General features: G+C 39.9%; 2 protein-coding genes across 6 annotated transcripts; one reads left to right on the top strand and one right to left on the bottom strand.

Annotated features, from left to right (window-relative positions):
- Nucleotides 1-15,681: 15,681 nt before the first annotated feature.
- LOC115046384 (nuclear factor 7, brain-like) lies at nucleotides 15,682-18,850 on the bottom strand. The gene is made up of 2 exons (XM_029506709.1): nucleotides 18,585-18,850; nucleotides 15,682-18,311 (listed from the first exon to the last, which is right to left on the bottom strand). The coding sequence occupies exons 1-2, from the start codon at nucleotides 18,837-18,839 to the stop codon at nucleotides 17,121-17,123; spliced, it is 1,446 nt and encodes a 481-aa protein (XP_029362569.1). The 5' UTR covers nucleotides 18,840-18,850; the 3' UTR covers nucleotides 15,682-17,120.
- A 1,188-nt stretch (nucleotides 18,851-20,038) lies between these two features.
- Nucleotides 20,039-44,527, top strand: LOC115046412 (solute carrier organic anion transporter family member 4A1-like). 5 transcript variants are annotated; one of them, XM_029506759.1, is made up of 12 exons: nucleotides 20,039-20,127; nucleotides 31,162-32,297; nucleotides 34,176-34,266; nucleotides 35,278-35,399; nucleotides 35,482-35,593; nucleotides 36,184-36,338; nucleotides 37,301-37,556; nucleotides 38,810-38,969; nucleotides 40,196-40,371; nucleotides 41,960-42,024; nucleotides 42,142-42,290; nucleotides 44,097-44,527. In XM_029506759.1, exons 2-12 carry the CDS (start codon nucleotides 31,451-31,453, stop codon nucleotides 44,265-44,267), a joined length of 2,304 nt encoding a protein of 767 aa, XP_029362619.1. In that variant the 5' UTR covers nucleotides 20,039-20,127; nucleotides 31,162-31,450; the 3' UTR covers nucleotides 44,268-44,527. The 5 variants fall into 5 exon arrangements, with proteins under 5 accessions (XP_029362619.1, XP_029362618.1, XP_029362620.1 ...); XM_029506758.1 differs by lacking the exon at nucleotides 20,039-20,127 and adding an exon at nucleotides 20,819-21,265; XM_029506760.1 differs by lacking the exon at nucleotides 20,039-20,127 and adding an exon at nucleotides 20,819-21,265 and having other exon boundaries at nucleotides 31,423-32,297.
- The last annotated feature ends 27,562 nt before the right edge of the window (nucleotides 44,528-72,089 follow it).

Consider the following 72,089-nt stretch of genomic DNA (forward strand, 5'->3'; position numbering starts at 1 on the left):
TGTGTCCGAGGCCATATTTCTCTGCTGAAAAATGGTGGGTTACATCCTCTTGGATGGGAGAGAACTGCTGTTCCAAGTATCACTGAATCTTGCTCAAAAGTGAGAATAAGATGGAGAGGGAGATTGACAGGGAGATTTAGGCAGCATCAGCAGTAAAATGGCTGCCTGAGAGACAGAGCTGAGCCAGAAGGAAGAGCTTTTGATTTACCATTCGAACTTAACTCTGACCCCACCAATGGTCATGAGCTTACAGCTGAGGGTGCAGACTCAGCCTTAGAGATGAGGGTGAGAGACTCGTTTTAGAGCCGCTTCTCCTTTACAGTGAAAGAAGCCTCTTGGTTCAGGGACCTGGTCACCTCCCTCTCTTCTTGGCACACACAGTAGGAAAATGCAAATGCCACACATGCAGACCCAAAGTTTGAATCCAGAACTTTCTTGCTCTGAGGCAACAGTGCAGTGCTAACAGCTGCACCATCGCGCCGTAACTTACAACTGCATGTCAAAATAAATTAATGAACGAACATGAAGTTTTTGGAGAGCTGTTGAAACTGAAAAATGTGTTGCATCGATGGCTACACTTTCGCAGCACGTTATCCCCATAAATGAACTGTGATGCTGATATGCACACCTAATATTTATATCTCTGGCCAGTTGTCAACATTGTGAAACTAAAACTAATTATAGGTCTTCATACAAAACATCCTCACAAATCTGCTAGCATGACTGTAGATTCCAAGTCTTAATAACAGACAGGTTTGACTCATTGCAGCTTCACTTTCGAAAAGAACATAAGTGACATTCCTTTTAAAGCCCACTAAGATCACTAACAACTGGATAACACCTGTCTGTAAAACACAGCTGCGAGCAATTAATCTGCTTCATTCTCATTTTGACTCAATAAGATTAAAATTTATTGGGTGATAATCCACTGTATACTGCAATAATAGCCAGACAAGGATCTTGTTAAACTTAATTTCTGAAACTTTACATCAGGAACCAAAACAGGTCACAGGCCCATAGCTTGTGGTGGGTCCCTTGATGTCATGAAAACCAATATATTTTAATGAGCTTGAGACCTGGGGCCAGGCAATAATTTTCTTATTTGGGTCACGGGCTGAAAAGTTGCGTAACCTAAGCTATAAAATTCATAGTATTTAATGGTAGACACAAAGCCTACGGTCTTCACTCATCACCTTTTGGAGAAAGAGTGTGGGGAGGGGTAGGGTGTGAGGTTGAACTTTTACAGAGTAGGGGTCACACTGTGTAAAGAGGCCAGTGGAGATACGGTCAGTGATGAGTGTGGTCTATTTAAAGGCCCTCAGGGTTGGACATTATCTTTAATTCCTCAACCAGCAGTTAGGCTCTTATCTGCTCTGCACACCACCAGGTGATAACAGGTCAAACAGCCAGAGTCCAGATGGCATATACAAACATGGCACTGGAGAGTTACTTTCTTTGTTCAAGTGACTTAATTTCTATCAGTTTTATGGACTTACAGAGTCGTCTCTCAGACTTTGACCACAACACTATAAAGCACCGAACAAAGAAAAACTGGTCTCTAGAAAAACAAACCTCGAGATTATCTACAAATACTCCAGCTTCCTGTCCTTTGTCTTCAACATGGTATTTAACAAGTGTTTTTTGGCATGGGGGAGAGCTGTAAACCATACTGAGAGGGAAAATGAGTCATCCAAGGCCATTCTGAGTTGTTATTTACGTTGCCTCTGTGTTTGGTGCCATAAATCACAGCGAACTAGGTGTTTAGGTTTTCAATATTTCATACAATTTGCAAAGTGCAATTACAGTAAAGTCATCTGTATTCCTTCGAAAGACAATAAGGCGTTTGTCTTGACTTCATTTCTGTGGACAGTTAAAGATGTGCGCTAATAAGGAAGCAGGGAGAGAAAGAGCTTGTACACACACATGCTTAAGTGTTCATGTGTGCGGGTGCGTGATGACAGGGAAATGAACCAGAAGAGACTGAGTACTCTGAAGAAAAAAGTGAGTAGCTGTTTTCTAATCTTGGAAACACTTAAAAAGTCAGACCATTTGGCTGCGGTCCACATCACTCCCTCATCAACCCCACTCTCTTCCATTATCTATTTGCCTTCTGTAAATTTGTGAAAAGGTGCTTCATAACTTTCTTCATCATCCTCAGTGCAATAGGTTGCCAGTTTTCATCACTGAAAACAACCATACAGGCACACACCATTGCACTACCACCACCACCATGCTCCACTGATTAGTGGTGTACGTGTATTTGTCCCGAACCATTCGCTACAGGCCGTTCAGTACGAATACACACCTGTAGAGAATGTGCCAAAAATATTACCACAGCAAAGTAAAGCAGAAGGACACGCCACTCCTTGTTTCCTCCAGGTTATGGCTAGACCATCAAAAAGCCATTCTATCAACTTCATTTAGCACGTAGTACATACCAGCCTCACTGAGCTTGAGTTACCCAACCAACTTTGAGTTAACTAATCGAACAGCCCAACATTAGTAACTTTGCAGTGTTTTCTACATGCCAAAATTCAATTGATCTTTATTTTATTGCTTATTTTTATTTTCCTACGTGACCCAGGTATGATTTTATTTAAAAGAAAGCATCCTTTGTTCAGGAAATCGTGTAATGTTTTAACTGTTAATATTTTGAATTTGACAACAAATGAAAATCAAATGAAAAACAAGATCACTGCTTTAGGGGTCTTTCTTGACCAGGGAAAGGATTCATCCGTCATCCAGTTCTTTTGGTGTAATGAGCTTAACTGTGTGATTTTCCTTTTTTACCTGTGTATTTGGACACATGTAATATTTTTGCTAACTTTCTGATGGGTTTGTTTTGATTTTTAAGCCCAATGATGGCTTGCTTCACTGATAGTGACAGCTCTTTGGACTTCATATAAAGAGTTCACCTCACCAGATTCTAAATGCAAATATCCCTTTAAACAAACTCTACACATTTATCTACTCTTTGTAAATTAAATAACGAGGGAATATTGGCCCAGGAACAACTGAGCAGCCAATTGTCTAATTACTTTTGGTCCTGTGAAAAGGTGGAGGTCACATAAAATGTGTTGTAATTCCTTCACTGTTCACCTGATTTGGACATAAATACCCTCAAATTAAAGCTGAAAGTCCGCGCTTAAAGCACATCTTGATTGTTTCATTTCAAATCCATTGTGGTGGTGTGCAGAGGAGAAATGTTGAAAATATTGTAGAGTATATTGTGCTGTGTTACGGTGAGGGTTAAGGTCTATGTTGGCAAGCAGCATACCAAAAGCATTTATGGATTGATGAAAACTGGTAAACTGGTAAAAAAAAAATAAAATTAAGTTTAAAGAAATACCTGTGCGGTTGTTCAGGGCAGAGCACTGGTCCATTTGTGGCTATACCCAACAGTGGCATAACCTAGTGCATAATAGAAAGATTGAAAAGTAGGAACATCAGACAGATTCAATTACTCTTCATATATTGATAAGATGGTGAAAAATTACATCAATGTATGACGTCACTGGTCGATCAAAACCCATCAGAAACTGATGGAGGACTTTAAGAAATCTGAATATATAAACTGGCACACGTTTGACTTAGACTCTAATCTCACCAACCAAAGGAAGGTCCCTGTGGAGCCGCACAACTGGCCTAAAAATGACTTTGTAGCTGTATAAGGGAGCATGCTAAGGATTCAATATTTAATCATCGTCACAAAGTGAGGTGAGAGGAGTTTGTTAAATTCACGTATAGTTTCATTGCAGTATTATCACTATAAATACTTTGGGAGCATAAAAGAGGGGTTTTTCAAACATTATCCCTTCTGTAGTTTCCACCTTGTCTACTGTAAAAAACTAACAAACAAAAAATCCACACATACAGAAAAACAAGTAAATAAACAAAAACAAAAACAAACACCAATTGGGTTTCATGCTAAAACCCGACAGAGAAAAGCTATGGCAACAACACGTGACATTAACTGAGCATTTTATTTATTATAATGGAGGGGTCAGCCCTTTACAGTGAACTGAAAGGCCGATGGTGCGAGATGTAGCTTTAGGGATATTGCAGGAAGCGTGGTGCCGAGGTAGACAGAGCTGAAGTCCTCTGAGATGCTGCAGCCTGGAAGAGCGGCTGCATTCTGTAATTGAGTTCAATTACAGAAAGAACTGAGGAGGTGTGAGGAAGAAGACAGGATATAACACAGTATGTAGGATACATCTGGGCCCCCTGGTCTAGTCCTTAGCTTCCCCGATACACAGCACTATCTATCTTGCAGGCTGCTGCCTAATAATTCTGACCTAATGTAAACCACAACAGGATTCCTAAATATTAGACTATTGAACAATATTAACGGACAGTTAACTTTTTATCCCCCCCCGATTTTGGTGCTGTAAAAGACTGTTGTGATTTTAGGTAAGAAAAATCATTTCAACCATCTTTTAAAATGAGTGCCACTAAATCACAACTAAGTCAGACCTTCAAGATCAAGGCAGCATCAGTGTAATAGGGGATAATAGCTCTTAAGTCAAGAAAATACATATAATGTAAATCATGTGAATCTGATCATATATTCAGTTCATTCCTTTAAGGAGTAATAAGTTCCAAAGAATCGAATACTCTAAATATATTTTCGTCCATGTCTCTGTCTTTAGTCTGTCACTATAATAAACTCAGATACACTTCTCCTCAAACTGAGATCAGAAAAATAAAGAATTGATCCCAGAGACTTTGACAATAAAAACAGCTGGTACCTAGAACTCTGAAATTGACCCTCATCACCCACTGGAGCCACTAGGAGTGTCCAATGTAGAGACTCTGGATACATGACAAATCAGGGCTCATTGGAGAGAGCTGAATCTCCAATTTTAAAATGAAAAAACAATCACATCACAGAGCGATATAGCCTGAAAGACAAGATGACATTTGATAGCGTATAGTTTTCCATAACATTAAGCTGTGTTCTGTGATCTTCCTCAGCCTCAGCCCATAGGTTACTGTTGTATGTATAAATGAATAAATAAATGCTATGGAAATGCTATACTTCACCTATTTGGCATCAATATAATTCATTCATTCATCTTATAACACATCAATTTCCTGGTCGCAGAAGGTGCTGGAATCAATCCCAGTTTACACTGGGTGAGGGCGGGGTACACCCTGGACAGGTCACCAGTCCATCACAGGGCCAACACACAGAGACAGACAGAGACCAACAACCACTCACACTCAGACCTACGGACAATTTAGAGTCACCAGTTAGCCCAAACATGATGTCATCGGATGGTGGGAGAAAAGAAAGAAAAGAGAAAAGTACCCAAAGGAAACCTATGTAGGCAATGGGACACACTCACAGGTATTACCAATGCATGATACATATGCAAATAGTTATATAGTTATTAATAAGTAGCAATACGACTTTCATATTATCGCTGCATTATTTATCGTTGAAATGAATCCAAAATGTATATTTATATGTTCTAAGGTTAGAGCTGCTTCAATTATTATCCGTTTATATGCAGATCCATGAAAGTCTTAATGTTACTGATGACAAATTCCAGTTATGAAGACAAGTTCTGCAAAATAATGCCTATGCAGAAACACACTCTCGTATTCATATACTGTAGATGGAATCACAGTGCAGGTAGTTTAAATTTTGACACAGGCGTAAATGAATATGAACGGATGAAATAGGATTAGCCTCTTTGCTATTGATTAGCTGGCTGTATAATAATTAAAGCAGGCTGGACTGCAGGGCTACTGCAGTGTATATGTGTGAGTCTGTGATGAATGCCAAGGTCCCCAAACTCAAGATTGTTCCACTCAGCACAATCACAAGCGTCTCTCCTCCTCCTGCTCCTGCCAGCACATCTACAGAGCGACCACCGCACGGTCACGCAACACAGGGTTTACTGTGTGTGTGTGTGTGTGTGCCTGCGCATCTGTATGTGTGTAGGAATGAGGGTGAATGTGTCCCAAGGTATGAGTATGGTATCTTTTTATTTCCTACTTTATAAATGAATGTGTAATTTAAATTATGATTAATCTGAATCACTGGCGTTTATTTATAAGAATCATTTGTCTCTGCCTACACCTAAAAACGAGCCAGTGTGTCTGTGTGCATGCGTGTTTTTGTGTGTATTGTATGTATACCACTGAGCACTTAGTCCTCTATCTCCCTGCCGCGTAATCTCTTGATTTGTAGGATTGACCCCTCTTAATTCAATGGAAGAGAATCGCTGTGACAGCAGCACAGGATGGATTTTCAATGCACTGCACCAGCTCTAATAAGTTTAAGGATAACCTCCTCCTTCCTGCTACACACACACTCACACACAGGGAGGGGACAGGGAGAGGGAAAAGGGGAACAGATCACACTCAAATATATTGTATAAACTGAATAAAGTAATTGGATGAACTGACCAATTACATTCGCCATTCTATTTTCTTACCTTTCCCTGTCCGTCTCTTCAGTCTGGTGGTTCTGATCAATGTCCTCTGTGCAAGATGTGTCTCAGTGGACTTATCCCAGGATGTCTTCATTAGGAGTCTGGAGTTGCCAGATCTCGCACTGTCCAAAAATTATACCTCTGATCCATCAGTCTGATGTCTGACTACAACATGACTTACAATTTTCATTTCGGAAAGTTATCTGACACCGAATGAACGAGCAGTGCATCAAAATGGCTGATTATGTGTACATCTGCCAGTATAAAAATCACATCGATCAAAGCCTTTATTTCTTTCACACGGTCATTGTCAGAATCACTGACTGCAGCCGAGGGTGGGCTGAGCTGAACATCAGCAACATTATGCCTCGGCCCAGCCATCCGACCGTCTGGTGCAGAGTGTCTGCTGAGGGGTAGGGGAGTTAAGGGAGAGCCCCACCTCTATTGTGGACCAAGGAGATGCAGAGACAGGAGTTGAAGGAGAAGTGAAGGAGAGCTGCTGGGTTAATGAGCGAGGTGGTGTAGACAATAGAAGGAGTGTTAGATTCTAAACATGCAGAAGTAACGCACACTGGAATACAGAGATGACATGACTGTATTTGTGCGTCACGGAGATTGCAGAAGGAAGCCATTAATGTTAATAATAAATCAACAGTTTTTCACTCACTCACTCACTCGCTCATCGTCATCCGCTTTATCCGTATCCGGGTCACGGGGCTGCTGGAGCCAATCCCAACAGTTTGTCACTCCAAACTTATTTTTCAACTGGCCAGTTTTTTTTTTTTTTTTTCTTCCAAACTGTTGAGGTGATGAGATCACCCTTTCCACTGTCTGCATTAATCTTCATGAAAAACAGATTTTTAAAATAGTCCACATTACACTTTTCATGGAAATGAGCAAAGGTGTAAAACCCAACACCAGAAAATTTACATATAAAGTAAAAAACAACATTTAAAAAAGCTGAATGCATTTTATAAGATATAAGAAAGGTCAAATATAAAGTGACTGTATAAGCATCACTTTTCTGGGCCATTGATCCTCTTGTGGTTTGCTACAAACCACAGCCAACTTATATTCAAACTGACAAATATAGAGTTGTATATCTGGACACCCCCTTTGGGCAGACGTGGTGAGGTTTATGACTGTAAATGTAGCAGAGTGTAGTCACTCAGCTGTTTAATATTTGCGTTACTGATTTTCTTCTACTGCTTTTGCATAAGAGTTCCATCACAGTTTTGTCTCAAACAATATTAGTTCAATATTAATACTGTGGAAGTGTGTGACTACTAAGTCCACAGAAAGAACGCAACGACTGTTTTCAGATGTTGAGTCCTTGTTCAGTTCAAGCTATCAGGGAAGCTTTAACTTTGGGATGTCACAAGAAATCACTTCCCCAAGTATCTAACCTTGCAGTATTTTTTTTTTTTTTTTGTGTGTGTGTTTACCTGAAATCTATAATATTTTTGTACAATTCCTCAGAAAGAAGCCAGCCAGAAGAGAGACTGAGCCTCTCAGCCGAACGGCTCAGAGTCTTGCTCGTCTCAAACATCTCCTCACCAATTCCCTGATGCTGGAGAGAGGAGTCAGATGTAAAACTACACTGAGTACTTAAAACTGAAGATATATCGCACAAGTTTCTTGTGTTTCTCAAAATTTGTGGTTACTTTAAATAAAAAGTACAGGAAAAGAGTAACATATGAGATGTTTAAATGCATGAATTCGTAAACACGGGTCTGAAAAATATCAGTGTAGCAGTTTTGTCTTGTATGTCATGATGGGGAATGTTTCTTTCAGAAACCTGACTGGCCTGCTTATCCTTTGTACTTTTAGCTCTATGTTTCCTGAGGCCACAACAAGCAGAGCTAATTGTCTTCAGTTCCCTTTTCCATTTACAATTCTGTTGTGGTATAGCTGTTATCTGTCACTAAGATCAATGTTAGAGCAATAATACTTACCCCCAGTTAACAGTTAAGAAGTGTGTGTGTGTGTATGGGTGTCTGCGTAAGTAGTAGCGATACAAATAGCCTGCACAAATACATACTGCATCCACTGTCTCCTCTGAGTAATAGCCTTTTAATTACAAAGAACAGGGAGAAATCGTTGGCAATATTCAGGGGGACAACTAATACCTCTCACTGGCAGTGACGGACTGAAGAGGAGACAATAAAGAGTGCAGAGTGGGCCCTCTAGTGCTGAACATGAGAAGTACTTGAAACTTTTTGACCCTCAGCAGATCCGCGTAGCCAAGTTTATGACGCCAAGATGTTAAACGCAAACTAGAACAATAAGTGATGATGACTTTCCGCTTCCGTCTCTGTGTGTTACTTCTAAATATATGGCTCTTCACCTGTAACAGTTTAACCATTATCACTGTGCTCTTCTGCACATCATGCTCTCACTGCCCAATACACCATGTGATGCACATGAGTCTTTATTTCTCATTCAGAATCACTGTGAAGTTCCCCTGGGCTTGCCCATCTCACTTTTATACAGAGAGAGCAATAACAAATACCCAGTACGATCAGAAAAAATTATTATGAAGTCAGCGTGATCATGACACACACATATGTACAGATACACACTCTCCACACACTCTTGTTCTCACTCTCTTGTCCTGATTCTCTAACAGCTTATGTGATCTCTTTGACAGGGTCACGTGCATGCTGGTTGTACTCACAAGGTATGAGGTAGCATTTGAGACACAGGCCGACCATGCCCTGATAAGGAATCAAACCTCTGATATGTATATGTGAGGGTTCAGTCCAAGCTGATTTCTTTTTCACAGCCAGTGGAATACCTTCCTGATGATCATTGTTCAGATGTGGCACTGGGACATACAGTCAGAGAGCAACCCTGCGTCAGATGTATGGACACGAAACACTGAAGATGCTAAAATGCCCTATTACGATGAAGTTACTGTATTCAGATGGTAATTCTCTGTGGGACTGTCAAAAAGCGCTTTATACATTACATGACTTTGTGTTCCATAGTAACTATGAAATCATAATTTGAGCAGGGTTAATTTGTGCCATCTGCTGCTGCAGACAAAGCCATCAATAAAAACCAAGCAACAACCCATGGGACCGAAAAATGAAGCCAACAGAGAAGAGCCAAAAAGCAGGTCCTCTCCAGACCTTTGCAGTCCGGCTCCAGAACTCCCCATAGACAATTTTAGAACGTTGTTCCATGACAATTGGAAGGAGTTGAATGTTTATATACTTATTATATATATTTTTATTTAACTTTTATTACGTCTTAAAGTTATACATAATTGAGGGCGGGAAGGATTAGTTTGGAGTCACAACTGCAGAGCATCCCACTCTGAGGTCTTCCCACCTGCTATTATTACAATTTTTTACCACTTTATCTGCCATCAAATGGACTTTTCCTTTAGAAGTACAGCTTGTTGAATTATTATTTTACTTTAAAACGCGCATCTTTATTATGGACGTCTTCTTCCACAGCATCTCAGGCTCTGGGCTCCTGCTCTTTCTGAAATCTGGGAGTAAGTGCAGGCAATACATTGACTACAGATAAGTAATTTACACAAACCCCCATCAAATAACCCCAATAATCACCGTAGGTGAAAGATTTTAAAGCTTCATTGCCTAATTGCTTTCATGTGTTGAGAGTTATACTCCTGCTCCTTCTGTCTTTTCCCAGTCCTGTGTGTGTGTTTGTGAATGAGGAGGCCACAGCCTTTTGTCTGGCCTTCACCATCCCCCATAGCTCTCTGGCCAACATTACCATCTCCTGCATTTGTTGGGCCAGTGTCGGGGTGTCGGTCAACGGATCTCAACGTGCAACATGAACCCTTCTCATTAATTCTGCAGAGAGAGAGACTCGATTACCAAGCTCAAACCTCTTACTGCTGAGAACAGCCTTTCCCCACAGCATTGATTTCTCCAGCCCGTTCACCCCTTGCTCCCTCTCTCCCTCTATGTTCAGGCCAGCTCAGCACACAAACTGCTTCACACTGAGCAATCTGAATATCATAATACAACCCACAATGAATGCTAATCAGGCAGCAGCTCCTACTTTGATTAATGAAGATACAGTGTTGGTTTGCAACAGTAGACCTGGCGCCTCACAGCCGAAGCCGCAGATAACCATTCAGTGAGAATTAATCATGGTTAACCAGGTGGCATTTTCTTACAGGACAAATGAAGCAGCTTACTGTGGAATTAGCAGTACAATCAGACCACCTACATATACAGACACACATAGTGTATGCGCAGAGTTTCACATGGCAACGAGAACACATAATGGGCAAGGTGAGTCAGTTTAATTAGGCCTTTCATCTAGGTCTGATGGAGTGCACAGAACGGTTCTCATCTTGTCAGACAGTTACTGACTCTGATATTCTTTTGTTTTGTTTTTCTCCTGACTTTGCAGCTCATTAATCTTATTGCTTCCAAATATTCAATGATGCATAGCTTTTATTATTTTCAAAAAAATAAATCTGATTATTTAGACAGGCAGCTGCTTAGCAGGAAAAATGTACTTCATTTGTGAGAGGAACGCAGCTTTAGTAAAAGCCCTGGTCACCCATCTATGTGTAGTGGACCTAGTTTAGGAGGGGAAAATAATGCACTCACATTGTCTAAATACCAATGACATCACAGTGTTTATCTGGAGTCAACTGTCTTGATGGTGCTTGTTTTTGAAGGGGCTCAGTCTTTCCTCTAGTTTTAACAATGCTGCACCATTCAGTTTTATTTCGGCCCTTCTGTGGGAATAAACATTGCTCCAAAGAAGGTGGTTATGAGACAGGACATGATGTCTTTTAAGAAAAACTTCATTTATAATTCTCTGTAAGCAAGTAAGCTAAACTAAGAAGCTAAAGAGTTTGCTCAGCAGCTTTGAGCATTTTTGACATTTTATCTGCCCACAACCAAAATGCAGAACCAAATACATTTAGTAGGAAACTGAATTAAATACATAAATACACACTTCTTACTTATTATATGCAATTTTAAATGCACTTTTTATGCATTATATTACAGTTACTTGCTGTATGCTCACTGTCTCTGCTGCTGCAGTGTTAATTTTGCTTATGGTTAATGTTTAAGTCATGTCAGTCCTGTTGTAATGTATGTATTATGAATGCACTCATGCATTTCATTCCAGAGACATATTTCCATGATGGGACAGTAAAGTACATCTTGATCTTGATGTGGCGATCTTGATGATCTTATATATCAACAGAATGTGCACAAACTAAAAGGGACATTGAATATTCAGACTAACACTCAGCACTTGGTTAGCGTTCCTGTAATAGTGTGGGTGCCTCAGTGTGAGATGCTGTATGTTTTTAAATGTTATTTCAGGGCTGCTCACTCTGTTTTTCTGCTTTGATAGCTCGTTGCTGGTCATGTGACAGGTCACCCTTTGCCATTACCAACCAAAGCTCAATATTTGTGGGTTTTTGAAGTTGTTTTGGCCAATGGGATAGAAAAGATTCCTAATGGATGTGCAGTTTCAATCGCTCAGATAGATTAAGAAGAATGTTCCCTCTGTTAGAAGTTGGGGCTGGCGGCTCTGACCTGACAGGGGAGTCTACATCAGACCCTGAGAGTTGCTTGAATCCGCATTTGTTACTTATTTTCTGTCAAAGTTGCCAATCAAAATGTTTAATCTAATTAATCACATGCTTATTGATTAAAGACATGTTGAATGCTATTTTTGGAATTTTAGAGGCTTTGATAGAGCCTCGAGATGATTTTATTAAGCATGTAACATATTTATTAATCTATTGATAATAATAATAATAATAATAATAATAAAGAAGAGCAGAGACTACTGCACACCATCATCAGTCAGCAGAGGTCTGGCAACACAGAACAAATTTTGTATAACAGCACCCTCCTGTGGTGAGAGAGATGGACCATCAGATAAAAAGCATCTCAGTACAACAATGTTAAGCTTCCACAAAAGTTGTCATTATCACTGTTTAAAATCACATCAAATCATAATAAATATCATCTCATATCATCTAAATCATTTATAGAAGATGACATTCATGACAAATTCATGACACCTAAAGAAGTAGAGGTTTGAGGTTTGCAGGAGAAAGTTCTCACAAATGGTCTTGTCATTAAAATGTAAAATTAAGTACTAATAAACATATTATTAAAATTGAATTTTCGAAATTCTTCTTTTCCATGTCATTAATTTATGTTTTCGAGAGAGGACCTGATCAGCACCAGCAGTCACTGTCATGGGGTTGTAATCTGGTGCTCTGTGGCCAGCACTGGAATATGCTGACAGTGGCTCATGAGACCGGGGCTCTAAGTGTGAATGCATCTCATGTTGTCTGCATTAAAGAAGACAGTTTCTTGGACACACAGCCTAAGTGAATCCCAGTAACGTGGGGCCGGTCTGAAAATGAAAGCTGTGTGATTATATTTGTGCTAAAGATAGAATATTTTTTTCGATTGTATTTCAGGTAAATACCTTTTATCTCTTGTTTCCAATATTCTCTGTGACAAAATTCTACTTCCCAGTAATGCTGACCTGAAGAGCACGCATTGACACTTTTTTCAGAGTTTGTCCTTGAGGAGGAAGTTCCCAAACACACCTTGGGACATTTGGAGGATCCTTTGCTGGGTCTACGTTTCAAAATGTTGCCAAAGGCGTAGTATAAATGATGATGTCTGGATTAGGCCAAATAGCAGAGGTCCGATTGTGTCTTCTGCAATTGATTTTGATAAACCAAAAAGAAGACTTGATTGAGGTTGATTGCTTATAGCAGTACAAAACAAACTCCTATCTTCAAAAACTGTAATGCCTCTGCTGCAATTTATGAATGAAAAATCACCTGAAGAATCTCCTTCCACACAAAGAACTTCAGGTGACTTTCATGTCAGAGGCTTTGTGTGGATTTGTGTCATTAGCTGCCGAGACTTCTCTTTGGTCTCTGTTATTTCCTCCCTCTGTGTCCTTCCACAGCACAGATATCACCACAAATGCCTCCAAATCCCTCCTCACAGATGCAGCTGCTTCACAACTCAGCCACCTGGGAAGAAAAACAAAAGACTTTATCGAATCATGATAATACACTACTCATGTTTTTGATACATGAATGAGACTAATGTCACCTGGTTTCTAACTGGCAGAATTACAACAAATTGCACCAACCAATTCAGAGGCAAAATAATACACTCACCTGTCACTCAGAAGTGGTCACATCTTCAAGTATACAGAAATTGAAGCTTAAAATCAAATGTAAACAGCTGGGTTGTATGAAAATTCACTGGTTTCAGGTCACAAATTTGCCAGATGACTGGTGCAGAAGACTGATTGCACTCCAGAGATCATGGGAGCAACTGCAGCTTTTGGCTTTTTGTGCTCACTTATCCATTTATCCACTAGAGCCTCCTGTGCAACAGAAACCCACAAAATGAGCTAACTTTGTGTTACATCGTTACCATAATGATGTATTTATTTTAAAGCCATTTTAGGCCAAATACTCCAAGCATCATTTGTTAGCATGCTACAATTTGCAGATGTGGGATTAGCTACACTAAACAGCCAATAGCCTAGACAACTAAAGTGGATAACATTCAGCTGAAGACAAGTTTGTTGAACTTTAACTGTTAAACATGCTACATATGCACAACTGAATTGCCAGACACATTTGATAGTAAGGGCCATGCAGTTCAATGTGATGTCTACTGATTTAAAATGTAGGTTATTATCTGGCAAATTTGGGTCTAGGCCGGATTAAAGGCTGTTGGGCCTGTGTCATCTATGTGCAACGAAGTTCCAAATATTTTCTTTACATGTGAATTTCAATGCGATGCTGTCAGTGTTTTGTGTACAATAATACACTCACCTCTCTGTCACATGGAAGAGAGAGACAAGTGCTCAGTGCATCTTTTAGCAGTCTTGGCCTATAGCAGCGTAAATAAAGAATAATTCACTTCAAACTTTGAACTATAAACTTTGTTGAAGAAAAAGGTTTTAGGCCTGATCTTGAAGATAGAGAGAGTTCGCCCCTCAGATCGATACCTGGAGTTGGTTCCACAGAAGAGGAGCCTGATAACTCAAAGATCTGCCTCCAGATTTACTCTTGGAAACTCGAGGAACAACAATTATCAAGTAAGCCTTCATCCAGAGTGAAGGAGCCAACTGGCACCATATGGAACTATGAGCTCTCTGAGATATGATGGAGCTTGGTCATAAAAGAAAATTTTAAATTCCATTCTGAATTTTACTGGCAGCCAATGAAGAGAAGCTAACACAGGAGAGATGTGATCTCTTTTTCTAGTTCCTGTTAATATTCATGCAGCAGCGTTCTGAATAAACTGAAGGCCTTTTAGAGATTTGTTGGGACATCCTGATGGTAATGAGTTACAGTAGTCCAGCCTAGAAGTTACAAATGCATGAACTAGTTTTTTCTGAATCCTCTTGAGATGTTAGTTATGTATGTATGTACGTTTGTGAGCTTTATATTATTGTATTTATATATATTATATCGCACAGGTGGAAGAAGGCTGTCCTTGAGACTTAGTAGCATTTGGCTGAAGTGCTTCGGGCCAAGTACAACAACCTAAGTTTTATCTGAATTTAAAAAGTTACAGGTCATCCAGTCCTTCATGTCTTAAAGATTTGCCTGAAGTCTGACTTGCTGATTTGCTTCATTTGGTTTCATAGATGATAAGAGCTGAGTTCCCTCTCCAATGCAATGAAATTTTATGTGAAGGAAACATATAAACGGTGTTCCGTTCCCTGTTCAGATTCAGTTTCCGGTACTTTACTGCCTCCCTGTGGATACGTTGTGTATTTTCCTCATGTTTCTTCCAGTCTTCCAGTTTTTCCCTCCTCCATGTATTCTATTCAGCTGAGTAAAGAGCAGTAAACAGTATGCAGTAGAAACTCTCCTCTTTTTTATTTAAGGCTTTGGGATGATAAGTCCAGAAGTAAAGATGGAAAATACCATTTTACTACCACTTTAGTAAAATTGTTTTGTAATGGGAAAATGCTATTCTTAGTTCATAAATGATGGCTACTTCATGTTAGTATCAGCTTACTTGCTCCTTGTTAACATATGTTACATCTACTGATCACGTGGTAAATAATATGGCCTCATTAATTTCAAGGATAAAGTACTGCAGGTTAGATACTCCCGTTACTCCTCTTTAGCTCCATCTCCTTGTCCAAATACAGTCTCTTCTGCTAAAAACAACAATAACAACACCAACAAAAGCAAGATAGATATACAAATACAAAAATCTATGATGAATATAATTGATGTTTACTTGTTTATTCTGCATTAATTTTATTATCAAATTACAGCACAAAACAAAAACCAGTGAACGGGTTATGTTTCTTTACTGTACATGTTACAGAAATGAATCAGGAGTTCTGTAATATTTCTCTGTACACTTTATAGATGCACAAAATGAAACAAGAAACATGAGCCTCCCCTTACCCCCTTACTCAGTAGAAGCTGTACAACATTCTGTGCAGAGAAGAGCAAACTTCCAACTTAAGGAACGAGTTCTACATACATTATTATCTGTAGGTTATAGATTACTCTAGTTTATTGTTAGTAAAGCAACAACGACACTATTGTATGTTGTTTTTTTTTGTTTGTTTGTTTTTTTTACATAATACATAAGAGTATGTAATAATGAATCACCATTTACTGTACAAGGATAAATTGTGACTGCACTGCATATTCAGCTTGGTCTGGATACAGACTTGTCACTGAATTAGATGAGACCACTCACTGTTGTATTGTCCTCAGATTTCAGCAGTTGAATAGATGGTGCAGGATTAGAAAGGGAATGGGAAGGGTTGTCATCCAACAACAGGTGGTGGTGGGAACAGTGAGTGACTGGAGGATTTGTGAGATACTGCTGATGAAATCTACATGCAGCATCCTTGCCTATGCACCTGAGAAGTTGAGATGTTGCAGGCTGTAGTGTAGTCAACTATTGACTGCATCATCCACTGATCCACTGACTTTTTCATCTGGTAGGCAAACTGCAGGGAGGACAGCAAGAGGTTTGTCATGTCTGCCAGGTGCATCAGCGACCAGTCTTCCACAGGGTGTTATCACCAAAAAGAACAATATTTATCGATTCATATGATTCAGGGTTTTGTGTGGACCAGTATGAATTAGATGATTTTCATCTACATTTGGCATTCACTGGTTCTTTTATCCAAAGCAACTGACAAGTTGGGGCTTCTGGAAAGCTTCAGTGCAGTAGAAGGCCTTGGTGCTAACGCATGTTAAGTCTTACATAAATAAGTGGAGGAGGCAAGGCAAGGCAGAGGAGATTGTATGAGGAAATGCAACAAAATGAACAGCTAGTCATGTTTGTGTTTTTAGAAAATGTAAGACAAAGAACAAAAATCATAACCTGGACTGGTGTTGCCTTGAGCTAAAGCTAAAGCTAAAAAAGGTCTCATGTTTGAAGAAATCCAGCAGTCAAACTAAAAAGCAGAGTTCAAGGGGCCACTACCTTTTGACTCACTGGTGCTCTGATCACTACTTTAAGGCAACACAGAAGGGAAATAGTTCAAAGTTTAAAGAGCTCTGTAAACTATACTGCTCTAGTTAATGAGTCACTTGACTAAGGATTTATTCGGAGACCGGAGTGATCATTGAACAAATAAAAAAGACAACATCTTGGATGTTTTGCCTTAGCCCTGTTATCCCAGACCTCAGAACCAGCACACTCTAGGAGGGTTATGATCTGCTCCCTTGCTAAATTTGTACTGAATATATGCTCTTCCTGGTGCTGACAGAGAGCTTTCTCTCATAGTGTGAATAAGTGTCATGCTCTCTGCATCAAAGAAAGACAGCTCCTTTGCAAGGCAATCTAGATAAATCCCGATCCTTTGAGGTGAGCCTGTAATTGTCAACTCTGTTTCTTGACTAGATGTGATATAATTTGATTTACTGAAGCTCAGAAAACTCTTTTGTACCCCTACTTTCCAATAGTCTCTTTCTCCAACCTCTATTTCCCAGTAATACTGCCCTGAAGTGAACACGGTGGAGCTGAAGACAGAAGCGTATCGCACCGAAGTGTCCTCACTGTAAGTTGTTCGCTGTCTACTGAGGCCACAGTAGTGACATTTCGAGGGCACCATATTCTGATAAAAGCTCATGCCGCTCTGCGGAGATTGGATAATCTTGGGACTATACATCAAACTCTTTCCATCTTCAGAAACTGTTATGTTTTCACAGGTAGTTTCTAGTGAAAGCTCCTCAGCTCGGGGCTGGATGACCTGAAGCATCTCCTTCCACATAAAGAACTTCAGGTGACTTTCATGAGGCCCCAAATAGAGAGAATTAGTCACCACTTGGATATCTCTTCCTATTGGGGAAAGTAAGTGTTGATCAGTCATTGTGCTGTTTTCCTTAGTCCAGCTCTTTAAGAACTTCTCATAGTCTGTGATAGTCAGGACTGATGTCACCTTTTCCTCCAGCTCTCTGTTTTTAGACAAAGATGTTTCCAGAGCATTCAAGGTCTCACTCATCTTCTCAATGGCCTCTTCCTCTTTCTTTTTCAGGTCTTTCCTGATCTCATCTTCTCTCATTCTCAGAAACTGGTGCATTTCCTCAAACTGTGTGTGGATTTGTGTCATTAGCTGCAGAGACTTCTCTTTGGTTTTTCTTATTTCCTCCTTCTGTGTCTTGGCCACGCCTTCCACAGCGCAGATATCATCAGCAACTTGCTCCACAAACGCCTCCAACTCCCTCCTCACAGATGCAGCTGCTTCTTTGATTGGCTTGAACTTATGCCCTTCATGCTTCTCCCCATCTCTGCAAATGATACAAGCTAACTGCTGCTCTGTGGCGCAGAACAACTTCAGCTTTTCTTCGTGTTCAGGGCACAACCATTCATCAACCTTGTAATCAACAAAATAATGTTATAATACAAAATGATAATGGCACAATCAAATTCATATCAAAATCTTTTTTTTCTCCAAAACTGAAAATGACATCTGCACAGTGTTCTGATCCAAAAGCAGTTGAAAACACAGATAATACATCAAATATGTTGTATGACAAAGAAAAGTAGCAAATGCTCACGCAGACACCAGAGATTCTTCGTTTTTTTAATACCTCTGGGACTGCAACACATAGGTATACAAAAGTGATGATAAATAGCAGAAACTTACTTCCTCATTGCCAGGCTTTCTTCTGAGCTTCTCAGCTTCTTTTTCAGACAGATTTCTCAAAATCGGACTTGTTACAAGGCACCTCCCTTCTGCTGGAACAGCTGTCAGACACTGGGGACACTTGGCCAGTGAGCTCAGATAGCCTGTTATACATTCTCTGCAGAAAGCGTGGCCACATGGAAGGATCACAGGATCAGTGAAGATCGACAGACAAACAGGACAAGTCAGCTCTTCTGTGTAAGAAAAAGACGCCATGGCTCCTTTTCTTCCGCCTTTGACTGACTAAGCACGTCAGACAATCACTCCCCAGATCACCGAATAGCCCCACCCTGTGCCTCTTTTTGCGATGTCACTTTCAATGATGTCATTGCATATTTTTACATGAAAACAATCTCCCTATCATCTCAATATAATAGTGACAATTCCTGTCAAAAATGTTCACCTGTTTACGTGAAACATTTTTCTTCCACACCACACTATTCCTGTATTATGGTTACAATTGTTTATCCCGGAACTAGTGCAAAGGTGTAATGTCTCACTCTGCTGGTGAAAGGTTGAAACTGCATGTTTTTTCTTTTTATTTGAAGAATCAAGTGAATGTTTTTATTCCTCAGTAAAATATAATCATTTCTGTTTCTGTAGACTGTGTTTTCCACACATCCTGTGACAAATACAAGTCACCGCGAATGTTTTCCAGTGTGCGTTGCCACACTTTCCAAACATTTCAAAATGTTGCTTTCACTTTCCTGGAAAAGCCACACCCCATATGTGACTATCTTCTCATAGAACTCACTCCAAAATTTTATAATAAATTTCCAGGGTATTACCAACCAGGAGAGTTAAAGTGGAAATAAATAGCCTGCAACACATTTGTAGCCATCTACATTTCCTGTAACTGTGACAGTCATTTAACCCTTATTTAACACATGCTCAGGAGGATAATTTCCCCCCAGTTTTGGGGTACATTAATAATACAATAACTCACGTAAAGTCTGATTAATTTGGAGATGTCCAGGAGGTTTTCATTTGTAGTAGGCAAACTTATGCACCTGGTATCAAAGTTTGAGAGATAGAGCATAAACAGCCACGCAGTTATGGATACCATCATCTCTGGTCTCCCATATAATATAAAAGGAGGAACAGTTGGAACGGGGCCCAAAGAATCCGATCAAAACATTTTAAGTATGAATATATGTCGCTAAAATTAGCCATTTTTTTAAATATAATATTTTATTTGTTTTCTTAAATAGCACCGATGACAATAGCAGGAATCATCATCACCATAATCACAATAAATAGGTGTGACTGATTGAAATCCCATGCTTCATTTTTTATGACATCGCCTTTCTGAAAGCAGAAGCTTTTGGCTCTTGAATAGCGGCACTAATCGCCCTCCATACTCTGCTGCCTGGACCACACTCACATCACTAACCTGCTCTGTCCATCACAGGGAGAGCAACCCGGCAGCGCTCACACGCTTCCTGCCTTTCCTCAGAAGATGATGTGAGAAGAGCCGGAGCAGCAGGCTGAGCTCCATCTCGAGGTAAATCTTTCTTCTGGATTCTGCGGCTCAGCATCAGCAGCGTTGGACGTCCGTGTCCACCTGACCGGAGGCTGAGCCGGGTTTCTGTGTTTCTCCGTTATCTGCAGCATCTTTGCCGAGTGACTGCGCTCTTTGACTGTAATTGTTTCATTCACCACACTGAGATGGCTAAAACACACTCCATCAGCATTATCTGGCTGCATTGCTGACTGCCTGTCTAATCCAAGGACATCCGTGCCTTTCAACGCTGGGCTGGAGCGCATACAGTAGTTTATGTGGAAGCCTCAGACAGCCATGTAGTCCGCAGCAGCCTGTAACTGCAAACAAAGCACCGGTGGCCTGTGATTATTATGGGATATGGCGTCTATATTACAGTTATTGTCTCTCCCACGCGCCTTTGATTTGCTCTACAGCCGAATGGAATCTATTATTGACAGAATCCAACATGTTCCCTAGTGTGTCGGTGGAGGGTTTTCATACAAGGAGGGACACCCCCCCCCCCCCCGACCCCACCCCCCAACCAGGATGGGTAATTTCGACATCCGGTGTCACAAAGAGATGTAATTCAGTAATTAATTTGACTTTTTGTGCTCAAAGCAGGAAGCCAATGCAAGACCGACGGGCTGCAGCTCATGTGTCTTGCATCAGCCTGTGCACAAACATTTGCATACATTGCACCACAGGGGATGGATATCTGCGGTCCCCTACGTGTAGTACGTCTAGTACACACGCTTGTCTTGAAGAAATCAGGAAACCACATCGTGAATGTGCACTGCCTGAGCAGACTTGGCTCAAAGTAATGCACACGGAAAGTCTCCGACTCTGGTATGTTTGAGCGACACTAGATCAGAGATGTCCAATGTATTCATAGAACTTTAAGTGCTATATCGATTTCATCAATGTTAGATTTAATAATGATTTAAAAGGAGCACATGTCATTAGTGGGACCGGAAAGTACCACGATTTAAAAAGTGGGGTGATATATAAAAAAAAAAAAAAAAGAAGAAGAAGAAGAATGAAGAATCCACTATCTCAGTATTGTTGCTATGGACAGGACATACAACGTCCACATTTGAATGGATAATGTGTGCGTATGTGTCCACTGGAGGCTTCAAACGTCCACCTAAAGTACTGTAACGTGAGTACTAACTTATGATGTTATTGTCTAGAGTTTAAATTTGCACATTTAATCGAATTGAGACGTGAGTCTAATCTTGGGATGTGGAAAAAGAAACCCAAAATCTATACAGAAAGGCTCACATTGCTTTAAGATTTTAGTGGAGAGCCGTAATAATCAGTCGTTGGCAGTGCTGGAGCCAATCTCAGCTCACAATGACAACAACACAACACACCGAGACAGACAGAGACCAACAACCCCTCACACTCACACTCAGACCTATGGACAATTCCAAACATGCATGTTTTTGCACTGTGAGAGGAAACCCGCAAAAGGCAAGAGGAAGAGCACTGTCTCTGCTACATCTGATGAAGCCATGCTAAGCTAAGCTAACTTTTTCAGAACTTAGCATTTCATTGCATCACACTGGAACCAGATAAAAGCTGTTACTGGCTGACAAGATTGTAGTGGCACTGTTAAGGATGCTTCTAGCTTAGAATAAAGATGAGAGACAAATAAGGTGCAACTTGTTAGCAGTATGTTTTGAGAGAGACAGCAATGTCAGTACTCCTAGTTTTCAAGTATGAAAGTAACTTTGCTTCCAACGTAATGATGCACTTTGAATATACTCTCTTGAGAGGTCAGGGCAGGTCATGGAGGAGGTATAGTTCCTGTTGGTATTTTATTTCTGACATGTGCAGTGATTCAGTGAAATCCAATACAGTTTAATAACTGTTTAAAGTCTGTTTTAATATTATACAATAGAGACAGATTTTTTTTTTTTTTTTAAGTCAAAATCATTCTACAATATTTATATGACACTTAAGTTTCAGTTTGAGTGTATTCAGTTGTTTCCTCCTATTACTCATAACCAGATGTTTGGAGCTGACCACTGGTTCACTTTCAGGCTAAGGCAAAGTGGAGGCTGATCACACAGTTCACTCAAGTTTACTCTTTATCTGTACATCGCTGTGCTAATTTGAGTGCATTGAATTTTTATCTGGGTCTTATCAAGATTTTTTTTTTCTGAATATGTGTGTGTGTGTGTGGGATACCAGAGCACTAACTCAGCATTTCTTGTTAAATGATAAAAGACCTGTCAATTTTCTCATCAAAGGCCGAACGTCATCATCACTGTGCGATTTGTGACACGTCAAGCTTCATGTCTTCAACAGCAACGTAATCTGTCAAGGTTGCTCTACAACTCTGCAGTGTACAATGAAAAATGCATGAAAAAAAGCTGTACCTCGTGTAGAACATAGATTTCAGCATCTATGTGACGGCAGCACAGTGACGGAACTACTGAGTTGTAATTTGAACACATTATCTGGCTCAGTTCACAGCAACAAATAGGGCCAGAGCAGGATGAAAGGCCCACCAATGCTCCCAATGCAGTGCTGTGCACTAAAGTGGCATCCAAGTTATGTAACTTTGAAGAGATACGATTTCCATTTTGTCTGCCAGGTTTTCTGCAGTACAACACGCTTTGGTTCAAAAACTCATTCATAAGCCTCCTCTGCTATTTATTGTAGCTAATGAACAGCTTCACTGTATTTTATAAATAGCAGAAGAGGCTTCCGACTAATTAGTGTTCTTTCTGTACCTTGTAATATTTCAGCAAATATATTCATGACAAATATTTACTCTGTCACCATTTGTTAAAATATATTTAATTCATTTTCAACCGCTTATCTGTCAGGGTCATGGAGGGTGCTGGAGCCAATCCCAGCTAACATTTTGGGCAAGATCGGGGCACACCCTGGATGCCAGTCTACTGCAGGGCTGCCATATAGAGACACCCTTATGTGCCCACACTCACGCCTAATGATAATTTAGAGTCACCAATTAACCTGTGGGAGGAAACCCCTGCAGGCACAGAGGCCCAGGAATCAAACCCACGACCCTCTTGCTGTGAGGCAAACACTAGCCACCAACCACTGTTAAGACACAATAATTAAATAAATAAAACAAGACAAGAAAATTTGCATTTGGGTGCATCCATACCTTATAAACGGCCAAAGGAAATGGTCTGTGGAGTGATCACGTTAATACTTTCGCAGTATCAGTTTAAAAGCTAGACCTGATTCATAATCCAAGACAACATAGCCCATTGGACTAAATGGGACCTTTAAAACTGTCCTCAGGTAGACATTTGGAGATGACATCAGCCTGCATGGCGCTTGTCACTAACAGAGGAAACATAATATTAGTTTATACTCTGCTGTAGTTTCCATCTTGTGAAATAACAGAAAGTTTGTGATGAATTGTTCCCCTTCTTTTTGGTGATTGTATTTTTATTTAGTACTTTTAATGGCTTCCTTGCATTTTTTTCTCTGTTTAGTGTTCATGGTGATGTATGAGTACTCTTTGTACTCTTTGAGAGTACTCTTACTCTCCATCTATCTTATACCACTTTTCCATTTCGTGGAGGGTGCTGGAGCCAATCCCAGCTCACACTGGGTGAGGGCAGGGTACACCCTGGACAGGTCGCCAGTCCATCACAGGGCCAACACACAGAGACAGACAGAGACCAACAACCACTCACACTCACACTCAGACCACTCACACTGTGCTAACGTGTCAGAAATCTGAGCCTCCCATTGGCTGGTTTTGCAGGTCATTTTTTCCAGTTGATTTCACCACCAACAGGAGGCAGCAAGGTCACATGTGCCAGCATGTCTGTGGGATGTAGGCCAGGAGGTTGATGGATGTATGGCTGCATGTGTGGCTATGTCAGATTCATGCACGTGTCTGTATGCTTTTTCACTTCATCCAACAGAGAGCATGTGACACAAAAGCATGTGGCCTTTATTAAAATAAATCAGTCATCATTATACCTGTGTACATATCAAACTGCTTAGCTGCATCATTGTAACAGTGAATTATTCAATCTTTAGTTTTCAGTTCATGCAGAAAATGTGTCCATTCATCCAACCACATTTCAATAGTTGCAACTACATTATCTAATGCACAACAAATACAATAACACAATATAATATAGGTGTATACATTGAAGTATGAGAAAGGCATTTCATCACATCTAACTTTCTCTGTTGGAATTTTCTCCTGGAATGTGTATATATATAGGCCTGATACAGATATTACATCCTTCTAATATGACCTATTTGGTTATGAGTAATTTGTCATTTTATCAATAGATTGTACATCTGAGTTAAAAACTATTCCCTATTAACAATTTAAGAAACAGCAAATAACGATGGCTGGCAAACAAATGGCATATAATTCAGTGCCTATCACACTACTGATCATACAACAGCAACATTTGAACGGTATGTTATACAACAGGCTGTACTTAGACCTAGTGGTACTTAGAACTAAATACTAACATTGGCACGCTAACATACTAGCAATGATAATGCTAAGACACTGTAGTTTAGCAACAATACTTATTATGTCCATCATCTTAGTTTAGCATGTAAGCATGCCCAGTTAGCATCTCACAGGCTAATAGGAATGTCATCAGTTTTTTAGATAATTGGGCATAAAAATTAATATGTTGGTCTTATAGTGGAAATGAAAAAAGAAGTAATCATGATTGTGTTTGTACTAAACTGTCACTGGGAATCCAACCATAAGTTGCAGAGGCACTTCATCTGACCAGAAGTATCAACCTTGTGGTGGTGTTAGAGGAAAGGTTTGTTAGGGCACATTATCAGAGGACCATGGACATGCTCATTGGTTGGTCCAATTTTCCAGTTGAACGGCATGGATACATGTTCTGCTTTTTTATGTCCAACTTTATTCACATTACTCCACTTCAATGTATGACTCTAATGGGTGACTATAATAATAACAACAACAACAACAATAATAATAATAATAATAATAATATTTGGAAAAATATGTGACTCCTGGCCCTGGTTCCATGCTTCCTATCTTCTTTCACTTGAAGTACACATATGGTCTTGGTCATTAAGGTCCTGTGAAGAATATTTAGTCAAACCAGGTAAAGCTACATGTCTGGAAAGTAGGACAACATGATTTGTGTAGTGTACAACTGTACCTAATGTAGTTGAAGTAGACCAGAGACTAGAGTACCTGTGCTCCTGCACACCTCTGTTCCGCTCTTTACTATCATTTTGTTTGTGTGGAATAGTAGCCACAGACAGAAGCAAATGAATAGACAAAAAGATGTTTCATTTCACTTTTTTCCAGTAAATATATGATAAACTAACCAACAGCAAGCAATGTCACATGCTGGTAGCACATATATCAATAATTTCAGTACTGTAGCTGTGAAGCAATAGTGAGAAAGCCAAGATCACAAGATATTAGACGCATGAGACCGACTTGCTTTCTTTCTGGGTTGACTGAGGTCAAGCGATCCACTGACTCCGACCTGCAGCCTGGCACCCACCGAGTGAGACCGGTCTGTTAGAGTCCCCTTCCGTCACTATTCTTTTTACTTTCACTTACCTAAGGTTGCAACAAATTCATAAAATCCAAAGCAACTTCATTGGTGTCATTGTGTATTAACAAATTTATTTACCATGGCAAACACAATTTGTTACCTGACTAACTAATAAGTGCATGTTCTTTGTGACTGTTGGTGAGTCTGACACAACTCTGCAGTCTGCTGTCTATAAGAGTGACACGGAACAGTCTGAAAATCAGTTACCTCCTGAAGTTTTGGCGCTTTTTAATATTTTTTTTATTAGATGGATATAATTGGGACTGTGGTAAACAGGAGTCATGGGGAGTCCCAGTCATGATTTCTGTAAGCTTTTACTTTTTTTAAAAGAAGCTGATTACAAACAATTTATGAGACTTTGAATGAGATGTTGTCAAAAATGTTTAAAACCATCACACAGACCATGAAAACCATGTCCACCTCCACGCGCATGTACTTTGTGGAAGAGCTCAGAGCTCAATCAAAAGTATGAAGTTTAGTAGTTTTTGAGGCTGAGTTGTGTTTAGTTTGTTTATAGCCTTTTAGTACTTAACTTTCACGACTGGACATTTTCCATCAGTTCAGAAAACTGAACTGTTTTTCAATTTTTTAAAAAACCCTTATAGAAATAACATGTGTCTTTTTGTCAAGTGTTATTGCGTAGGTGTTATGAGAGGAACGCCACCATTATGTGGAAGACTTTTCAGCCGCACCGCTAATTTCTCCTATTGAAATACATTGTCTGCTTATATGGTTGAAGGAAGGCTATTATCCCATTTATCCTACAAAAATCCATTATCTCAGCAGCTCTCTGGAATGTTGTTTTATATCGGACATTGTTATGCTGACAGAAGAACCTGAACATCGGACCCTTATATCAAAACAATTGTTAAAATTCAGACTTCATTTTCTGCAGTCTCCCATATGTCTGTGGCTCCCACTGTCTCTAACTATAATAAAAAAAAAATAAAATAAAATTAAAAAAAAGTCACAGCACCTTTGCACCTGAAGGCACCTTTTAGGACCCCTCCCCAAATAAGTATGTGCAGTAATATAAATGGTCTCGCCAAGAAATCTACCATCTCTGTACTTCTGTACTTTCAAAATAACTTTTATGTGCCTAAAGTGGCGTGAAAAAAGCTAACTGTAGGTTCTTGCTGTGTATAGATGGAGACTGTGTTCTCGTGATCTCTACAAACAATGGTCATGTTTTCTTGTTACATTATCCTCCAAACATGCTCAGGGTCAATGAGGCCAAATACACAATGGCACTGTAGCTTAATTTAGGGATGTATGCGTTTCACATTTGAGGTTCAAAGAGCTGTTTCCTTGGAATCACATCAGTACAAACAGGGTAAGCTGTTCCCACAGCTGGTTCAATGATTCATGTCTCACTATTTGCCTCGCACACTTTCAGCAGATTAATATTGCGGTTTTCCATTTTGTTTTGTTTACTTTTTTTCTTTCTTTAAAAAAGAAATCCATTGTAGTAACATCGCAAAAACTCGGGTATCATTGAGTAAGATGGTCAGTGTGAGATTCGTGTTTTAGATGTTGCAATAATCACATGGGAGACTTCCCAGATATTTCAAAAGCCTTTGTGTACCAGTGAGGAGGAAAGACTCTCTTGTCCAAGTCAAATAAGTTTCTGCTGTGAACATCAAAGACCCGGTAGGAAGGATAAAGATTACAGCTCCTCACTCTGATCTCACTTTGAAAACACACATTAAAAGGCAAGATATAGAATTAGATAGAAATGAAATAAGAAAAAACAACCCACTGAGAACTTTTCCGGATCTGGTTGATTCATAGGCAATTATGGACAAATAAACAAACAGGAGGACAGGAGGGTGTTATCTCACCAAAGTGCATTGTTAACAAAGTGCCCTGGTTCAGCTTCCAAGAAACTCCCACCTCCGATCATGTCATTATCACCTGATCATGATCCGCTGAGTGCACCCAATCCAACCCAACCAGTTCTCCAAGCTGAACAACCACACAGGTCATCTGATCGGTCTCCTAAAAGAGTGACCCAGACAGTAGCAGGTGTCATGGAGCTTTATTGTCATAGTTACAATAATAAATGCACTGTACTGGGTGCAGTGTACCTTTGTTTTGTTCATGGTTACTATAAAAACCAGGACCGGAGTCCAAATTTTGCACCATAAACATGCAAACGTGAGCTGGTAAGACAGTAAAAGTTCATAGAATCCTTGAAAACAGTCAATGGTTCTTTTAATTCAGGAAAAAGGTTCCTCCTCAACACTAGATGATCTCTGTTGTCATGGCTGCAGTACGGGTACGAACGGTCATGCATAATAGAAACAACATAAACAGGAACTGAGCATTGCACTCCGATGTATATTCTCCTGTTTTGTTGAGCCATTCATCCTCCCTTCCTCCTTGCATGGATGTTGTTGCCCTGTAAACTACTTCGCTGCACCTTTCCCTTTGTTTCAGTCATCTTTAGTGATTCAGAAAGCGTAGCCTAGCAAGTTAACATGATTGTGGGTCATAATAACCTTCTGAGGAATGGCTTATGGTTTCTTCTTTCACAGGACGGTCTCCCTCCTACTCAGGCCTCTTATGATATAAAACCCACTCACAAACACTCTGACATTTCTCTGTCTCTACAGAAGAATTCACGTCCTGGATCAGACCAGGGATATGAAACTTATTTACTAATTCATGAACCTGTCAAATACAAAAAACATTGTAGTTGTAGTTTACGCCGTGGCTTTGCTCAAAAACTGTGCTATTATGCTTGTGTGCAATGAGACAACACTCACAGAGCTATTTTGTTTGCTTAACAGCTTTGCTTACCAGTAATGTTCTTGAGGAATAACAATCTTTCACCAGCCATTTGACAAAATTGTTCTTAGTTTAGTGTAAAATATGTGCACATGAACATATGTGCCATAGTTTCTGACCACATGGGGGGAAAAAATAGTGCCAACTTCTATCAACATATTCTTTTGTAGTGTTAGCCCAGTGTTAGATTCTCATAGCTGCACTTAACTTACATTAAACAAGTAATGGCCTGACAAATCTAAATCAATCTTCGTTCTCCCTTTTGATCTATTTTGATTTCCACCATTTGTGAAAAATGCCTTTAGCTTCACCAGTTATCATCATTTGCTAACTATGTATTTGCTATTTGTGTTGCTATGAAGAGTGTAGTTCATCAGAGCAGTTTTTAAAGACAATCCGATCATCCAGAATACCTCTGTTTACTGCAATAATGGATGTTAATTACTTAAATTTGGCATTTAATCTTGATTACAATTTGAAATATAATAATTGTAGACCAGTTAGTACAGTTCCCGTTGTGCTGTAGCACAACAAACTGTTAACTTGTTCCAGGTGAAATGAGGCAGTTGGGTTCTAACTGAAGTGCTTTGTTTTTTTACCAGATATTTATTTTTTTTCTCCACATGTAAACACCAGTAATAGTACCTCCATTAGGAGGCAGCAAAGCTCCGATATCAGTGAACACTGAGCACTTGGAACCCACTGAGGGGGTGTGCGAATGTGCTGACGTGCTGCCTCAGCACTGGACTATAAGAGGCTTTGGGAGATGTGCTTAGGGCATAGCAGGACATAGCAGGACACCCCTTTCTTACTCACAATCTCTATTTTACAGTCTCTCTCAAATCATCTCTGTCGAATGTTCATTGGAATGGAGGTAGGAAGCAAAATATTGTTATTTAATTTGACTGATATTATATTTACACAAAAACATATGGAGCTCTGCGTTTATAATAAAGACCATAAGAGCAATTGTATTAGATTAATTGGAGTTGCTAGTCAATTTAATGTTATTCTCAAAGCAGTTAATTACACACTGTTAATAACTTAGGTGTACAAATACAGTTCAGGTTGACTTGCCCTTGTACTTCCTGTCTGCGATGGCTGGAAACATCACTTTGTGCATTTAACTGTGCAGCAATGGGATCTCAACTCATTCAGACAGTGCTTACAGCACAGTTAATGGTGCAGTAATGGGTTGGATGTACATTTTTCAAAAGTTGCCAGTGCGTTGTGCTCATTGGAGGGTAAAAGCTGTGTTAATTAATGAACTGCAAAACAATGTGATTTGCACATTGTTGTTATGGTTGTTCTTATGAAAGCTGGGATCTGTAAATGTGCCTGCTAGAGCAGAGAGTGCTTGCTATGCTTCATTAACCATTGTGTGTATTACTTGGTGCTTTATAGGTTGGGTATTCCAGTCTGTATGTTTATGTGAAATGTTTGTTACTAATTTCATTGTAGATGGTGTTGTGTAATTAGAAATGTTTGAATGGGCAGATTCTGTCCCAGCGCACTGAGGGAAGCTGAGCCATGCTGTAATCTGTCACTGTGATGTTGTGTATATGTAGCCGGTCTGTTGTAAAAAAAAAATAAAAAAATCAAATATATCTATCTCACTTTCATTGGATAATTACTATTATGTTTTTCACAGTTATTTCCCCCAAAGAATTCATATTTTATAGATTAACATTAAGCCAACAATACTGATATATAACAAAAAAAAGATAAATGACACTACAATACAAAAATAAAGAGGGAGCTCACATGCCTGTGTATAATTCCAAAAACATCAGAACAGCCACTTCGTCCAAGGATCTCACACACACCTATAAGGGGGGAGGAAAAAACAGCAGACCAGATGAGAAACTGTTCTGCATACAGCAGTTATCTTAACATTGTAATTCCTACGCCATGTTAAAGTGCTGCACATAACAAAAATACATATAAACACTAATACCTCTAGAAGAAAGAACAGCATGTGCGTTGTGTACTAAGCAGGGTTTATGCCTGTTTGGGGTTTTCCGTGTTTTTAAGTGTATTTTAGATGGATATTCGCAATAGCACCACTCTTATATCTTACCTTTCCTCAACAAGTCCAGTGATCCACTCAGGAGCGCAGAGCAATACACCTGCATGAAGTGCCATTATGTCAAATGTCACACAATAAGGGCAAATTAAACCTCCCCAAATATATATACATAGATTTAAAAACAGTTTCTTCCCCCAGACTGTCTCCCAGATCTCCCCATGAGATACAGTCACTACACTATTGTACCATATCCCAAATATTTCTAATTTCAATGTATACACGTATATATATTTCTCTTGTCCTCTTGTCCAAGTTTGAAACACTAGAGTCCAAGTACATATATATTTATGTGTGTGTTTACAAAACAAAAATATGCAAGAACAAGCAACAATATTAAAATATCAACAAAAGAGGAAAATAGAATTTTGATGAAATAATAAATATATACATATATAAATACCTCATTGGTTACACATACAGGACTTTTGGACATGCCCATATGTGTTTTCTGTGTCTTATCTGGTAATCAAAATATAACTGAGCCAAAGCTGCATACTGAACCGAGCATCGTATTGTTCTTTTCATGCAGATTCCTTGCATAAGCTTTCCATGCCTGATTGAAAGTAATGCATCATTAATTATTTTCTCTGTTTTGTCTTATTACAGGATGCCAATTCACCACTTCATTATGAGAAAGCTTTTCCCATCTCTTCAGCTGTATACAGATAAATAAACAGAAGCACCCAAAGAGCCTTACAACATATTCAGCACTTTGGACACATGGCGACAAGCCTGACAGAGTGTTGACCACAGCAAATTTAGCACAAGCCTCAACTTAATCACATTTACCTTTTCTCTTTGCTGCAGTTGCAAAAGTCAAACTTTTTTCCCAAGAATTCTTACATTAAACGTTCCTGTGTGCCATAGGACCATCCCAGTGCCCCTCAGAGGGGCAATGCCAGTCTTGCTGAATGCTGACGCCTCCTTCAGCTCCAGGCAGGAGCTCCTGGACCTACAGGAATGCCCTCTCAGTGGGGGTCCCTCTTTGGACACCCCCAGTCCAGTGGACTCTCAGACAGAAAGCCCCGTAGCCTCAGGACCAAGAAGCCCAAGCAATCCTGGTGCTGATGGCCCCGTTCGGGCCCCCATTTTCACTGGGGCTTCCACACTGCCTGGGCAGCTATATGGGGTTAAAAAACAAACGCATGCAGAGCCTCCTATTGGGTTAAAGTTGATTCACACTGACTTGGATCAGCTATGTGGCTGGGGGGCTCTGACCCCCAAAGCTCTTCAAGTTTTCAACACCCCTCGTTGGGTGTTGTTCTTCCTTTGCGTGGCCTCTTTCCTCCAGGGGATGATAATTAACGGCTTCATTAACACAGTGATCACCTCCATCGAGAGGCGGTTTGACCTGCGTAGCTACCAGGCTGGGCTCATTGCCAGCTCCTATGATATCGCTGCCTGCGTCTGCCTGGCCTTCGTCAGTTACTTCGGTGGGACAGGACACAAGCCACGCTGGCTGGGATGGGGTGTGCTGATCATGGCATTTGGTTCCCTGGTGTTTGCCTTGCCTCACTTCACCACACCTCCTTACCAGATCAGTGTGCCCGAGCAAACAGGAATGTGCTCTGCCAATCGTACCAGCCCTTGCCAGGACAAGGAGGGCGGGGGCTTGTCCAGCTATCGTTTTGTTTTCATGCTGGGCCAGTTCCTGCATGGAATGGGAGCTACTCCTCTCTACACACTTGGGGTTACATACTTGGATGAGAATGTGAAGTCTAATTATGCACCAGTGTACATAGGTAAGTGAATATCACAGCATGTTAGTGTTGGGTTTTACTTTGCATGTTACATTTACTCATAATGATAAAGTTCTTATTTGGCAACTTTTTTCTTGTGTGTTATCTTTTTGGGACTTTGAAACTTTGAAACGGGGCATAAAAAAAAAAAAAAAATCCCTAGAGCTATGATAGTTATAAACTGTGTTTTAGAAACTATTGATCATAAAAGTTGTAATTGGTGTCAACAACGAAAGTGATCTCAAACCGATTTGTCTAAAAATCAAACCTGAACTGTTCATGTTTAACTGCTGTGTCTTTGTAATTTAAAACATCTTTAAAAAGATTGATAATGAAGGAAATAAATAAATAATAATAATAATAATAAAAAACACCCACACAGGGGTGGTTTTGTTTTAGATGAACAATCTAGGTTTATCTAGAAGTTGCTAACCTTGTGTGACCCTGAGTACTGGTGATGTAGTAATTGATTGAGGTAAGTTTTTTTAATCATTACATATTTCTGTACAGGGTCTTTTGTTTTTTGTATTTTTAATTTTATTACCTGCCATACACCTACTATTTCTACTGAATGGTCTACTGAAAACAAAACACTATTGTATTGTTTTATTTGAGACTATGCTATGGGAGCCACTAGGGATTTTATTGAAATGTTAATATAAACTTGGAAAAGAATGGAATACTTCAATATTTCTCTATGGAGTTTATAAATATGGAAAAGACTTGAGCATTTAAAAAATTGGGTTAGTTGGCTAATCACTAGTGAGCGATTTATCTATTGATACAATAAACAGGGTTGGTAAACAAATTGTCACACTGAGTTTGCTCAGTGCTTGCCATTGTCATAACAAAGCTGAAACAGACCAGTTTAGTTCAAACTGTATGCTTTTTCACAGTATGAACAATGTAGTCATCCAAAATGGAACAACCAAATCCTTGTAACCTCTAATACTGAGAACTTAAAAACAAAGGTACATAATGGACAGTGTGTGGAGGAAATGTTGTCGTGGTTGATGTTTCTCTGTTTTCCCTGTTCTCTGAGGTTTCTCTGTTGAATAACGAGCACTGCAACCCCTGCTGTCTTATGCTGAAGACGTTAATGAAAGTTTTATAAATCAAGGGAAAAGGAGGAATACATGTTCTGTGCATGATATTGTCTCAGTTATGATGAGAGGGTCCATTTCTCAAGTCTTTACAGTTTGGAAAGAAGGATATGTCGACATTTTGCTGGTCCATGAAAAAATAAACAAGCAGCATCATTTAGACCGAGGTGCAGTGGAGTGAACCCTGAGTGAATTGTTACCAACCATCCAAGGTCTTCTGTTATCTAATGTGGCTCCAACAACATCAGCAGAAACCTGTAGCTGGGTCACTGTGACCTGAGGCCTTACACTCACTTTTGACATAATCTCCCTCATGGTGGAGTGAAAATGCCCCAACAGGTAGATTTGACACAATGGGGTCATTTATAAGGAAGGAAAATAATGCCATCTGTCTTTTGTCACCATCAGTATCTATGATCATTTTTGAATTGCCATCAACATGTTAAAGGGGTGGCCCTTGAATTTTGACCATATGTTGTTGTGATGTCTAACTGTATTCACACAGCTGTACCACCAAGCCTCCCAAAATATTGCTTTGCTCCCTCGCCTCTTTCAAATAACGCAACAGTCAAGTGGAAACACTCACCAAAACACACATGTACGCGGTTTCTTGCTTCAGACTTTGAATTTTCCAGAATTCCAGAACTAAATACAGAGCCCAGTAAAGAACAATGGAAGATGTTTAATCTTTAGAATGGGAAGAAGTAAGGCAGAAACAGGAAGTAGGAACCACTGTACTGACACACCCATGGCCTTTCTCTCTTCTCTCTCTCCCCAGGAATCTTCTATACTGCAGCCATTGTGGGTCCAGCAGCAGGCTACCTGCTGGGAGGATACTTCCTCAACATCTTCACTGATATCCACCTATCGTGAGTCTGCTCTGGAGACGAAACTACAATAGAGTATTTTTCAGCAGTGTGACGTGCACAGTAACAATCTTTTTATAGATATACACAAAGGTCTTGTCACTGTATGCAACACATAACATTCACCTCTCATTTCTGAGTAGAGCCTCTTTTATGCACTGTGAGGTTGAGTTCTGCAAAGGCCTACTTTTTCAGCACACATGCAGTTGTCCCTGAATCAACTCTGGACTTTGGCTGGCTCTTATTGATCCATACCTGTAACATTAACAGTACATGTGTATCTACTTTTTATATTCAACTAAGAAAGGGTAGCAAACAAACTAGAACTACAGCTCAGTTTTAGGATGTCACCAACACCTCAAAAGAGATACAGAAAATTGGGCGTTTCTTTGATATGGTGAGGCAGCTTGTGGTCGATTTCTTTATGTGATGTAATGATCACATATTCAACTGAGGGTTGAGCAGTTGTTTCATGGCAGTTCTTTGTGGAGTTTTCATGTTCTCAACATGCCTGCGTGGGTTTCCTCCGAGTGCTCCGGTTTCCTCCCACCATCCAAAAACATGCATGTTTGGGATAACTGGTGACTCTAAATAGACCGTAGCTTTGAGTGTGAGTGGTTGTTGGTCTCTGTCTGTCTGCGTGTTGGCCCTGTGATGGACTGGTGACCTGTCCAGGGTGTACCCAGACCTCGCCCAGTGTGAGCTGGGATTGGCTGCAGCACCCCCCATGACACAGAAATGGATAGGCAAAAGAGAATGAATGAAAATGAAATTAAATTAAACTCAACTCAAATTTGCTACATCTGTCACACTATTAGCAATGATGTATATATTTTTTTGTTTAATTTTGATGGATTCTCTCCCAGTCCAAACATCAAGACAGAGTGGAGGACAGTACATGTTATCTGCAGTAATTAGCCATTGTTATTTCAGATTATTTCAGTGTCCATAAAAACTCTATATAAAATACGTCTTGTCAACACTTGAAGTAATTAAAACAATGTGCTATCACAGAACAGAGATGACTCCAGAGAACCCTCTGTGGGTCGGTGCTTGGTGGATTGGCTTCCTTGCAGGAGGAGCAGCAGCTCTACTGGTAGCATTCCCAATCCTTGGCTATCCAAGGCAGCTGCCAGGTACCATATAAACACACAGACACACAATGCAGTAATGTCCAGCCTTAACTCGCTGTCTGATTCACTCTGCCTTTTCCTGCAGGCTCTCAGGAGTATGTGGCCATGCGGGTATCAGAGGCCCACCAGCTAAAGGATGGAAGTCATACTACAGCCTCTGACCCTCAGTTTGGCAAATCAGTCAAAGACATGCCAAGGTATAGTAGGAAATGAGCCCAAAATGACCAAATAAGAACATGAACCATAAGAACAAATAAGCCCAAAAAGACCATAAGACCTGATATAGATGGCATCCAACAAGAAACCCGACTGCTGGCTAAGAGGACAGAATTCGTCTTTGTAGATTCTCAACTGAAGGCAACCCTAACTCTCACTTAAATGGAAACAAAAGATGAAAAAAATGGTGTTTTAAAGTAATACAACACAGTTTTGTGTGCTTATAAGATGAATATTACAAAAGAAATTAGCTGATGCATGTTTAGAAGCACAGAAGATTCTCAAACATAAGCTAACATGACATTTGTCATGATGTGGTAATCTTTACTCTTTTTTAAAGCAGAAATTTTTGTTATAAATTGCTGTGCGGACATGCACACACACGCACACACATGTTTATTCTGTCAACAAGTTTTCCATCTATGGATTCAAATGTAAAGGAAACACAGGCAAGTTGCAGTGCAGTGCACTAAGAGTTAGAGAGCCAGAATGAAATAGTCCTGCTGAGATTAGAGAGAACTGGTTTTAATTAAAAAGGATACACAGTCATGTATTGTGCCTTACTTTCCAGGTCAGTGCTGCTCCTTTTGAAGAATCCCACTTTCCTTTTCCTGTGCTTAGCTGGAGCAACTGAGGCCACCCTCATTGCTGGCATGTCCACTTTCGGTCCAAAGTTCCTGGAATCACAGTTCAGCCTCAGTGCATCTGAGGCTGCAACATGGTTTGGTAGGTAAAAAATAAAGCATAAAATGTAAAATTATTCAGCATTAACCCCAGTGGTTAGGTAAATGAGATTGAAATGAAAATAATCGCTCCAGTTATTTTTTTATTTTTCATCTCTTTCTAAAATCTGGTGTAGACTTCTAAGGTGCAGACCAATGCAACTAATTACCTGATAGCTTCTTAGAGACATTTTACCACTTATCATTTAACTACATTAGATTTACACAAAGACTTCCCTGCAGGTTAAGCTCTTTATGTCATTTATCTCATTCAACTGAGCATTATTTTGTTTCTCTTTACTTTTTTTTCTTTATTGATTGTATTCTTTAAATACATTTTACAAAAAGAGTAGGAAATAGCCAACATTATGCTAATTTGCAATGATTTTCAATAAATGATATTGGTAGATAAATGTACCAATTCGTATTTCAATATTAATATATAAATAATCTGTGAAGAAATTCATTTAAAAAAAGGCAACAGTCTTTACATCAATTGCTTTATATCTGCAGTGGCTCACCAAATCAAATTATATTCTAGCTGTAGTTTAGAAAATACTCAAGCATTGATTGAATAGACAAAGAGGATCTCATTACTCTCCAAGGCAAATTGTTAATATATTACTATAGTACATGAATGTAATAGGTAAAGACTGTACTGTTAATTGTATGTATGTAAAGTGCACCTTTAATACTTATTTATGTAATACCAGTTTTCAAAATGTGAAAGTGTGATTTAGAGCACCAATACATGTAAATAATCAGCAGTAGAGTGGAGCGAATGTTAGGAATGTACAGTGCCCGATAAAAGAAAATAAAAATGCCAAAATTTAGAAATGAAATGTGAGAGTTTCTTTTTCAGAAAACCTTCAAAGAAAAGTCAGGAGTCACTAGAAATACAGTAGCTTCAAGTTATCACTTGATCTCAGGTGGGATTGTCTTCGTTGTGGGTCTTTTCCTTGCCAGGATACATGGTGGTTCCTGCAGGGGGAGGTGGAACCTTCCTGGGTGGCTACATGGTGAAAAGGCTGAACCTGCGCTGTCGAGGCATCATCCGTTTCTGCATGGTTTGTGCAATGGTCAGCCTGCTTGCCATCTTCATCTTCCTCATCCACTGCCCCAACGTGCCGATGGCTGGTGTTACTGCACCATACCATGGCCAGACAGGGGAGCATCAACTGGACCAGTACGAGAAGCCCAGCAAGCTGCACTTTAGGAACAGGTGCACAGGCCTACCTTTCACTAAAATGCACTCCTGAAGTCATATATTCTTCATGTATATGAAATCCAATTTATTCATATCGTGACAACTCACTTTAAACATAGAGCAGGTCGAAACCTAACTCTTTAAGTAGTTGACAAGAGAGCTAACATTTCCTAGGTGAGAGCAACAATTCATAAACTGAAAACTCATGAATTTAGACCGCTTTGCTGCATGCGCCTCCTGGTTTCACAGAAAGAAGTTGGTATGTTAAACGCCAAATGCCCTGGTCCTTGTGTGTGGTTGCGTGTGAAGCAGTGGAGTATTTCCTCTAAATTTGCTGCTATTATCTTGGTCAGAAATTGCGGAAATAACACATGCAGCATGATTTACATGCTACATGCTCTGGGTAAGCAGCTCCTGCTCACACACACTCTGCAAGCTCTAACATGTCTTTCAGCAACTCCAGAGAGAGTTGAAGCACATCGTCTGTAGCTACAATGTTTTCAAAGACTTCCAGGCTTCTGAACAAAGCAAACAAATGAATTCATGCAACAGGACCATGAAATAATTAAATAAATGGGGAAATAATCATCTATATATATTTACATTACATGAACTGGTATTTTAATTAATTAACGACATATTTAAGTAATTATTTAAAGATTTATTTATATATTCCATTCTGACGCCAGGTTTCATTTATACCAAATAAATTCATAATAAGATGAATGAGAAGATAATGAACTAACATGGATTTGGATGATAGTGATCAGGTGGAGGTGCTGGAGGTCGGCCCACACCGACGACATGGGACCGGACAGCTACAGTGCAGTCTCTCCTCCACATCTATCAACAACCTGCATTCATGACATGTACCATTATCACTAAAGGAGGCAGAGGAGTAACTGAACATGAAGCACACAGAGCAGGAGAAAGTGAGAGCTAATCGCTATGAGCTAACCAAACCAAACCAAATGTTTGACTAACTGTGAGTTGAGTGAAAAATAACTTTCAAAAGTTTGAGTGAGTGAGTTATTTACACCACAGAAAGACGCTCACTGCCAGGAGGCAGGAAACGGATCAATCACTACAATTAACTACTCACTTTAGTTTCATGGGTTTTCATGCCTGGTAAGGAATACAATGGTGTAGTTCTATTGCAGAATTTGTGAATAATAATAATAATAATAATGTTTGCATCGTTGCCTCGCTGCCCTTCTCCTCCCGACTCATTGATTCTCTCTCCTGTCTTCCCTTCCCTTCGCCTGCAGTTCTTTAGAGGAGAACCTGACTGTTGGCTGTAATGCAGGCTGTAGCTGTTCCAGAGACCTGTATAACCCGGTGTGCGGGGCAGACGGGGTCATGTATTACTCCTCCTGTCATGCTGGCTGCAGCTCTATCAACCACACTGAACGCTCCACCGGCAAACAGGTGCGCACACACTGTCAAATCTTATTTAGTATGGTCTGGGCCATCATTTTACTGCTGAGCATCCCTCTGTGGGCAGCACGGCGACAGAGTCGTGGTTATTGCTGTTGCCCAATAAGAAGGTTGCGTTTCGGCCTTTCTGTGCGGGCTCCCTCCAGCTACTCCAGGTTCCTCCCACTATCCAAAGACACGCAAGCTTGGATAATCGTCTGTTGGTCTGAGTTTGTGAGTGGTTGTTCCTTTCTGTCTGCCTCTGTGTGTTGGTCCTGTGATGGAGCTGTCCTGGGAGAGCTGCCAGGTGTACGATCATTCGGCTCTCTGTACAATGTACTATCAATAGTGCCATTTCATGGAAGTGCCGGTCTGTCTGAGTTTTTTGTGAACCCTGAAAGCATCTCTTACCATTTGACATGTTTTCAGCTAATCATGCTTTGCTGCGGTTTGTCTAAGAACAACAACCACAGTTGGCTGAATGTCTTGTCATTCTGACGCCACAAAGCCAAGAGTGCAGCTACAATCTCCGCCATAGTGATTGGTTGATGATAAGAGAGCCGTTCATATCTTTGAAAACAAACCTACATGGTATATAAAAGTGGACAATATCATGCTATGACTATCCTGACCCACATTTATAATCATGCATGTCAAAATCATGAAAATCTGCTTTAAATTGTTAAATTGGTTCGAAGTGCTGATATCACCACAACGTCTTTCTTTGTGAAAAGCATGTTGAAATTCTGACTTCTTTCGCCTGATGAAGAAGTTCTGAAATCAGGACCAACATGCTCGTTATATTTAGGTCTTTCTCCTTAAGATAGGAGGTATAAGCCCAGGTCTAGTCTCCATCAACGTCTCAGAGCCAGACTAAACTTGCATTTAATAGTTGAGGAACCTATAAATACAGAATGCAAACTGATAATTCTTCTAATCAGGAATTACCTGATAAGATGTCGAGCTTGGTTGCATTAAAGTGAATCTTCTTGAAAACACCTTATAAAGATGTAGAGAACTGTATAGTGGGCACAGCAAGGCGAGGCAGCTTAATCTATATAGCACATTTCATGCGCGGAAACTCGTTGTGCTTTACATAAAAATATACATTAGCAGAATATTGATGTTAGATTTATGAGAGCATTATAATTACGTTGACTTACTCTTGTTTGAAAGATCATATTATTGTAATTGTCTTTGTATATGTTACACTGTGCACATCTCTTCATGTTTTTTAGGTGTACTCTGGATGTAGCTGTGTGGTAGGGAATGTGTCGTGGGGTGGGGAGGGGTTTGCTGTCGCAGGGAAGTGTGGCAGCTCCTGCCACCATATGCCAGCCTTCCTCTCCTTCTTTTTCATCATCATCTCCTTCACGTTCCTCTGTAGCATCCCAGCACTCACTGCCACACTCAGGTAAGTTGTTACTGTAGTCTCCATTTTTTTTCAACAGCAATTTTTAAAATATTAACACACAATATAGTGTTGTTGTTACCACCATTGAAATAGCCCAATATTTCATAAAGCTACTTTAGTACCAGCTAAAAATAGGGCAGCTGCTGTGCTGACATCCAAATAAACAAAAAAGGAACTGATGTTTCATCATTTCTCGTTTATGGAGCATTTTATTTGCAGATCATTGAAACAAGGAAGAAGCAGCAAAGACATTCATTCAGTCATTTCATTCATGGGTTCCTGATATTCATAAGTAAAAATACAAACAATGAACACAGAAATATTTGAAAGAATTATAGAATCTAACAAGAAACATAGACAACACCAAAGATAAATGAAAAAGGGAAATTGAAATGACAATTTTGAGAGATTAACATGAGGTCCCTCATAATGCCAAAAATCATACGAAAATGCAGTTTATTGGAATGTGCCGAATGCCTGAGGAGATATGGGATGAGGAAGGGAATCATTCACATATTTCTTTACCCATGTCCTGTCCTGAACAGGTTTCGGGGTGGCAGCAGAAGTACAAGAGGGAATGGGCTAAATAGTTATATACCATCATACACATAGCTGTATTAAAACAAATGATACAGAAATGGATGGAGGAAAATCACCATCTATTAATTTGTGAAAGCCAACAGTTGAACAGATTTTAAAAAAGGAAAGAATCACTTTCATGTTGAGAAACAGAAGAAGAATGCCGGAGAAACTGGACTAAATCAGTCAAGGAAATATATGGAATATTTTTTTTTCCATATCTGTCCTTCTTTTTCTTCTTTTTAATTTTGTTTGTAAAAGATAAATAAAATGACTGTATAAATGGGCCAGGATGAATGAAATAAATAATGAATTTCATTGTCCATAACCCTGAACCACTTCAGGGTTACGGAGAATGTTATGTGTGTATATTTGCACTGGTCCAACAAAAAGCCACTATTCATACTGATGTCGAATTTTCAATCTTTATTTCTCCTCCTCCACCGATGACATGACAAACCATAAGACACCTAAGACACCATTTATACTAAAGATAAACACAAAGGTCTGTATGAGTCCATTGAGGCCTATACTTACACAACATAAATAACACATTTCACTCATATCAATCGAAACAGAAGTATAATTACTGTGTGCACCTCCTGAACACAGTACAAATACTTGGAGTAACTCTTTCCATGCAACGTGACTTCTTGCATCAATGTCACCAATGATCCCGCTTCTGATTCACAATTCCAATTTGACCCCAAACAGACAACCATGGACTTTCAAAATAGTATTCCTCACATCAGTGTTTTTAACTGCAATCTGAAACTGAAAATATTTCACCATGAAATATTGTGACCAACATAAAGCATTTTTATCTGTAATATTATATTTAATCCTATTTATTTTCTTTTAAATACTTCATTAACTCAAACCTGCATATGAAATGACTTTACATGAATCAGGAAATCTGCCTCATTAGCATTTACAGTGTGAATGTCATGAATAAACAGTAAAAGAGATTAAGTGCACCTGCATGCCTGACTGACACTGTACTGTTCAGATGTGTGCCAGACAGCCAGAGATCCTTCGGACTTGGCATTCAGTGGATTGTTGTACGCACACTTGGTAAGCCACTGTATCCTTTCATTATGTTTACTTTAAAGAAAGCTGAATGTAGCCAAAGAGCAGAATTCTCTACACACATGTTCAATGAAATCCGTGCTGCTACTGTTTCCCCCACAGGTGGGATTCCAGGCCCCATAGCGTTTGGCTCTGTGATTGACATCTCCTGCTTACTCTGGCAGGATCAGTGTGGTGAGCAGGGCTCCTGCTACCTCTATCAAAACTCAGCCATGAGCCAGTACACACTAGTAGCTGGTATCATCTATAAGGTAATACTGACACACCAGGCAATAGATCAATGATGACACTCTATTTTCACATTGGTAAGATGTTAATTTTGCATTGTTTAAAACATTTGCTAGAGAGGCTATGTCAGACTTTAATGACCGCAGGAATAGCAGGCATAGAGAGAGGATCAACCAACCCTCTCTTTGTACTGGCTGATCAGAAGAGAGGAATGGACTCCTTTAATGTTGGGGCTGGATCCTTGTCTTGACGACCCATACTGTATCAACATATAGTGCTGATTTGTACAACTTTCTTTCTTAAAATTAAAAAGAGATAAAATGCCAAGAATGGAACAATTTGCAAGATAAACATTAAAGGGTAACTATATCCAATTTAACACTACAATGTATGTGATGGGACATCTGCATTATAATATAATGGTATTATAATTGTGTTGTAAGCCTCTAATGTCTCTCTCATTAAAGTTGCCAACAGCCCATAGGTCATCCATGCAGCGGACGCACAGAAGCAATTTATAGCTAAAGATGAAATTGTCCCGGAACCTAAACAAATAAAAACAAACAAAACACAGGAGTCTGTACAGATATATTTATTACATCTATGATAATCTTTAAGTCTTTGTTACATCACATATTGTTTAACCACATTGGTTTGTAACCATGACAACGAAGATCATCTAAGCAGGGAGGTAGTTATTTTTACTCAAACCACAACCTTTTTCTTAAGCCTATCCAAAAAGCAGTAGTTGCATTGGGTTTGCTGAATTTGTATTAATTTTAACCAAGTGAACGGAAATCTGATATGACACTGTCAGTACACTGTGAGTGGGCTTTTATTTTTATATATATATATATAACTATGAAAACCGAGGTGCAGGATGCCTGGCAACTAGCTAAAAAAGTGATAATATCTTGAATTATTACATGAGAAAGAGGCTTACCACACCTCCCTGTGACCTACTACTCCTCATCTTTACACATATTTTTCATCTGTTTAAAAGTCTGTTGGGAAAAGACTAAAGAGACTTGCTCCATTAAACTGGAATCGTAGTGAGTTTCCCCATTGAAGAAGAGTAAAGCCCGCATTTAAGGAACTTGTCTCTATCAGTTTGCAACCTTCTGCCTTCTGAAGAGGCAAAAGTTCATTTTCTTAAAGTCTTTTGAATTAATGAGTCTCACTGACAAAATTAATTCCTGGCTGATTGAAAAACGACTGGGCAGCAGGCCTGTTTTTGGACATCAAGGGGACATTATTGGCTCATTTTGTCATGTCAGATATTTCTCTCCTTTGTGCCAGAAAATCATGTGACAAAATTTTCCAGATTAAACTGCGTTGATCCAAGTACTCCAGCACCATGTTAAAATTTCCAAAACAGACTTGTACGAACTTACAACTTCAGGAACACCCTTTTAATCAGAAGAGACAAATAGAAGAAAAGAGACTGTAATAAAAGTAAAATGAAATTTACCTGATAATTCCGTAGGTGTCATATTTAATACATACATTTATGAGACCATCCCCTTGTGAAAATAAAATAAGAACATATTGAAAAAGGCAACTGTTGGAAGAAAATAAAGCTGCATAAACTTCAGATTAAAACATTTTTAATTTTCTGTCCATGATTTCTTGGCTCAGGCATTATAGAGTTAATACATACTCCTGAAATACAGAATGAATTCCATTTAACAAATGTCCTTCTCGCAAAATATTTAGGTTTTCATTTACCCTTACTAATACTCTGCTACACTAATCACCTCGTCTTGCTTTAGCCATAACAAACAAGGCAGTCGGAATTATCTGCAATCATATCTGTCCCTCTTTTTTAGGTTTTGGGGACAGTCTTTTTCCTTTTAGCCAGCATTCTGTACCAGCCTCCTCCTGAATCACCTCAAAGTAGCTGTGAGAGCACAGACCAGGGAATGGGAAACATGAGCGACCTGCCTGTCAAAGACCTGCCTGAGGACGGAGTAATCGTCAATCTGCATGCCAGATTATGACACACCCTATCTCATTGTATGTGTGTGGAGGTGCTCCTTGACGCACAATGTGTGAATGTGTGTTTGTGTTTGTGGGTGATGATGGGGGCAAGGAGGTGCTTCCTTTACACCAACAGCCTTCTCTCAGCCATAATGACACTAGCCCTCAACATACACGTGTAGATGTGAAGACATGCAATCACACACTAGACACAATTACTCCAGAAAAAAAAAAAACAAAAAAAAAAAAACAACACACAAACAGCCCTATCTTGATTTTCTGTACACATAAACACACAAAAACACATACACAATACTACTACTATTACTACTACCTTTTGTAGTACACAGTGATTTCTAACATGCTGCTTTCTTGCAACAAAATCCTGCGGTGACTGCATGTGTGTGCATGTGTGTATGTATATGAGTGTTGATTGACAGGGCAGTGCCACACAATTTTTTACGTAAAAGAACCCATTTCTACAGATATTTGAACTGACGTTTTTCCAACATGAGCTTAATGACTTACCTGTCATTATGTCATACACCATCATGCTTCATAAGTCAAAGAAACAGCTGGGAGCTATATGGTGTGTGTTATATGCCATGCATATGAAGCATTGATTATGTGAGAAAAAACGGCATTTATATCCATCTTCTTCTGTTCTTTTGTCATTACTGGAAGATAATTGCATTGCTTTATTCCCCGCTTACAGATTAAGATAAAGATCTAATATATTGAAAAAAGAGCTCCAGGCCAATAATGTTGATGCCAGATCTTTTTGTTACATATTAAGCCAAGTGTATCTAGAGGCACTTATATTGCTATAACATGAACATAGACCTTTGGTCACCGTACTGCAGCACAAATATATTTTCAAATAAAAAAGCACATGTGTATTTTTGATAGCTATTTGAACACATGTATATTGAATCTTTGACCAGTATTTGGCTTATATTTAAAAGTAGGAATAAAGACAGAAAGAAAGCAATGCATTTTTGTGCTACATGGAGTAGTACATATAGTGGTTTGATTGCTCTATTGGTAGTAAAATAATAAAAACTTTGACTCTTCTCTTCTATAGAAACTGCATTGCTGCACTTTAATGCTAAAACAATGGCACTGAGAAGTTTGGAAGGGGTTTGTTGATGCAAAAAAGGCCTGGGAACAGCATTTTAAATAAACAATTATGGAACAAAAGCATAACATTTCCATAGAATTGATAATAATTTGCCCAATGGGGTTAAATAATTTGCCTTTTGTGGATTTTTATGCTGGAGTTATTTAGGAAACTATATTGTAGCTGGGTAGCTTTGTTGCACACCAACTTTTATAGTGAAACCAAATTCTCAGGAACTGTTCCAGTGGTAAATAAAGCTCACACAAGGTCCCATCAACATTTGAAGTAACACAGTTAACTAAAGCTCAACTCTACCCTACTGCCAAATACCTTCTGCCATACATACATTCAAGAGAGACATTTTAACGAAGAAAACGAGATGACCACAAAACCCTAACCCTGCCTTGTTACATTGCCACAGGTGCTGAGTTAATTGGTGTTTCATTTTAACGTGAAACTGGAGTAGAAACTGTTCCACCAAACAGGAAGGGTGACTTTGGAACATGGTGTTAGTTGGTAAAATGCTACACCTTGCTAACACGCTAGTCAGCTAGGAACTCTGTAGATCTAGCCACAGAATTTTTTTTTTTTTTTTTTTTTTTTGGTTTTCAAATTGCAGCTTACATAGCTTAACAGCCTTAACAATAATAACTTTTTTTAGGTTTATGGTCCATTTAACAGTGAAAACATTGGTTTCCATCGGTTGGGCCACAAGGGATTTACCTATAGGAGCCCTATTTCTTTTTTTTTTTTTTTTAATACCTAGGATTGGCTGCATTTGAAGGACCTTTTGTAACGGCAGAGTCTAATCTAGCTATTGTGATGCAGCCTGGAGTATTTTACCAAAGAACAAATTCATGGGAATGAATTTATAAATCGGGAGTAACAAATGCTGATGGGATAGTGCCTTTAAGAGAGATATCATGGAAATTAGCTTCTAAGTTGGTTAAAGGTGATGCACAATTGGAATGAAATGCAGTGCAAAAAGTATTTGGACTGAATAATCACAGTACTGCAACTCCAGCGATGTGCCAAAGTAGTCTTGTCTAACAGCTCATGTATTTTTGCCATTGACTGTGTTTATATTAATAATTTATTGATATTTCAGCACTTATATTTGTTTAACTCATTCACTGTGTCATAAAAAGAATCTGCCCTGGTTCTGCTCCTTCCGTCCTTCGTCTACAGAAAATTCTCCTCTTGTCTGTCTTGTTCATGTGATAGTAAAACAGCCTGCTGTCTGTTGCCTGTGTTGTTATGCAAGAACTGACCTCAACACCGTCCAGAGGATGTTGAGGAGTTTGAGCGCTATGTGAATGTGTATATGCAGTCCTTCTAGTCATGCTTTTCTGTCAATCAAAAGCTATGACGAACGCCTCTGTAAATTAATTTGTATTCTTTTGTATTATTTTGTTTTTGGTACTGTATGTATAATGGTTTCTTTTCTTTTTTTTTAAACAGTGAACTTGAAATCAATGATCTTTTTACGGAATGATTCAACGATGTCAAGTGTTTTCTAATTACAAAAGCTGAAAAGCAGATTATATTTTGTGACTCAAATCTTTTTTTAGCATATTGTGTGTGTGTGTGATTGAGTGCGAGAATTTCTAGACAATAGGAAGGGACAAAAAACACTGACACAACAGGAAAAACATCAAACAAAATAAAGAAAAACAAAATCCAGTAAAACAAAACTCAGGTAGCTGAGCATTGTTCACCCCCACAAAATGTATTTACAACTTTTGGGTTCTTTCCTTCCTCCTTCCTCAAATTGGGAGGCAGCTGAAGAATAAACACCATTGTTGCAAAAGTTTAGAAAAATAGATTTAAAAACTGATATAAGAGGGATTAAAAGGGAAAACCATTGCTCAAATAATTACCATTTGTTAAAGGGCCGATACACGTCTAGGTTTTATATTAATATGTTCACATCCTGAATTCAGAAACTGAGCCTTAAAAGCAGCTCTCAGGACTTTTGGAACTTTGAGTGCTTTGTTTTAACATCACAGACATATCTACCTGGACCTACCAGCCAACTTCACTGTTTTTAGTTCATCAATCAGATAAGGGTCGGTCAGTCCGAGGATGGCAAAATATTGGAAACCTCCGTGACAGCCTGATTAGCTGCTCTCTACTTTTATAATTTTACTGCTAACGATGTTTTGTTGTAAGGACCACTAAAAATGTTCACAATACCTTGTGCGCCTAGTCCAGTCCGCTGAAGAAGCCTAAATGATGAGAATTCATCTCACAATGACTACTGGATCACAACTTGTTGAGGTTCACTATCACTCCTGTTGGTTTGCCAGTTTACAAAGCCTGACTGCAACACACTAACACACAAACCACTAAACACCACATTCTGGCATTATGAACTTACACACTAGTCAACAGAAATGGCAGGTGCACCCTTGTGCTGTGTTTCGCCCTTCAGTCTCCTCTTCAGGAAGTGAAATTCATGCTCTTTTGGATTAAGATCCAATGATTAACTTTTCACTTTTTTCCATTGATAAACTTCCCCCCAGTTAGTTTGGATGCATTAATCTGATATAAACATCTAAATTTATTCTGCTGCTACCATCATGAGTTACATCATCATAAATATTAATCAGTCTTTTCCAGAAGCAGCCATTCAAGCCCAAGCCATGACTCCACATGCTTCACAGATGATCATACGCACATCCTTTCTTTCTCCACACTTTGACCATTCCAACTCTTTGGTAGAGATGAAGCTTTTCACCTTCCGATTCTTACTTATAGTGTTTTGCATCTTGTGGCATGGCCTCTATATTTCTGTTCTCCAAGTCTTTGGATGGTGGATTGTGGTACCTTCACACCTGCACTGTGGAGGTTGTTGGTGATGTCATTGATGATGACTGTTGTTTTTGGCTTTTCTTCACAGCTATCACAATGTTGAGAATCTGTCATCAACTGCTGTTGTTTTCCTGTTTGATGTCTGTTGCTCAGTATGCCAGAAGTTTCTTTCATTTTCAGGATATTCCAAATGGTTGTGTTGGCCATGCACAATGTTTGTCCAGTGGCTCTGCTCGATTTTCCTTCTGCCTCATCTTGCTTTTCTCTCATAGACAGCTGTCTCGTTAGTTTATCCTTTTTAATGAGAATTGCAGTCTTTACAGGTGAAAGCCATCGCCATTCAGAACTATTTAATGTTTAAACAATCCATCTAAAAGACAACTCCTGGGCAACAAGAAACACATGTCAGTCACATGTTCACATGAAAAATGGATGGGTTCAAACAAAAGGAGTCCTTAAATGTTTAACACATCTAGATGTAAATACAGTGAAATAAAAGCGGAATTCTGAACTCTTGTGTCATATCCATCTTTTGATCTTAAACCCAAATGTCTTCAGTGAACAACAAAAACAAGGGAATTGGCCTCGCCATTCCAATATTTTTGGAAGGGACTGTCAGTGCAAGCAGCATTTCACTGTTGTAGCAATGTGAGATGGTGGTTCTATTTCTTTTACAGTTAGGTTTTGAAGTTCACCTGTTTCCAACCCTTTATTTTGAAATGAGTGTTGTCATTGGAAGGATGGCTTATTATTTAGTCCTTTTAGTCCCTTTCTTTTTTGATGAAAGACATTTGAACACTTCAGGTGTTGAATCTATTTTTAACAAAACCAGGGAATCAGGCCCCAATGAGACATAGATATGATAACAATCTGAAACAATTGCAAAACTTGTCTTTAAGATTGCACTGCATTTCAACTTCAATCAGAAAAATACCTGGCGCCTGTTTCAGAGAGAATTTAAATATAAACTATGTTAAATGCATGTGGTCTGAAGGTCTATGAAGCAGACCAACTCCGACTGCTATTATTGTGTCAACCTCCATAATGGAACATAATGGAACACTGTTCCCATATGTTCAGAGTGGATTGATTTGGGGACAGCACTGTCTTGAAAGTTTTCCTTTACACAAGTTACACTGTACTCGTCTATAATACAGGGACATAGCTCAGTGGTAGCTGCATGCTTTGCATACAGAGGCCCCAGGTTCAAACCCCAAACACACCATAAAACGATGTGGTACGTTTGTGCCATTCCCAAGCTCAGATAAATGGGCTGCAACTGGAAGGGCAACCAGCTTAAAAACTATTCATTCAAGTCACAGAGCTGACTTGCTGTGACAACCTCAAGTAGGGAAAAGCTGAAAGAGTAAAAAATAAATAAATAAAAGAAGCCCTACTGCCTCATCGATCACTATTCAGTTGGTTTCCTCTGGCACCACTAGATGGTGCCAAGTCACAATGTTTGGGCAGTAGCATGACCATCTGTGTTTGGTGTTTGCTGAGCTGATGTCACATTCATGTCTATCAGCTCATAACACATGTTAGAAACCCTTTTGCTAAACCATCAAAAATAAAAACTTAAACAGATCATTAAAATTGTTCAGTTGCAATAAAACAGCAGTTAAATTATGACATCCTGTTATGTAGTATTAGTATTAATTTGCTACTTGGGTTTCTGTCGTGTTGGGAAGTTTTCCCAACATGACAGAATGTGGATGTTTGACGTAGCACATACCTAAACACTGATTGCAATCCAATCCAGGACATAAAGGATCTGCTGATTCTGCTTCATGTTGCCAGATACCACAGCACACCTCCAGGAGTTGACAGGTCAGTACCCTTACTATATTGTACACATGAGGAATACATCAACAGAAACATACATGTTAGCACAGTCCTAGTTACAGCTTCATCCATCTCCAGAGGAAGGACCCAAGCTTTTCTTCAGACTGAGACATTATATGTCATCTGGCCTTTCTGGTTGTCTCTTATGTTTCTTATGAAACATGTAATAACCATCAATAAATGCTTACTTTGTAAAATGAAGGGAAAGAAAAGGAACCTGAAAGATTCTGTAGACCTGGGTTCCCAGTAACTGCACTCCTGGGTTCTCAATCCTGTCTAGCCTCCTAGAGGTGTGGTGGGACTAACTAGACGAACGTGGACATGACAAAGACATGTTAGCTATCACTGCTCACTGGCCTAGTTAGATATTGTCCGTATGGCACATAGGCAGGGCAAAGTTTGTTGTAAGGGAGTTAATCACTGAGTCTGGTCCAGTTTTTTTGTTTACTCTAAATTCAAAACTAGCATAGCTAGTGACTGCTGTGAGGGCCACTGACAACAAGGGAACGACCATTTGACAGCTTGGATAGACATCTGACAGGAGGCAAAGACCCCAAAGGTGCTGCCATGGACTAGCAATCCATGGTAGCAGTGGCAAGGTTTAGCAGCCTTGTCACAACCAGCATGAGCTACAAGTGATGATGACCTTGATGACTAGCACTATGGCCACACTGCGTTCGAATCTTGATAATGCCGCCCCTCTCAAAAAGAAAGTATTCAATCTGAGGAGGATGGCTCCCTGGTATAGTTACCAAATCCGTACCTTGAAGCAGACATCAAGGAAATTAGAAAGAAACTGGCGTTCCAGTAAGTCAGAAGAGTCTCACAGAGCCTGGAAAGACAGCCTAAAAACGTATAAAAAAGCTCTCCGCAGTGCTAGAAGTTCATATTACTCAGCACTCATAGAAGAAAACAAGAACAACCCCAGGTTTCTCTTCAGCACTGTAGCCAGGCTGACAGAGAGCCATAGCTCAGTTGAACCAGTGATCCCCTTAGCTCTAAGCAGTAATGATTTTATTAGTGTTTTTTCAGACAAAATTCTCACGATCAGAGAAAGAATTTATCAGCTCTTGCCTACGTTAGATAAAAATCCCCTTCTGAAGACGACAACTGCTGAATCAGCTGCGGCGCCTCTTTTACATCTGGAATCATTCTCACCTCTGAATCTCTCAGAGCTAGCTTCTATAGTTTCATCATCCAGACTGTCAACCTGTCTATTAGACCCAGTACCAACTGGCCTCTTTAAAGAGATCTTTTATGTAATTGAGCCGTTCATTCTAGATTTGGTTAATCTGACTTTATTTCTGGGTTATGTACCTCAGGCACTTAAGACCGCGGTCATCAAACCCCAGCTTAAAAAGCCTAATCTTGATCCAGATGTTTTGGCAAACTATAGACCCATATCGAACCTTCCATTTATTTCTAAAATCATTGAGAAAGCTGTAGCAAAACAACTACACGAGCATCTGGATGGGAACAGTTTGTTTGAAGAGTTTCAGTCAGGATTTAGAGCCCATCATAGCACAGAAACAGCACTGGTTAAAGTCTCCAATGATATTCTAATGGCCTCAGACAATGGATCAGCCTCCATACTTCTCCTTCTAGATCTTAGTGCTGCATTCGACACCATAGATCATAATATTTTACTACAGAGACTGGAACATGAAATTGGAATTAAAGGAACTGCACTAAGGTGGTTCAAATCCTACTTATCAGACAGACATCAGTTTGTTCATGTAAACAACAGCTCCTCCTCATGTACTGTAGTCAGTCATGGAGTCCCGCAGGGTTCGGTACTTGGACCAATCCTCTTTACGCTTTATCTGCTTCCTCTAGGCAACATTATCAGGAAACACAGCATCAATTTCCACTGCTACGCAGACGATACTCAGCTGTACCTATCAATGAAGCCAAATGAAGTCAGTCAGATAGTCAGACTGCAGGCATGTCTTGAAGACATAAAAGTCTGGATGACTGGAAATTTTTTTACTTCTCAACTCTGACAAAACAGAAGTTATTGTACTCGGTCCTAAGCACCTCAGAAAAATACTATCTAATCATCTCATCAGTTTGGACGGCATTACTTTGGCCTCCAGCTCCACTGTAAGAAACCTTGGAGTAATTTTTGACCAGGACATGTCCTTTGTCCCTCACATAAAACAAGTTAGTCGGGCAGCTTTCTTCCACCTGAGAAACATTAGGAAAATCAGAAACATCCTCTCTCAGGATGATGCAGAAAAACTAGTCCATGCATTTGTAACTTCTAGGCTGGGCTACTGTAATTCATTACTATCTGGATGTCCAAACAAATCTCTAAAAGGCCTTCAGTTAATTCAGAACGCTGCTGCACGAATATTAACAGGAACTAGGAAAAGAGATCACATCTCTCCCGTGTTAGCTGCTCTTCATTGGCTGCCAGTAAAATATAGAGTAGAATTCAAAATCCTTCTTTTTACGTATAAAGCTCTTAATGGCCAAGCTCCATCGTATCTCAGAGAGCTCATAGTTCCTTACTGTCCTAGCAGGCCACTCCGCTCTCTAGATGGAGGTTTACTTGTGGTTCCTAGAGTCTCCAAGAGTAAATCTGGAGGCAGATCGTTCAGTTATCAGGCTCCTCTTCTATGGAACCAACTCCCAGCATCGGTCCGGGGGGCGGACTCTTTAGTAACTTTCAAGACCAGGCTTAAAACTTTCCTGTATGACAGAGCGTACAGTTAAAAAGTCCTCTACTCTTTAGGTATGCTGCTATAGGCCTAGGCTGCTGGGGGAAGGACTGAGCTTCTCTCTCTCTCTCTCTCTCTCTCTGTCTCTCCCTGTCACCCTCTCTCCCTCTTTCTCTCTAACTCCCTCCTTGCATGCGCTGATAAAAACCATCCTTCTTAAAAAAAAAAAAAAAAAAAAAACTGTTTCACCCAGTTCTAAGCATTTATACTGCATTTACTAACCATGTTCTGCCAAAGTCTCTGTCTCTCCCAGTTCCTCTCCTCTCTCTCCCTGTCCTCATCCTGCAGGTGGTGACTCATCTCCATCCCATGTTGTTGCAACACCTGCTGGTCCCATATAGCATGAATTCTGTATTACAGCTCAACTCCATGAACTTCATGCAACAACATGTTCCTGCGTACACCCCCCCCCTCCAATGCCTGCCTGCCTGTCTCTCTCTCTCTCTCTCTCTCTCTCTCTCTCTCTCTCTCTCTCAACCCAACCGGTCGAGGTAGATGGCCGCCCCCCCTGAGCCTGGTTCTGCTCGAGGTTTCTGCCTCTTAAAGGAAGTTTTTCCTTGCCACTGTTGCCAAGTGCTTGCTCATCGGGGGATCTGTTGGGTCTCTTTAAATAAATGTATAAAGAGTTTGGTCTAGACCTGCTCTATATGTAAAGTGCCTTGATGTAACTTTGTTATGATTTGGCGCTATACAAATAAATCTGATTTGATTTGATTTGATTTGAAGTCAGATGAGGAAAATACCCCAAGTTCAGCGAGAGCAGGGGTGGAAGATGACTCACAGGCAGACTACATGGTAACAGACACTGGAACGGATAAGACTACGAGTTATATGTGACTCAGTGAAGGATAGAGGCACTGACCTATTCTCTAGGACTAGAAGTGGGCAGAATAGTGTGAAGAGCAAAGTGAGTGTGGCTGGAGAGAATAAAAATGGTAGATTAGAGGGAAAGAAGCTCTGGGTTTGTCCTTGTGGTTGGCAGAAAGTAACATCAGTTAGAGGCCTTAGAGTGCATCAGGGAAGAAAGAGATGTCTGGGAAAGGAAAGGCAGTGTGACCGCATCGATTAGAACTTTTTAAAAAGTCAATTGATTGAGTTGGATGAAATCCAGTGACAGGTAGAAATCCACAGTTCAAAGGATATCAACAACACAGCCAGATAATATGGTGAACAGGCCAGTAAGAGAGAGAAATGTGGAGCAGAAAGCTAGAGTTAAATGGCCTAGGGCAAATAGTAGCAAAGAATGTCAGACAGTCAACAATTCTGTCAATAATTCTGAGCAGACTAGGAGGAAACGCAAGCGATAGATTAGAGAAGATGGGAGACATGATTTACTCCTATGGTGGCAAAAGATTTGGGGTGCAAGATAGAAAGAGGGTTGAAAGAGTACATGTATCTAAGTCTAGACAGCAAAAAGAAAAAAGAAAGCAGTGGAAAAGAGCTACAGAGGAAGAGAGGGAGGGAATTAATGTGTTGCAAGAGAGGTTGAGAAGTAGGATAAGAGTACTCAGAAGGGCTGAATATGTTTGTTAAAGGATTGTTTAACCAGGAAAAGGGAGGGCAGCTCAAAGCAACAAAGACAGAAGTAGAAGAGTACCTGAAAAACACATGTTCAGATTTTGAGCAGAATAGAGTAGTAGGACTTCCACCTGACATGCCACCATTAGGGGAGATAGATCAGGAAATGATGTTAGACCACCTAGGTGGAAGGAGGTTGAGGAGGTAGTCAGGCGTGCGAAGGCAGGGCAAAGGTTGTTGTAAGGGAGCAATCACTGAGTCTGGTCCATTTTTTGTTGCACAAGTTTTTGTGTTTACTCTAAATTCTACCCTTATGTATTGTACTTGACAAAATGTCATTTGAATCTTGTGTTCCAACACAAAAAACTCCCAGACACTTTTTTCCCTGATGACGACTTCTCTGAAATGATGACTCTTATTTCACTCTCAGTTTTAATTTTCACTTATAATTTTCTGTATTCTTGCTTTCTAAGGTAATTTGACTTGGACAGACAAAAACAAGCTTGGTAGCTTCATTGATTTAAGTGATGAGTCCAGCCCGGCTTTTAAACTTAATTTGCATACTGTTTCATTGTGTAGCATCTTATTTAATGAATAGATTGTAACCAGTGCATATAGAAATTATTCAGAGCCCTTTCGGTTTCTCATATGTTGCATCTTTATGTTAAAATCATTCATTCCTTCATTCATTTTCTAGGTCTGTTTCCTGATCGCGAGGGGTGCTGGAGCCAATCCCAGCTCACATTGGGCGAGGTCGGGGTACACCCTGGATAGGTCACCTGTTCATCACATGGCCAACAACCACTTACACTCACACTCAGACCTACGGACACTTTAGAGTCAACAATTAACTCAATCATAATGTCTTTGGATGGTGGGAGAAAACCCATGCACAGGGAGAACATGTAAGCGCCACACAGAAAGGGCCCATGAAAAAGGCCCAGGAATCAGTGGTGTCGGCCCTGCGAGGGACTAAGGATTTGTCCAGGGTATACACTACCCTCATACATAGGTTGGGTCTGACTTTTCGCACCCTCCAGGATGCTTTCGGCTATACCATAGAAAATGGTAGAGAGATAATGAAAAATGCCTGGATCTGCCACTTAAACTGGATTCAGACTGTAAAGGGCACTTCCATACAAGTACAATTAAAATTCTCCCTCCCACAATCTCCAGAAATGTAAATCCACCACAATATCATCCATTGGCTGGTGAACTGCCATTTTAAACCTCCAGGTTTATACACCCAAAGTGAGTCTGTTCCCTTTGTTTTTCTTCTGGCTAATCTGGCCACCAGTTCCAAAAAATGGCAGCGAGAAGACCACTCAACTATTTACATCTTCCTCAGCAGTGATATAGACCAAAGTCTAGACTTTTTTGTTGGTTTATATGGTTTCTTCTCCTTTCCATTTGAAGCAAAAAATCCAAGCATGACATAAAAGCAATTGGCACACATCTTAAGTTTTATGAAGGAGTAGCTGGGCCACACTGAAGGAGAAGTGGAGAGTCTGAAAATAAAATCACAATATTAGGAGATAAAGTGTTAATATCACAAGAAAAAAAATCATAGCTTTACAAGATAAAAGTAGAAAGGAAAATAAAGTTTTTTTTTTCAAAGAGAAAACAGATGAACATTTCGCTGCACTAAAATGCTGTACTTAAACTGTACTTCAGCATAGGTTTCACAATTAGTAAATGCTTGACATTTTGGCACATCAGCACCAAATTGTCATCAGAATCAGGACTTTAAAAGGAATACAGAGGCTTGACTGCGTGGCTGAGACAGCGGCTGAGGAGGCTACTCGTGTTCTACTTGTTTACTTCTACTTGTTTACTTCACAGGTTCTGGATTATTATACTCTTTTTCTTTTAAGATTTCAACTTTATTCTCGTGATATTTAGAAGTTTTTCTCCCCACAAAATAGCCCTAAAACTGTGGTAAACTAAATGTGGAGGGTGAAATAACAATGCGTGTTTACTGCACAAATCATCTCCGTCATGGAGTGGGAGGCAGTAAAATCATCACAGCCAGGTTCTTCACCAAAAAAAAACCCAAAAACTTGCTGTAATATGCGTACGAGGCCATGTCTTGTCAGTCTTTTATTTATTCTGTGGTTCCAACAACAACACAGTAACACCACAGTAAAGGTACAGCGCTGCCAAGGGAACATACTGAGTAATTTACTTCTGATATTCCAATACACTAAATTTCTTTTTTTCTATGTAGAATGAGCATGAGAGTTCTGGAAACAAGTGATACATTGCATTAAACCAAGCTTAACAAAAGGCACGATAAAACATACTACAGCCCTGATTAGACTTACCTAACCTACCAGAATCCCATTTGACATTACTGATCAGATTTATTAATACATTTGCACATTCTCTTAACTTAAACATAACACCATTAATTTCAATTTTAACAAGGCACAAATGTACCCTTAAAATCATGACTGAATTTGAAATGTTACAGCTGTAATGTGTAACACTTAAAAAACCTGTTTTATTTTGTTTTTTCCACCCAATACTAAGGCACTATTTCCAACCTTCCACAGCGTGTTGTTGTCACAGGGCTGTTTGTAGAATCTGTTGTCTGGAGTGGCACTGGGTGGATCGGCACGTGGCAAAGTGTCTTGTCCCACATGACGTGGTTGCTCTGATGGGGTGTTACCAGAAGCCACTTTAGTTTTGAGCAGGTGTCTCTGATTCCTCCTTCACACTTGTCCATGTGGAGTTTTATGTATCTAGGATCTCGGCAGGTTTCTTTATCACAGCAGCTGGCTCCTACTTCCTGCCTTGTCTAATCCTCACATTTTCACCATCTTGGAGATCAGACAGTGTTCGGGCTCCTTGGTTGAAGTAATGTTTCTTTGTCTCTTTCTATTCACAAGGTTGCGCCTTGCATTTTTATAGAGAGCTGGCTGCAACAATGTCTTTGTCACTGGTAATTTTGACTGGAGCCTTCTCCCCATGAGCATTTGGTAGGTGAGGCCCCGCTCAGTAGAGTATTCCAGTATTCCAGCAGGGCCAAGTATGGGTCACCAGTGCTGTCCTGTGCTTTTCTCAGCCGGTTTTTTTACTGTCTGGACAGCCCTCACAACTTGCCCATTTGACTGTGGGAAAGTGGGACTCGAGGTGCTGTGTTTGAAACCCCACTCACTGCTGAATTCCACCATCTCCTTGCTCACCAGCAGTCTGCCATTGTCGGAGACTAACTCATCTGGCACACCATGCCATGAAAATATAGACTTGAGTCCAAAAATTATATGTTTGCCTGAGGTTCTAGTCAGATTGACAAACTCTGGAAACTTTGAAAAGTAAAGAAAAGTAAAAACTCTGCATCAGTGAAGTGAAACAAATCCACCCCTATCGTTGCCCAAGCTCTCTCGGGCAATGGATGTGAAATAAGTGGCTCTTTGGGATTGGTCCTGCGTGCGTTAAATGCAACACAATGAGCCACAACTTTGGCCATGCACCGGCAAGTACAGTACACCACGGGCTCTCTCCTTACACTTAACTATACCCATCTGTGACTCATGGATTTTTCTTTTTTTTTCACTTCTCAGTGTATGTGGTACTATTAACCTTCACTTCTTGAATATGAGTCCATCTACATATGCCAATTCTTCTCTAAATGTCCAGGGGCCTCATTTATAAATGTTGTGTACGCACAAAACCGGACCTGAAACATGCGTATGTCATTTCTATGCAAAGGTTGTGATCTGTAAAAAACAGATTTGACGCAAAATGTGCGCACCCCTACAGAAACCCGGACCCATGCATATGCACATGTTGAAGGAAAAGGGGACTTGGTGATCCAGACGGTGCGGTGCTGAACTGAAGTCAGATTGAAGAAATGAAGAGTGGGAAGAACGATTACGTTTTTATTACTGACCCTCACACATTCAATTTCAACCCGTATCATGCCTTAGAGCCATGTCAACAGAATGATGTAATTCGACGGCGTCATTTTTAGTTTTAGCATTAGTTGAAACCCTAACCCTATCTCCATCGAATCTAATAACAGAAAATTCTAAATCAAGATCGCTTCTCTATATTTAATCACCACCGTCTCCCCGTCATATTGTCCACTCCCGGAGCGCAAGAGGAGGAGAGGACAGCACGGCTTCTGCCTAATGTGTAAATAACTTAGTGTTTTCCTGTGATGCTGTGAACACATAATCAAATGCCAATGAAATCCTCAGTGTGGAAAACAAAGCCATTAACAATCACTACACTTTATACTTTCCTGTTCTCAGTTCATCAGCTTTTCATAACAAACCAGGCATAAAGAAAACACCCATGTTCACACACTTCAGTCTAAAGAATATTTTTCATGGAGGGGGTTAGCACGAACTGATTATCAGTCTGATGATTGTAAACCCATACACACTATACACACAAATACACACTGAAAAAAGTGATTCTGACCCCTAGGTAATGTTACATCTAAAAATCAAACATATTTAAGTAGAAATATTTGTGTTGATTGACTCCACTTATAAAATATAAATAATTCCAACACAAACTGTCCAAATTACAGCTATTGTATTTTATTCAATTAAATCTAATGGAAAAAAAATAATGTTCATCCTAATTTGTGTCTAACATCCTGTTTGGTTTTTAAATTTATTATGTATTGTATATTCCACTAATTCAGGTTCTTGGGGCAGATAGGCCTATGTGGACACCTGCTAGGTGAGGTGCATACTAATCTTCATTCCTAATTTGGGTAAGTCTAATATTCATCAATGTGTCTCAGTTTTACTTAAATCACTGTGTTATTACATTTTTTAAATGTTTTGCTCGGAACTCAAGTTGATACAGCTATGAGCCCACTGAATGGTGCAGTTAGCCACACTGTAAACCCGAATAAGTAAGCAGAACTCAAAAGCAGTCAGGCAATCAGTTGCCACAATTGTTTTGAGTTCATAAACTCAAACATTTGAGTATATCACAGCTTAAATATTTGGAGTTTATATTAAATGTATTTTTAAATTATAATTACATTAAATTTACCGATTACGCAAACTCAAAAATTTTCAGTTTCTGCTACTCAGAATATTCATTCATCTTTCTCATTTCAATAACTCAAGAGAACTTAATAATTTAAACTATGAAAACTCAAGATTTTATGTTCAATGAACTTAAAATTTATTAGTTTTTTCTTTCAATTTTCTGATTAGCCATAATTCAAAAACATAGACTTATTAAAACTCAAAAGAATTTACCTCCAAACTTAAAATATCTGTGGCAACTGATTGCCTCAAACATAATAAGTACTCTTGACTTAAAAGTTAAACAAAAACAGCAACAGTAAAAAAAAAATAATAATAATAAATAAACAACATTTGAAAGACAATAGTAATAAAAAATAATAATTAGGAATTAAATAGAAAATTAAAGAAACAATTACAAAGGCACACTTTGGGCCATCTGGTTGTAAAGTTGCAGTGCAATCAAATACCTTATAAATTCTGCACAATTAAAACTGCTAAAATTTCAAAACTGTGCATTAACATTACAAAGGCAACATTAACAGTAGAACAGTAGTCAACATGAACCTGACATGGCATTTTCTAATTGTGGACTATGCTCTAATCCACCACACCTTTTTGGATCTTGAGTTACACATTTAACATCACATCAACAGGTCATTTTTGAGAGTCTGCAGCTTGGGTGACAGTTTATAGTCATCAAGACCGAGTAAGATTTTCTGTGTGAATTCAAAAGTGTTGGTCAGTCCCTTGGGATAGCTGAGATGTAGTGCATAGATCAGGCTGAACATTACCCAGAAGGCATCAGCAAGCCTGGGGAGATTGACAACCACATTACCCTCTAGGATGACAGAGATTCTCACTGGGTGGTAGTGAACTGGACTAGCGGCATCGTCACTGACGGTTGTAAGGAGGACCACTGATCCAGGTCTGGCTAATCCATATCATCCTTAAAAAATGAAAGGGAGATCATATACTCATCATATTTACTGAACCTATGGCTGTGGCAATTTTGATTACAGTTGATTGTCATATAAATAACAATAAATTACACAAGTCTGAAAGACTCGTGTTCATTCTGCTGCTTTGTGCTCTTGTTTGCTGAGAAAGCGAGATGAATTTTATGTGTGCCACTGTTAATCACTGCGAATGACAGCTACTTCATTTTCTTTGCAGTCGATTTTTTTAAGGTCCTAATGGGCACAAAATAACACTTCACACTTAAAAACATCTTGCAGGAGTTTGTATTTGAAACACTGGTACATTTACAGAAATTGTAATGTGTGTTAAATGAAAATATGAATTGGTTAATTTACAGTACAATAGGCCTGATATCTCTTCACTGGGACTTACCACGCATGTTCTGAAAAATCCAGAGACTTCCTCACGTAGATACACAGAAAGAGCATGGAGAAGAGTGGTATGCCTTGTGTGGACATCATGTAATTCCTAAAAAGATTAAAATTGTGTAAATGACAAGTTTACTAATCAAACCCAATGCCAAACAATCTAAACTAATTATTAGTTAATTAATTAACACTTATTAACTAAATTCACTAATAATCTCCTGACTTATCTGGTGCAATTGTGGAATTCAAAAGCCTATTGGAAGCATTAAACTCCCAACATTACACAAAGACTTTTACTGTGAAATGTATAATCACCTGTGCATCATGGACTTTGAAAATGTCAACCAAAGCATCTGCAGTCTTTCCAGTTTTGGAAGCTTTCTGTCTAAATAAAGCCATCAAATGAGGAGTGTGGCGATCAAGCTCGATATAGAAAGTGTTAGGAAGGTCAGGAAAGAACAGTACAGTTACAGCAATTATTTATTTTATGATGAATGAAATTAGGCAACACTACACACAATGTGAAATACCGTAGTAGTAGGTTTCCCCCTTGAGGTGGTGGGAGAGAGAAGGATGATAGCAGGGCTATCATCAATGATGGACAATGCCTCCCACCCCAGGTAAGGCACCATCAGTGCACTGTGCACATTCTGTACTACAGCTCAACTCCATGAACTTCATGCAGCAACATGTTCCTGCCTACACCCCCCCCCCCAATGGCTCCTTCTCTCTCTCTCTCTCTCTCTCTCTCTCTCCCACTCTCAACCCATCGGTTGAGGCAGATGGCCGCCCCCCCTGAGCCTTGTTCTTCTCAAGGTTTCTGCCTCTTAAAGGAAGTTTTTCCTTGCCACTGTTGCCAAGTGCTTGCTCATCGGGGGATCTGTTGGGTCTCTTTAAATAAATTTATAAAGAGTTTGGTCTAGACCTGCTCTATATGGAAAGTGCATTGATATAACTTTGTTATGATTTGGCGCTATACCAATAAATCTGATTTGATCTGATTTGACTGTTCAGCTCCTTCAGTCACAGACTCCTTCACCCCAAGTGTGTGAAGGAGAGATATCGTAGGTCCTTCCTTCCTGCTGCTGTCAGACTGTTTAATGACCAGGACTGACCCCCCCAGTAGACCACACACACTAAGAATAATACTGTGAAAACAAACAATACTGTGCAATAGACAATGTGCAATAACAACTGTACAATATTTTTCTAACTATCCAGTTACAACTGCTGATATAGGTAGTACTACTTGCTATTGTGTGTCTCTGATGTTTGCTTGCATGTTTGTTGTTCTCTCTATCTCTTAAGTTAAAAATCTTGCTGCTGTAACAATGTGAATTTCCCCATTGTGGGACAATAAAGGGAATCTAATCTAATCTAAAAACAAAAAAAAGAACGTACAAAATGAATTTATTTATTTATTCAATTTATTTAGCAAAGATAAAAACAGATGAAAGAGTTGATCCACATTGACTCAGACTGCATATAAAGAGCAGGCCAGAGGTCCGTGAGCTCCGGTGGGAAGGACATCACAATAGTCTGTCGTCGCAAGGCAAATGTGGTCTGCATCATCTTACTAATAAGGGGTAAGTTTCTCTCAGTCTTCTTTACTTCCTCAACAATAGCCTGCCTATAAAGGTCAAGACTTGAGGGATCCTCTCTTTGAGGAAAGTTAGGCAGAAAGTTGACCTCTGCATGCTCAGGTCTTTTGATGTTGGAGTGTGGAGGTTCATTCTCGGGGTTTTTTCGACTTCTTTTCCCAGCATTTACAGTGACCTCCTGACATCCAGCCCATCTCATCTTTTAAACTTGATTCTGTTCTTCCAGCCATTCCATCCACTGTCAGATCCTGCTTCTTTTAAACAGGGATTTTCCTCACAAGAGCTTCAGCCACCATTGCTTTCTCTTTATCGCTGAACAGGACACTCTTCATCCAAATCGTTGGTGATGTTAGAGCTGGTATGCTCATAGACAATGTCGCTTGGTGCACTCTACTTTTATGGGAATTAAATGAGGAGTATGCCTTTGTGCTATAGTTACAACCTTTGTATGGGCATACCACTGTCTCATGCTTTTTGTAAGTGTGTTCTTATGTGATTGAGGAGTACAGACTCAGAAAAAGGTTACTGAAATGTGCATAAAGGACACTTGAAAGTCACAAGTTCCTGAATGTCCTTTGCACTGCTGTTATGCTCTTGAGTATGATATCTTGACAGATGAGTAACCAGTACACTAAGGGTTAGGGTTAGTCTGAAATCTGCACATGCAATCATCATGGAGGCATGGGAGTGGGCTAATTTTTTTTAAAAGTGGCTGTGCTGCAGTCTGCAGTGTTCAAATAAATATGTTCTAGTGGTAAAAGAAACTGAACACAATTTACAGTGCCAAGTCATATTTGTTGCAGCAACCTGAAAACACACAAAAAACACCTGTCATGAAGTTTAAACCTCCATCAGAACTATCAAAAACTGCAGTCATATTCCTCATACTAAAAGAGTACAACACAATACACCAACGTTGTTTAAAACAAAGTAGATGTGTACGATGCCTGTTAGATTATTCAATCTGAAACATTTTACTTTACATTACAAATAAGTCAGGTAATAAGTTAGGTAATTGACGATACAACATAAAGTTGATTGACAGGAGATGCTGCCTGTGCGTAGTAGGTGCGCAGTTTGACGGACCTTTACGTTAGCATTAGCACAGAGGGGAAAGAACACAAAACGTCCGATTAACTGGACACGATAGATAAAATTGAACCCCTGATTGTTGTTGGGCACATCTTCGACTTTAAAATGAGGCCAAGCTTGTAGTTTATTCAGTGTTTGGGGTTTGGGGTTTGATCGTAGAATGTTCGCATTTCACGATGATAGAAAACAATGTCCGACTTTTTTGTTTTTGGTGAGCAGGCTTGTTGAAAACTTTACTGGGAAATAAACTCCATTTTCGCAGTTTGGTGTTGTTTCTATGACGGTAAACGATGTTTTGGAGGTGAAAGAAACGGTGGAAAGATGGCGCACATATGTACATATTCTGTTGTCGACGTGATGCCGCTTGTTGGCTTGGAGCCATCTTCTGCTAGCCGAGACACTTTCAGAAACTGTGATAAAACCGCTGCACCTAGAAATCTAAAATATTTTGTGCATGTAGTTGAAAGTGTGTTGAAAACGTCTGCGTTGAAAATTTCATTACACCGTAATTACTTACTTTACTTTTTAATTACTACGGTAATTCGTAGGCGCTCCACCTGTTTCCAGGTTCTTGCACACATCTTCTGATGCAACTTGGGCACATCATCAAAATAATAATAATAATCATAAATTTTATTTATAATGCACTTTATATTTTACAAGAAAATCTCAAAGTGCTACAAAAGCAATAATAATTAATTAAAAACAATTAACAAAAATAAAACAACAAGAGCCACACCCGGGAAACAAAAATTACAGATGAAAAGATGCTTTTGAAAAGGGAAATTTTTAAACCCTTTTTAACACTAGAAGAGCCGGAATTCCATAACTACTAGAACTGCCGTAAACGGTCATTTTGACCGGGTTAGGGTCTATAATCTCTCATGAAAAATACCCAGTTAAACATGTATTCATTAATTGTGTTATGATATCTTTAAAAAAACTAAATAACACCAAGATGTATATTTTAACAAGTTTCATTATACATTTAAAGCATCGTAAATCGTAACTATTGCATTTTTCTCGATAGAATTCAACATAACGTAGAACACGAATACAAAAAATTTAAGTATTATATATGATAGTTAAACATTTTATTTTAACATTTGTAACAAAACAGTCGTCCCTGACGTTCTTCAGCATGCAATCAAGGAACACACATAAAAAGGCTCGGAGCGCATCCTCAATATTGCGCTTTGTGTGCGCTGTGGGGCTGGCTGCCTCCGGCCGAGAAGAGAGGTTAGGGTTAGACTAACTGGACACAGTTGGCTCAGGGGTATATACTGGTTCAGGAATCCCTATAACAACAACAACAACAACAACAACAACAAGAAGAACAAGAATCGGCTAATTATAATAATAATAGTAATAGTGAAAGGGTCGCGGAGAAAAAGGCAGCACAGGACATAACAGTGGAGCAGCAGGAGGAAAACACAGGACAGCGGTGCTCACCTGGCCCACGTCAGCTGTGAAGAGAACATCTGGATCCACAGTATCCAATGAAAGTCGACTCCTTTTCTTCAGTATAGACCTATTTTCATGTAGGTCACTGTCCAAGTTTTGAAGCATTTCCAAGGCCATGGCAGCTGTCATCTTTCTCTTCCTTCGCTCATTTATTTTAGACATTGTCTGGTCTCTTTACTCTAAACTTTGACATATACAATGGTAGAAATACAGATCTCTGTATAAACCGAGACCGATCGTGACTTGACAGACAGTGATAGTTGCTGAGCAACTAAAACTGCGACATAAATCGCGGGAAATATGAACTTAAATACCGTGAAATTCTGTGCGGACAAAATAGGTAAAAATGATCATATCTGCTTTATCTTTTGTGTTATTTATATAAAAAACATTTTAAATTAAAGTACAGACACTTTTACGAAAAGTCAAGTACCAGCATGATTGTATCTTATTATTCGACAAAGTTATTGCACATAGAAATTTCAAAACGGTCAAAATGACCGTCTTGGCCCTTCTAGTGTTAAAACAGTTTATAGTCTGTGGAGCCCTCAGATGTTCTGGGAGGGTGTGCCACAGTAATGGCGCGGAGCAGAGGAACAGAAAGCTCGGTCTCCGAGGGTGCGAGACTTGGTCCTTAGAGTAAGAAGTCTGTAGCTGCTGGTGGAGTGGAGTAAGCGTGCTGAGGTCTGTGGGGTGAGAAGTCCTTTAGGTCCTGACCCAGGCGGAGATGGGAAGCTAGTGCAGTGAGTGAAGGATGGGTGTGATGTGCTCATATTTACATACTCTCAGCAGGATCCTAGCCGCACTGTTTTGAATGTGCTGAAATTTCGGGATGCTCTTGTTGGGTATCCCACTGAGAAGTGCATTACAGTAATCAAGTCTGGAGGAGACAAAGGCTTCTCAGCATCTCTTAGGGTGAGTGTGGGATGGAGTCTGGCTAAGTTCCGTCCTAGATCTCTTCCCTGGCACCCAGATGTCTTTTATTTATTGTTTTGACTTGTTAGGCACCAGAGCATGTCCTGATGGCCTGACTCTCATATTGACGCATGAAAAGAGACAAGCCCTCTGGACCTTGTCTTTCCCCTACGACTCCAGGCTTTGGAGTGAGATGACCCTGAACTGCTCGATTGTGCAAGTCTTCTCCTCTTTAGGGATCCAGACGCTCTCGGCATATCTCCACTGTTGGGCCACCCTCCCTCATCTCCAGATGGCTTTGATGATCAACCAGAGTCGCTTCAACAGCCTTGGGCATCTCTTATAAACCACATATGGAACTCCACTGGGACCTGGAGCTGAGCTGGTTCTTGCCGCTCTGATGACACCTTCAACCTCCTTTAGGGTGGGCTCCTTGATGTTGAACTCAGAGATTGGAGCTGGGGGAGTTATCAGGGTGCTGCATGGATTGAGGTCCGTCTCTTTAGCATTGTCACTGTAGGTGGTTCTGAGGTACGCGTCTGCCTCCTCCTGTGTGCAGGTGGCCACCTTGTTTCTGTCCGAGGATCTTCCTGGTCACTCCAAGGGGGTTTGCAATGAAGGCAACGCACCTCCTAGCTTGCTTCCTGCCCCTTCTTCTGTACCAGTCTGCCCATCTGAGAGCGGTGAGCTTTTTCCTCACCATGCGGCGGAGCTCTGCCAAGCCTGACTTTTCCTCCTCTCTTGCCTGCTTGTACATCCCAGCTATCTTAACTCCTGGCGTAGCTGGCGGTGACAGATTTAGTGCCTCGTGGATGTAACCTGAAATGCACTTAACAGAGGAAACGGTTGTTTTGCACACAAAGAACTTATTACACATTGGCCTCTATCTGGTGACATTTACTGTGGCTCACTTCTCCTTAGGATGTTGTTTGTCTACTCCTTGTACAACACCAGTGTGTAAACGAGTACGCTCGGTAGGTGAGTCTTGCTATTTTTGGCATTTCAGTACCCTTTCCACCACACATAATGCTACTGACCTTTGTCTGACCTGCACATGATGTCTATGACCTCTGTCTGCCCTTTGATCTGCAGCAACGCATGCACTGATTACATTCGATAATTATTTTCTTAATTTAATTAGAATCACAGTATAGACTTAACCTGAGTATATGATATCCCAACACCAGCAATGTTCTGAATGTCTGACCAGGGGTTTGGGTGTTGCTGTGTGGAGAGACTGGCCACTGTGGGGTGACTCCTGGCCTAGCTCCTCGTCCGCCTTGCCAGGGACATGTGCACACCTGCGCATTACACCATCTGCTCCCCTGTCAGGCAAATCATCTGGAGTGGCTGGACAGGAGAACATGAGAGAGGACTCTCCCCTTAAGACAAGAATTCATATACGCAAACATTATGTTGACCAATTAAACAGATCTTGCTGAAACTCCATTGGGCGGTGAGCTTTGCTGGGGAGGATCTCAGTGGCAATTTATGGCCACAATCAGATAACAGACGTGTTCCTTGTGCGCGACTGACAACAACATTGTTTCAATAGGTGATACACTTTATTAAATATCATGTAAAAATGATATGGAGGTCCAAAGGAGAGTAGTGGTTGGCGTGGAGGAGGCCAATCAAAGTTTTAACAACAGAGAGGATGAGGACGGGTAGGACTAGGATAACGACAAGGAAAGACAAGGACCTTTGGTTCACCATGTGGTCAACCATGGTCTAACAATGAAGGAGGTTGAGCAAGTAAATCAAATCAAATCAAATCAAATCATATTTATTTGTATAGCGCCAAATCATAACAAAGTTACATCAAGGTACTTTACATATAGAGCAGGTCTAGACCAAACTCTTTATAAATTTATTTAAAGAGACCCAAAAGATCCACCGATGAGCAAGCACTTGGCAACAGTGGCAAGGAAAAACTTCCTTTAAGAGGCAGAAACCTCGAGCAGAACCAGGCTCGGGGGGGGCATCTGCCTCGACCGGTTGGGTTGAGAGTGGGAGAGAGAGAAAGAAGGAGAGAGAGAGAGAGAGAGTGACATAGGCATTGGAGGGGGGGGGGGGTGTAGGCAGGAACATGTTGCTGCATGAAGTTCATGGAGTTGAGCTGTAGTACAGAATTCATGAAATATGGGACCAGCAGGTGTTGCAGGAACATGGGATGGCGATGAGTCACCACCTGCAGGATGAGGACAGGGAGAGAGAGGAGAGGAACTGGGAGAGACAGAGACTTTGGCAGAACATGGTTAGTAAATGCAATATAAATGCTTAGAACTGGGTGAAACTGTGTTTTTTAAGAAGGATGGTTCTTAACGCAAGCGAGCGAGACGGAGGGAGAGAGAAAGAGGGAGAGGGGGAGAGAGGGTAACAGGGAGAGACAGGGAGAGACAAAGAGAGAGAGAGAGAGAGAGAGAGAGAGAAGCTCAGTCCTTCCCCCAGCAGCCTAGGCCTATAGCAGCATAGCTAAAGAGTAGAGGACTTTAACTTTTTAACTATAAGCTCTGTCATACAGGAAAGTTTTAAGCCTGATCTTGAAAATTACTAAAGAGTCCGCCCCCCGGACCGATGCTGGAAGTTGGTTCCATAGAAGAGGAGCCTGATAACTGAACGATCTGCCTCCAGATTTACTCTTGGAGACTCTAGGAACCACAAGTAAACCTCCATCTAGAGAGCGGAGTGGCCTGCTAGGACAGTAAGGAACAATGAGCTCTCTGAGATATGATGGAGCTTGGCCATTAAGAGCTTTATACGTTAAAAGAAGGATTTTGAATTCTACTCTATATTTTACTGGCAGCCAACGAAGAGCAGCTAACACAGGAGAGATATGATCTCTTTTACTAGTTCCTGTTAATATTCGTGCAGCAGCGTTCTGAATCAACTGAAGGCCTTTTAGAAATTTGTTACAGAGTTACAGTAGTCCAGCCTAGAAGTTACAAATACATGGACTAGTTTTTCTGCATCATTCTGATTTTCCTAATGTTTCTCAGGTGGAAGAAAGCTGCCCTACTAATTTGTTTTATATGAGGGACAAAGGACATGTCCTGGTCAAAAATTACTCCAAGGTTTCTTACAGTGGAGCTGGAAGCCAAAGTAATGCCGTCCAAACTGATGAGATGATTAGATAGTATTTTTCTGAGGTGCTTAGGACCAAGTACAATAACGTCTATTTTGTCAGAGAGTTGAGAGTTGAGAAGTAAAAAATTTCCAGTCATCCAGACTTTTATGTCTTCAAGACATGCCTGCAGTCTGACTATCTGACAGACTTCATTTGGCTTCATTGATAGGTACAGCTGAGTATTGTCTGCGTAGCAGTGGAAGTTGATGCTGTGTTTCCTGATAATGTTGCCTAGAGAAAGCAGATAAAGCGTAAAGAGGATTGGCCCAAGTACCGAACCCTGCGGGACTCCATGACTGACTACAGTACACGAGGAGGAGCTGTTGTTTACATGAACAAACTGATGTCTATCTGATAAGTAGGATTTGAACCACCTTAGTGCAGTTCCTTTAATTCTAATTTCATGTTCCAGTCTCTGTAGTAAAATATTATGATCTATGGTGTTGAATGCAGCACTAAGATCTAGAAGGACAAGTATGGAGGCTGATCCATTGTCTGAGGCCATTAGAATGTCATTGGAGACTTTAACCAGTGCTGTTTCTGTGCTATAATGGGCTCTAAATCCTGACTGAAACTGTTCAAAAAAACTGTTCCCATCCAGATGCTCGTGTAGTTGTTTTGCTACAGCTTTCTCAATGATTTTAGAAATAAATGGAAGGTTCGATATGGGTCTATAGTTTGCCAAAACATCTGGATCAAGATTAGGCTTTTTAAGCTGGGGTTTGATGACCGCAGTCTTAAATGCCTGAGGTACATAACCCAGAAATAAAGTCAGATTAATCAAATCTAGAATGAACAGCTCAATTAAATAAAAGATCTCTTTAAAGAGGCCAGTTGGTACTGGGTCTAATAGACAGGTTGACAGTCTGGATGATGAAACTATAGAAGCTAGCTCTGAGAGATTCAGAGGTGAGAATGATTCCAGATGTAAAAGAGGCGTCGCAGCTGATTCAGGAGTTGCTGTATTCAGTAGGGGATTTTTATCTAACGTAGGCAAGAGCTGATAAATTCTTTCTCTGATTGTGAGAATTTTATCTGTAAAATAGTTAATAAAATCATCACTTCTTAGAGCTAAGGGGATCACTGGTTCAACTGAGCTATGGCTCTCTGTCAGCCTGGCTACAGTGCTGAAGAGAAACCTGGGGTTGTTCTTGTTTTCTTCTATGAGTGCTGAGTAATATGAACTTCTAGCACTGCGGAGAGCTTTTTTATATGTTTTTAGGCCATCTTTCCAGGCTCTGTGAGACTCTTCTGACTTACTGGAATGCCAGTTTCTTTCTGATTTCCTTGATGTCTGCTTTAAGGCACGGATTTGGTAATTATACCAGGGAGTCAGCCTCTTCAGATTGAATACTTTCTTTTTGAGATTCGAACGCAGTGTGGACGTAGTGCTAGGGTTTTAGCCACAGAAGCTTCAGCTATAGAAGATAACATCTTCTATAGCTGAATTTATTCCTCAATGCTGTGGAGCCCATTAAAGTAAACCCAAATGTAATAAGTTAATGGTCAGACAGGAGAGAATTTTGGGGAAGAATTGTTAGCTTGTCAATTTCAATGCCATAAGTTAGAACAAGATCAAGGATATGATTGTAGAAGTGAGTGGATTCATTCACATGCTGGGAAAAGCCAATTGAGTCTAGTAGGGAAAGAAACCCAGAACTAAGGCTGTCACTTTCTACATCAACATGTATATTGAAATCTCCCAGGATAATGATTTTATCTGTACTGAGTACTAACTCTGATATAAACACAGAAAACTCTGATAGGAATTCTGAGTACGGACCAGGTGGACGGTATACTGTGACTAACAGAACTGGTTTTTCACCTTTCCAGTCTGAGTGGGAAAGACTAAGAGTGAGGCTTTCAAAAGACCTGCAGCCAGAATTTGGTCTTTGGTTGATTAATAGGCTTGACTGAAATATTGCAGCCACCCCCCCCCCCTCGACCTGTGGTACCAGGGATATGAAAGTTAACATGAGTTGGGGGTGTAGCTTCATTAATGCTAACATATTCATCCTGCTGCAGCCACGTTTCAGTTATACAAAATAAATCAATATGATGATCAGCAATGAGATCGTTAACTAGTAGAGATTTTGATGATAATGATCGAATGTTCAACAGTCCACATTTGATCGCAGTGTTATTGTGGCTGTTTTAATTTCAGTTAGGTTTTTGTTTTTAGCTCCTGTTCTGTTTAATTTGGGTTTTTTAACTTTTCTAAATTTAGGTGGTCGGGGGACAGACACAGTTTCTATAGAGCTAAACATAGACAGAAACTCTATTCTATTCTCGGCAGGTGACCGCTCTGACTGAGGCGCAGAGGAGCGTGTTAAACTGCGGCTCTGCCTCCTGGTCTTGACTCGGGATTGTCAGAGTTTTGGATTTCTAATAAAATCGGCCATATTCCTAGAAATGAGAGCGGCCCCGTCCATGGTGGGATGGACACCATCTCTCCTAATCAGACCAGGTCTCCCCCAGAAAGACTTCCAGTTATCTATGTAGCCCACGTTGTTTTCGGGACACCACCTCAACAGCCAGCATCGTAGCATCCATCATCCGGACTTTCCGAAATGAGAATAGGTAAGAAATCTACTCCCACTCGAAAATTGCACTACTACATATCAATACAGTACACAATGAGTACAATAGTACAATATTGCCTGTGGACTGTAAAAAAAAAAATATGTGTCAAGTATTTGGGAAATGTGTTTTAACACAGTATTTCCAGTATTTTACTATTTGTATTGCAGGACTGAAAGATTACTGACGCAAGGTGGCCAAGAATGTCTCCTGCACAGGAAACAACTGAAATCATGAGTATGGTCCTACAAAATAATGCCATAACATTGCAGCAGATACAAAGAAAAGTAATAGAAAACAATGAGATAATTCAAAATATTGTTAGGTTAAGCTTATCCACATTGGGCCATGTCTTGCGCAGAAATCATTTGAAGATGAAAGCATTGTGACATAAATATGTGCAAGTAAGTCCTATACAGTCCCACAATTGAAGCATACCCTCACCACTGTATAAATGATGCATATTTCAGTATTGTAACCATAGTGATTGTGCTTCACATTGTGCTTCAATAGTGACCACTCCATGTCTATTTCTGATATTGTAATGTATGTTTCAGAAATTCCTTGAGCTACAGGCTGCTGCAGTGGAGCACCAGTTCATCTTCATTGATGAAGCTGGCTTCAACCTCACAAAAAGACAAAGGAGGGGAAAGAATATTATCGGCCAGTGTCCCATTGTTGTAGTCTCTGGCCAGTG

Source organism: Echeneis naucrates, chromosome 7, assembly GCF_900963305.1.
Source record: "Echeneis naucrates chromosome 7, fEcheNa1.1, whole genome shotgun sequence".
Classification (NCBI taxonomy): Eukaryota; Metazoa; Chordata; class Actinopteri; order Carangiformes; family Echeneidae; genus Echeneis; species Echeneis naucrates.

Coding starts and splice junctions, on each gene's coding strand:
- LOC115046384 (XM_029506709.1), bottom strand. CDS start 18,839: ATGGCGTCTTTTTCTTACACAGAAGAGCTGACTTGTCCTGTTTGTCTG. Junction 18,312..18,584: donor GAAAGCCTGGCAATGAGGAA/GTAAGTTTCTGC, acceptor GTTGATTACAAG/GTTGATGAATGGTTGTGCCC.
- LOC115046412 (XM_029506757.1), top strand. CDS start 20,927: ATGCACACGGAAAGTCTCCGACTCTG. Junction 35,594..36,183: donor TCAGTCAAAGACATGCCAAG/GTATAGTAGGAA, acceptor CTTACTTTCCAG/GTCAGTGCTGCTCCTTTTGA. Junction 40,372..41,959: donor GCACTCACTGCCACACTCAG/GTAAGTTGTTAC, acceptor TGTACTGTTCAG/ATGTGTGCCAGACAGCCAGA.